Below are 56,505 nucleotides of genomic sequence, written 5' to 3' on the forward strand. Positions count from 1 at the left end.
TTGATTTGGAGTTTAATATTGTAGAATTTGGTGATGTTGAATTATTTTTGTTGAATTTTGAGTATAAGATGAAAGATGCCATGAAAATATGAAATCTAACCTTAATAAAGAAGTCCAATAAAGCTCCAAGCTCCGAGCTTCAAGCTATAAGCTTCAAATTTCAAGCTTTAAACTCCAATAAAGATCCAAGCTAGCTTTTAAACTCGAATATAAGCTCCAATAAAGATCCAAGCTAGTATTTTGTGTATTTTGTGTGTATTGGGTTTGTATGCTCTAAAAATGGTGTACAGGAAGAAGAGGTCGTGTTTTTAGTTTTTGAAGCTGTGTGGATCTAGACGCCATATAATGTAGCGTATGTGGATCTTCTAAAAAGCGTAAACTGTTCTTACGCTGGATTATATAGCGTATACGCTCTTTTATAAAGCGTATACGCTTTTTAAAGAAGCGTATACGCTGTTTTAGTGTGCGTATTATCCAGGTTCTACTTTGAATTCTGTGCGTTGATTGTCCTATTTTGGACGGCTACAGATCAGTTGGATGGATAAGCTAGTTATCCACCTTTGGTTGTGGAACATTTTCCTTTAAAAAATCATGTCAAAAAATTACATATACCAATTAAATTGGAGGGAGGGAATAGTTAGAGATATGTACAAGGCGTGCCGGGTTGGAGAACCCATGAACCAAACGACACCCGTTAAATAAAAACCTAGCGCGCACAGAAGACAAAACCCCCATCGCTAAACCCTCACTCTCCCTCGGCTAACACTCCTAACCATGGCGGATTCGACTCACTGTGTTAAGCTCATCGAATCGTTCGTTGACTCTTCCAGCACTCCAGCTCAGCAGGTTCACTATTCTCTCACGTCAATTTTTGAACACCATATAAACCTCCAATTTCTTTTTTTTTTTTAATTGTGCAATTGGTGATTATTTGTCGTGTTTCTATTCACAGGCTGCAAGTATAGATGCAATTGCAGCTCTAGTGAAGAATGATATGTTAACATTGGAATCATTGGTTGGTTTTTCGCTTTAATTTTCCTTGTATTAGAATTGCGGATTTTAGTTGTTTTATTTTAGACTTGTTGTTTATCTGAATACGCTTGTTTATGGAACTATAGGTTAGAGAGATGGCAATGTATTTGACAACCACAGACAGCTTTCTTCGTGCCAGAGGTAAGTTTACATGCTCGCTTCTAAAACGATGAGAATGAGTTTGGACTATAAATACTCTAGACTAATCACACTGGATGTCAAAGAACGGGAATTGCTTAGTTTGATCATTTAGAAGGAAAGGAATAAAACTTTAGGAAAAAATGTACAGATGTAGGGGTGAAAATGAAAACGTTGTTAAGGATACATATTTTTTGTGACTAGTATCTTGAAGTGGGAGCAAAGACCGATCATTCATATAGAAACTGGGTTGTATGAAAGTTAGTTTAAACCTAAAGAATGGAGTAGGCGAGGATATTCATTTGTTAATATCCCTTGTAATCTAATTCAAATGTACTCCCTCCGAGATGTCCACTCTCAAAAAATCACACAGTTTAAGAAAAGTGGATATTCACAAATTAATTGCATTAAATGATCATAATATGTGGAATGAGGTTGATCTAGGAAATATAGAGAAAAGATATGTGAAGTAGAAATGATTTTGGAAATATGATTTTGCATTGAAAGTTGAAGTGGACAGCTAATTTGAAACAAAAATTTTCCTTAAAAGTGGACATGTAAATTGAAACGGACGGAGTATTTAATTGTCACCTCATTCCGTTCCTCTAACTAATATTACTTTGATGTATAACTATAACATTATTACTTGTTTGTATGGTGAATCAAGGTTCAGTTTAAGCATGAGCTCAATGGCTTAGCTGTGAAAGATACACACACACACATACATATATATACATACATATATATATATATACAGATATATACATATATATACATATATATATACATATATATACACATATAGACATACATACACACACACACACACACACACACCTAGACGGAGTCTAAGTGAGGCCTAGTAGGGCCAGGTTGGGGCCTAGTGGGACCATGGTGGGGCCAAGGTTTGGCTCTTTAAGACTGTCTGGAGCCTGTCCAGGGCCTATGAGGAGCCTTGGCGAGGCCCTAGCGGGCCCGGGTGGATTGAGTGGGGGTGAGGGTGGGCCCTAGGTGGGTGATGACATATAGGGGGTGGGTGATGACATATAGGGGGTGGGTGAGGTCATTTAGGTATAGTTTCTCTTGGTTTCTATTTGAGCAATTGCGCGCACACACACACATATACAAATGTTCCTGTATTAGGTAATGGTTCAAGTTCTGTTAAAAATTATGTGATTATATGTTATATTAACTGATGCCAGTTACAAACTCTTGGAGCATATTTAATTATTGGTTAGCTATTACTGGTGGCATGGAAAAGAATTTGAGTAGCAAATATGAGGCTACACTCTCATTTGATACTACCATTGGCGGAAACCATATATTTACCCTTTAATCATTTGAAATAAACTTGACGACTGAGATCCGTATCGGAAATATGTCTTTATTTTCAATTTAAAAATAAAGTTTATGCGGACATTTTCTGGTAACAGATTATGAAGCCATTCAAGCTTTAGTATGTAACAATGTATATACTATACAGTCTCTAAACTGGTCTGTGTTTTTTCCAGTTTGCTTGTAACCGTGAAACTTTAGCTTGAATTTAGAAACTGTAAGGAGATCCTATCAATCTACAATTTTTATTTTCACATCTTAACATCTCTATTGGGCTTCTTCTGGTTTGGTTTTGCCAACACAGAAGATAGTTAGTGGAATAAATTTTTGAAAATTTGACAGAACGAATTGTAGGAGTCAAGATATGGTCAATGAAACTGGCCAGTCGTGATTATTTTTAGTATAGGTAGCTAAGGTTACTGAATATGTGAGTAAATAACTTATAGTAGGTTTAGTAATATTTTATATATCTTACATGTGTATTGCTATACAGGTACTCTCCTTCTTGGAGAATTGCTAGCTTGTCTAGCATCTAAGCCATTGGAAAGTGAAACGGTGCTTAGTTTGATAGGATTCTTCACTGAAAGGCTGGTGAGTGAGCTATAACTTCTTTTTTTGTTTTTGCATATGAGGTGTTATTCTACCGAGAAATCAAAAATTAATCGCAGTACGTGGTTATATGTCTGTATCTGTTATTGATATTTACCACATTTATCATTTGGATATTTTGAAAAGCCAACTCATGCCCAATCAATTTTATATAGAAGTTTCTTTGAAGCATTTTGACTAGTTGTGCCGTGTACTTGGTAATTTTATATCATTACGTCATAAAAGTAGATGATACCATATTTATATCAGGCAGATTGGAAAGCTTTGCACGGTGCCCTTATTGGTTGCTTGGCCTTATTGAGGAGGAAAGGAAATGTTGGTGTAGTCAGCAGCAGTAAAGCACTAGCAGTTGCTCAGTCTTATCTGCAAAATGTACAAGTTCAGTCATTAAGACAATCAGACAGGAAGGTAAGATGATATATATGGTGTCTGAATCTGATTTATTGGATGGGACTTAACAAAAATACAACTACATTTTTACCATTTTATTGTATATGAGGAAACTGATTTTTATTGCAGCTTTGTTTTGAACTTCTAGGATGCCTTTTGGAGCGCTATCCTGATGATATAGTACATCTGGTATATTTTTATACTCTCGCGGTATTAGATATTTGTAATGATACTTGCTTTGTTGTTCTTTCCAATAGCAACCTCAAGAGCATGAATTTGGCCTCCACAAAACCTTAAAAAAAAAAGTCATCCTTTCTGTGTATAAATAACAAAATACTAGACTGAGCATCAAGATTTAAAGAAAATGTCTCACTAAGCTTCGGTTTTATTGTGTTTGACAATTTACCTTACTATTTATGTTATGAGAGATGATTGGAGTCTTTCTTATTAGCAATATATCGACAGTATGGCATGTTTTTTTTTTCTTGCATTTGTTCCCAAGTTATCTTTATAAATCTTCTAATATTAAAGAATTTATTTTATAAATATAGGATGATGTACTTATACCTGGAATTTGTGAATCTATTGATGGAGAAAAGGATCCTGAATGTCTAATGCTTGCATTCCATATTGTGGAAGTTCTGGTGCATTTATATCCAGATCCAACTGGCCCACTTGCAAGTTTTGCCACAGACCTTTTTGAGAATTTGAGCTGTTACTTTCCCATTCATTTTACACATGTAAGATCTGTGTTATTTACTTATCTTGTTTCTTATACATCATTCTAGTAGACACTGCTATTTATGAACATTCAGTGCTAAATATCACCTAGAGGACGTTTTTGAAGCTCTTAATACTTGTTTGATTTTTCTGATTGCAAGCTGAGGACTGTTCTAGTCCATAGTTTAATAATTTATACGTGTTCGAATTTTACCCATAAAGTAATAAAGATAACTGGACATAATAATATTCTGGGATTTGACTAGTGTTGTGAAAAGAGTTGCTTGCGAGCTTGATGAGTGCATCTGTGAGTTGTAAAAAAAAAAAATTTTGGTGTTCCAAATTGGCAGCAAAGTGCATAACAAACAAATAATCGCCAAAAACTTGCTAATTTAATCTTAAAGATGAATTGATCTTTATACAAAGATAAAGAAATGCAAAAGCAGACAACGGATCTGTTTCATGACCATAGTTATTTGGGACAATTAAGAGGAAGAGAAGGAATTCAGGCCTTCAAGATAGAACTAATTGATTCTGAAGCACAGTTGTTGATCTTAGGTCGGGTTATGTCTAGTGGCCTATTTCTCGTGTTAGAGAGTAAAGACTGTCACATACTATTATATTCTTTAGTATTGAACTATCAACAATTTTGTTTCAATAAGTGTATATTATGTGGTATATAATATATACTCTTTTATTAGTTTTACACTCCCAAAGATACGTTTGTTAATTAACTATTCTGCATTTCCGTGAGTTTCACTTGTTGCAACACACTGTTAAAATGAGGTGTGCATGGGACTGCAACTACTTCCTGTGCATTTTTTTTTTTTTTTTTGTGAATTCTGTAATTAACCTATTCCAGATGGATCAGATTCCTATCAGGATAAAAAGTATTGTTCCGTTTACTCCTGATGTTAGTCTGTAAGTTATGACAACAAGTACATTGTTGATTTTGGCCTGTTGCTATTAGTTCTCACATGTGGGGTACAAAGCTGAAGTATAGTGAAGCAGAACATCCACATAAGCCATATGCTTTAGAAGTTACTCCTTTATAACATATATTACTACACAAAATTATACACGTATGCATGGTTGTAAAATTTTTGAGTAGTTGCCAACTAATTGGGAAGTCATAAAATTGCAAGTAATTTAACCAAGCGGCTAAGATTTGAAGGCAATTTGTACTGGCCGGGTGAGCTGTTGGCGAGTCGACCTAATCGAGTGACTTACCATCCTTGGAATTTATATAGTGTAACATATGTAATTACTCATCGTTATTGATTTTGCAAATAAAGTAATCAAATGAATCAATCAATTATTGTAACAGTGACTATCTTATATAATTGTTATTAAAGCTTTTGTAAATCAATAATTACAATATGGTGGATATTTTAACAGACACACCTTGACATACGGACATATCAACCATGCTTATATGTTTTATGCTCACATATATATACTTTCATATGTATTCTTCTGTAAGTAATATATTATCTGTAATTGAAGGGAAAGCTCACCGCATTTTAACAAGCCTATAATAGTGCTTTCCCTTTTGTCGGACCGAGAAAAAATGTTTTCGTGGTCTTGTTACTCCCTTGTGTACTAAGATGCACTTGATGATACAGATTTCTTTTTCTTATAGGTGATTTAACCAGTAATTAAACCTTTATCTATCTCGTTATCTGCAGTAGAAGCTTAAAATATAGTGTATTTGCTTGCTACAGTTTGTAGTCTCATTTCTTAAATTTACTTATTTAGCCAAAGGGGGAAGATATTGATGTGAAGAAAGAAGAGCTTTCAAGGACATTGATGGTAAGTGCCCAGCTATTTAATATATAAGTGCATAAAGCTAGATCTTTATTTCTATTGTCACTAACAAATATGCTGCTCATAATATGACAAAGGTATTTTGACAACCATTAAATTGTTTTGTGCATCTTCTAGGTGGCATTTGCTTCCACTCCTCTGTTTGAGCCATTTGCCATTCCGCTGCTTCTTGAAAAGCTTTCTTCTTCTTTGCCACTAGCAAAGGTTGATAAACTCTAAACCCATCTTTACTACATTGCAGCTCACTAAATTTTAATGTATATCTCTTTCTACCCAGACCTTTCTGACTTTGATTGGTCACAGGTAGAATCCTTGAAGTATCTTAGTTATTGTAGTGATAAGTACGGGGCAGCTAGAATGGCAAAACATGTTAAAGTTATTTGGTCTGCATTGAAAGATATTATCTATACCTCACCAGAATCCGTCTTACTCTTGGAATCAGAAATAGTCGATGGCATGAGCTTTCAAGAAAGTCATACGGTGACGGAAGCCCTTATACTTCTACAAAAGGTTTTTTGCCAAAACAGCGATCTTCTCATAGATTTAATTGTTATTGATGAAGATATAAAAAAAACTGTAGACAGCATTTATCAGTTCAAGGAATATACTGGTATTCCTTTGGCAGACAAGCAAAGATTACATGCAGTTGGTTCTATATTGTATTTCTCTGCCAAATCTTCCATTGGTTCCTGCAACAGAGTTTTTGAAGCTTTCTTTCCATGCTTAATCAATGCCCTTGGGATTTCAGCTGAAAACTCAGTCGCTCTCCTTTCTTCACCATGCAATTTTGGAGCAACTTATCTCTGCGTTGAACTCCTTGCTGGCTGTCGAGCTTTGGTTGTTAGAACAAAAGGAAATGCTACAAGTAATGTCATAGTACAGGAGGCATGGTGCGATATATTATGTACTTACAGTACTTCATTAACCAAACTATTTAGCTTCACCCTCATCACAGGGGTGGATGGGAGTACTCAGAATGCTTGTTTACACTCTGGAGGTACTTATCTCTTTTGTTCTGATTGTCTCACTTGCAGAATGTAGGTCTTTAGTGCGAACTATTGTTGTTACATGTATGCAATTATGAAAGCATAACGTTGTGTTTGATAATATCATTACAAATTGATTTCTTCTTTCTGTTAGTTCTTTATAGGCTCTAGCACCTCTTGTATATGTACTTCCCTTGCTGAAAATAATTCAGTCTTGTCCTCCTTTTTCCTCTTTTCAAACTTTCATGTGATAAATCTGCATTTATATAAATCATAAACTCGTACGCATATTCTGATGGATGTTTTCTCTTCTTCCTATATATTGCAGTCAAAGGCCTCCAAATATTGGCTACATTTCCTGGAGACTTCTCTCCGATATCTAAATCAGTATATGAGAGTATTTTGTTAAAGTTGATATCTGTAGTTACTGGGAATTGTAAGGATGCTTTCTTGTGGAAACTGGCATTGAAGGCACTAGTGGAAGTTGGTTCCTTTGTTGATAAATCTGAAGACACTGAGAAGGCGCAAAGCTTTAATGCCATTGTTGTAGATAAAATTGCTTCATTCATGCTTTGTGATGATCTTTCTATGCCTTTACCACTGAAGCTTGAAATTATTTCTAGCATCGGCACAACTGGGCTGAGTTACATGCAAAAGTTTCTTCAGGGCTTGGAGTGTTCTTTATTGGCTAGTTTATCCGGAGTTTATGTATGTGTGTTCTTAGAATCCTTTCTTTAGAGCCCATAATTCTAGTTAATTAGAAGGTTGACATGTGATCTTCTTGCAGTTACTTGTTCAGTGACAAATTTTAATTGATATATACTTTATCAACAGTTACATGATAAGAATTTCGGAGAAGGGATGTTACTTGCCTTAGATTTGGGGTCATTGCATGCATTCCTTTCTGTCTGCTTTTAAATGTTGTTTACAGTAACTTTTTTTGACTGTGATTGCAGTTCCCATTTCTTTTTCATTAATAATGCAACAAAATTTTGGTATAGGTTAGAGGTGATCCGGAGAATCTTGAAATAGCAACATCTCTTTTGGAATGTTATTCCTGCGATGTGTTACCATGGTATGCCTTTCTATAGAAATTTATTTGGCTGTCCATCCATTATTTGTCCCCTATTTTTGTTAATTGATAAGTTGCTCTCATTTTTAAACATTTGAAGCAATCTAATTGGAAAATGTGCTTGGTTTGCAATGTATAGTTTTCGCATTACAAGTGTCTTGTATCTGTTGCATAGATTATAGTGAAGTGGCTATTTGAAATGGATGTCGTTGACATTATCAATATGATAATAGTCACGAACTTTTTTGAGGATGAATGTGTTGGTTCAATGATATCTGTGACAAAAGTTAATTTCTTGCTTTGTTATATCCACGTTGAATGTTGCGGCTGTCAAAAAGGAGATTGCTATGCAAAGGAGAACATCTACAATTTGTTCCCCTTTTTTTATCTGCCTTAGTTATTGCAAGAATCGGTTAGATATATGCACAATCATTCTATGGTCATACTCATACCCCAGTGTTAGCATTGAACTATATATCTGAAGATGGGGAGCATGACCGAATTCACATTGTTATCCACCTGTGGTTTGCATGTTATGCTTGTATAGATCTATTTAGGTGTCTTTCTCTTGTATTAATTGTGGTAATGGATCAGGTTTGACAGTATTGGAGGTCAAGAGGAAGTCCAGTTTCACTTCGCGCTTACTATATGGGGCCAAATTGGAAATATTTTGTCTTTCTGCGCTAGTTCTCAGGAACAGGCAAGTGCAGCTCATATTTAAGTAGTGCAATTCTATAACTTTCACTAATTTTAAAGCCTTAGAAAATCAGAACCAATTCTTATATTGTTTTTGTGCTGGCATCATCGATCACAGATATTGTAAATGGAAGAATTCACTATAATAAAAGCTAATAATTTGCATTTCAGAAGCTACTTTCTGCAGCAATGACAGCCATGCAGTACGCTGTTGGACGATGTTTGGCGGAAAATCAGACAGTAATCATCGATAGAGCTTTTGGCATACTTTTGTCTACTACCTCTTTACCTATAAACGATCTGATGGATGAAATTACTTCGGTTAAAGTAGAAGGTTATAAATCCAATGATGACCTGGGCTGTATGTCTTGTAGAGAGAAATGGATAATTTCTCTATTTGCTTCAGTAGTTGCAGCGCTTCGCCCTCAAGCACACATTGCAAATGTGAAAGTGATATTGCGGTTGTTCCTGACTACACAGCTATCTGGTCATGTACCCTCAGCTCAGGCATTGGGCTCTATAATTAATAAACTACCTGTAAAAGTTGAGAACATGGATGCTTCAAATGTTTTTAGTCTTGAAGATGCAATTGATTTGATATTTAGCAGTAGAGTATGGAGTTTGTGTAATGAAGGTCCAACTAATTGCTCAGTGGCTAGAAATAATAATGAGACAAGTATTAGAAACAATCTCTTGATTCAAAGTCATGCTATTGAAGGATTAGCCTGGATAGGGAAAGGATTGCTCATGCGAGGTCATGAAAAGGTGAAAGATCTTATAGTGACATTGTTGAGTTGTTTACTATCTAATCACAGTGAGGGGAGCCTGCCATGTACGGAACAGGAATTTCTCTGTGTTATGAGGTCTGCAGCAGATGCATTTCATATACTTGTTAGTGATTCTGAAGCTTGTTTAAATAAAAGGCTACATGCAACGATAAGGCCACTCTATAAGCAACGTCTTTTCAGTATTGTACTGCCCATTATACTATCTTTAATATCAAAAGCTGATTCATCAATCCAAAGGTAATACATCTTTTGGTGCTGTGTCCAAATTTTTCTGTTTATTCTCTTCCTGATTAATGTGTTTTTTTTTCCATAAGTTATAAAATATTTATGTAACATAATGAATTCATTATTTGGCTTGTCGGCTACCACTTTCTTGCTAGAGTTAAAGCACAAATTTTGTTAATATGATTAGTAGTTGTGATTGCTTGTATTATTTGAGATATAAGGAAGATATAGAATGTGAATTTCCCTTTTGCTGCTTTGTGATAATCATGATAAACCCTGATTTATTGTCAACCTCTTTACTCTTACAGAGCCATGCTGTACCGAGCATTTGCTAATGTCGTATCTGGTACTCCACTCAGTGCTGTTTTGAGTGAAGCAAAGAAGGTGAACTAGTCCATTTAATCGGTTCTTTTTAAACTTTGAAATCCCTTGTGTATGATTAGTAACTTGCCGTTTTCATTGTTTCAGCTCATCCCCATTCTTGTCGACAGCTTGTTTGTGTTGAGTGAGGACATTTTGAATAAGGATATAGTTTACTGTATCTTACTGGTCTTATCTGGAATCATGACGGATAAAAAACGTAAGGGCCTATTTTTTACCTTTTTTCCAAAAAGATATATTTAAGATATTTAACCCAAACCGGAAGTTCATTTGATCTAAAAAGTCTCTAAAAGTTGATGGGGATAAGGTCCTGTCTTATCATGATTTTTGGTAGCAATAATCTTTTATCTTAAATTTACTACTTACCTTCATTTCGCTCTTGTAAAAGATGATATGAAAGTTTACTAAATATAAAAGATGATCTAATATATGCCTAATATCTTGTATCTCTTCACTTTCAAACAACTGGATTATATGGCGAACAAAGGATTAGCTGCTTAGGATGTTAATTTTGAATACCATAGTCTTAACTCTTCTATATGAAAAGAAAAAGTTGGGGACTTTATTTTGTACAGTTTTCCTTCAAGGGTTATAATCAAGTAGCATTTCGCACTATGTACAATCTTGCTTAATAACAATTGGAGAAGGAATGATGACCTCACAGCCTGGCAGTTGGGGCCATGATTTCAGAAGCCATAGGGAGATAGTAGAGGCTGTACAAATAGTATATTCTCAGCAATTTGAAGTTTGGTCTTTGTTTCAATATTCTGTTCAGCATGCTTCTTTAGGATTTTACAAGTGAATATCTATCTTCGAACTTCCATGCGCTACTATCATTTCCTACCAAAACATTTAATTCTCATTTCATTTCTGCAGGATCAGAAGTTGTAGAAGAGAATGCACATATCATTGTCAGACGCCTTATTGCACTCATGTCTTACCCCCATATGATGGTACAATTATGAGATGTTTCACGTTTGATTATTTTGTGAAAGGAATTTAATATATGGCTCTGGGATCTGATTTTACTGAGGGTCTTTATGACTACTGTTACTGTACTAAAAAACGTATCTTTAAAAAAGAATATGTCTACAGAACCAATAAATTTGCCTTCTACCGATTTCAATCACTGCTAGTGCTAGGACTTTTTGGTTTTGCATTTTCATTCAAAGGGCTACATTTGTTACTTACAAAATCGATTTAGTTTAAGAAAAGCTTCCTATTGTCTTACTTATAGGTCATAGCTGTTGCAAGTTGTGCGGTGAGACAGTTATTCACAGTTATTGCCATGCCTTGCTGCACAACTTACCGCACAACTTGCAACAGCTATAAGTAGTACCCTGCTGTAACGTTTTTTTTGTTCCTTCTGTAAAGATCATCAAGTACAAACAGGTTTGCTGGTAGATCATGCTCTAAACATGCTGTTACATATTCGTCTTTGGTTGGTAATTATAAACTTTGAACATGTTCAGGTGATACGAGAGACAGCGATTCAATGTCTTACTGCCATGTCTGAGTTGCCTCATGCAAGAATATATCCGATGCGGACTCAGGTTTCTATGTCATAGTTCTGTATATTGCATTTGGTGCAGTCGTAAGTAAATTCATTAGAATATATACTGATATCTATGTTTCTACTTAGGTTCTGTTGTCTCTATTAAAAACTCTTGATGATCCAAAGAGGGCTGTTCGTCTAGAAGCAGTGAAATGTCGCCAGGCTTGGTTAGAGCTTCCTGATCTAATTTGTAGCTATTTCTTTCAAGTTAAATTATTTATTTAGAAGATTTTCTAACTATTTCTTCTTGCTATATTTCCATATATTAGGGCATCTATTGCTTGAAAAACTTTTCAATTTTAAGAAGGATCAGATGGGTTTTTCCAATAGGTAAGATCTTTTCACTAGTAATTTGTTGCTGCAATTTACACAGAATTGACTGCTAACCAGCTATTTAGCCTTGCATATCAGGTATCTATATTTGGTAGGAAAAAACTAGACACAAAGAAAATTGAGATCTGATGGAACCTATAATTTTTGTGTGGAAGTGAGCCATTTATTGTATATACTACATTAGGTGTAATATGGTGTCTAGCTGAGAAGATTATGTAAATCGTAAATATATGTACCAATTTAAACTGAGTTGCTGTTGCTGTAGTTAGGGCTGAGCTGAAAGCCGAATTCAAACTGAGACCGAAACCTGTAAAAACTGATAAAAACCGATCCGAAACCGAAAATTAAAAGCCAAACTGATTCTAATGGATGCGTTTCCGGTTTTAAGTGAAAACCGAATTGAAAAAACCCGAACCAAACCGATTACTAGAAGAAATAATAAGTATTATTACTTATATAATTTTATAAGAAAATATATACACTAAATTAATATATCATAGAGTATTATGGGTTATCACTTATCAAATAAAATGTTATGTTAACTGTATGCAGTAGAGCAGTGTAGTAGTAGTGCAGCGAAATTTAAATATATAAGTGTGATCTGTCATATTCTGAGTTAAATAACCACAAACAAATAATTCAGTTATAAACATGTTATCGTTAAGTTAATTTATCTGATTCGTTGGATACAATTGAACATACCATTAATAGTTCCTGTAGCAAATTTTTACCAGCAATAATCAAGAAACCAAATTGATGAGGCATGCCTGACAAAAAATAAAAATAAAATTGATGAGGCATGGTTTGTGTTCTTTCAGTGTTAGCTACATGGAATTCATTTATCCACAGCTTCCGAGAGTTCATATTGCAATTCAGTCTAGACATATCTAGATCCCGAAGATGTGGATAAAACCCTGCTCCTGCTTGTTTGCTGAATGTAGAAGAGTGAGAGTCCAAGTCTGTTCGTGGAAGATGTTTACCTTGGTGGAAAGTACAACAGTTGTTTATAGAAGATGTTTCATATTTAAGATGTGATTTAAATTCAAAAAAGAAAAAAAAAATGCGAAGTGATTAAAATTGTTAGGTTTTGTCCCTCACTTGTTAATAAGCACAATAGTACGACTACTGGCACTGTAGATAAATGTCAGTTTTCTCAAGTGGAACTTGAACATAGTGATCCGTGTCATTATATTAAGAAGTTTCATTAGTGGTACATCTAACTTTCAACATACGGAGTCACAGGGAACATTTCATTCTATATGAGATGAAATTTATAGTTTCTAATAAGTTTAATTCAGCGTAAAGAGGTTCCTTCATTACTTGTATTGAGATTATAATTTCATGAGTTAATTCCAAAATGCAACTCACCGGATTTCCGAAAAAGCACTTTAGGTCAATACTTTATATAATTGCACTTTGCACTCTGCTGATTCGTTTGTCGTGTAATTTTGCATCTTTTCCGTTAATTTTGACTGTTTAGGTTAAAAGTCTCGGGGATAATTTGGGAATTTTGAAAAAATTAATTTTAATCAGATTTTATTTATTTATTTGACTCTCTAAATGATGTTTTTGAAAAATTTTAAAGAACTAAAGTTGCAGAGAATGAAAAAATCATTTTAAAACAATAAAATTCAAATTATTGAAATAATTTTTGTAATTGTTTAATAAATTATGAAAATTGGTGATCTTGTAAAAATTCATAATAAATTTAATCAATTTCAAATCTCGATGATTTTTGATAATTCGGAAAACACTTTCAATTGATTATAAATTTCAAAATTTATTTCGAAGCTGGAATTAATGGAAATTTGAAATTAATTGAATTTTGAATACTAATTGAAATCCAAATTTGATGAGCTATTATCTTATAATTACAAGTAATTACAAACAAAAAAAAAATGTTGCGTACCTTGGATTTTGTCTCAAAAATTTTCTCAAATGATGTAGCAGGCATATGATTAATTTTAAAGTAATTCTAGTCATGAAAAACCCTTGACTAAAAAGAAAGTTGATACATCAAAAGTAAAAAATACAAATAATCTCACGAAATATTAAACTCAATCATGCTATTTATTTTGTCTATACTTTTAGCCAAACTCTTGTAAATGATTATATTTGTTGAACCACTACAAATATGTACTCCCTCTGTCCCATTAGATTGTATACAGTTTTCTTTTTGGGACGTCCCATCAATTGTATACATACCAAAAATAATAAATTTTTATAATATAAAAACTTAACTACATCCACCACCTTCTTCCACTACACTCACTTTATACATTAAATATTAATAGATCCCACCAATTTGCTCACACTACACTCATTTTACACATTAAATATTAATGGGTACCACCACTTCACCCACTTTTCTTACTTTTCTTCACTAAATTACACTTTTTCTTAACCTCCGTGCCACTCTCCATATGTATACAGCTCAATGGGACGGAGGGATTAACTAATTTGGATCCTTCTTAAATTAGTATTCAAAATTTTGATTGCGTTTAGCAGTATATTTCATATTTTCAATATTATTGTATGCTCTTTGATTCATTAAATAATTTTACTAATTTTTCAATCAATTGATATTAATATCTGAAGTGTCCAACAAAGATTTTACATTGGTTAAATTTTATTTTAATTTTAACTTATGCTATATCGGATTCTCTATAAAAATCTTACTATTCTATCAATTTCAAAAATTGCACATTTTAGTCTTCAAGTAATTTTATTTCTTGACAGGAGGAGAGGAAGAGGTGGTAATTAATTTCAAAATTTCTATTTTCGAATATTAAAATTTTATTGTCTAAACGTCCTTGGATTTGATAACAAAGTTTCTTTAATAAATAAACTCCAGATTTGGAATTACATTCTTTTACACACTTTTACAAATGTGCAGAACACTTATAAATGAAAATAAAAATTACGAAGCTTGTTTTCCCACCAGAATCCGTCACACACAAATTCTAGTATCTGTCATCTGGATGCTTTTCCCACCAGAATCCGTCATCTGGATGCTTTTTGGGAGCGGAATAACTCGACTGTTGAAGGTGCACATCCAGATCATGCTGATCTTGTGCAACAATTGAACCAGAGGAGGGCTGACAGGAAGTTTCACATGGAGGTGAGGTTATGTGAGCAAAATGCTAATGCTTTTGCAGCATACCTGGCTGATTATGGAGCACCCAAGTTCAAAGTCATGGTGATCATGGCCCAGCCTTTTGGCAGGGTATTTGAATTATGGAGCCAGGATATGGGTTTAGGATCGGCGGACCAGAGATTTGTGGCAGTGCATGAGGTAGAGCTGGGTCCGGTTGTAGAGAACGGAGAAGATGCTCAGGAACCAGAGGTTGAAGATGGTCTCCAGGCTGAGCAGGCGGGGAACATGATGAATGTGGCAGGAGAGATAGTTGAAGTCATAGAGCTAGATGAGTAATTCAATTCCTGCATGCATGTTCGGTTACAGAAGCTTTTGGGAGCGTAGTATTTCTTATTATATTTTATCTAGTCTAGTCCTCTAATCTAGTACTCCCTGTCCCTCTCATTTCTTTACAGTTACTATTTTTGAGATGTCCCACTATATATCTTCCCTTACTATCTCATATTTAACAATAAAAACTACTATTACACCCACTACTTTCCTCCACTATCTCAAATCTATTATTAGATATTGATAGGTCCCATCATTTTACCCACTTTTCATATAACTTTACTATTTTTTATACATTGTCTTGGTATCTGAATCTCCCTCCAATATAAACAATTGAGGGGGACGGAGAGAGTAATATATAGTTTAGATTTTGTCTGATATCAACTGTTTAAATCCTTTGGGCTTTGGCTAGGTACTACGTCTGGGTAGATCTGTTGAAGGGATTCGCTCCCTAATTTTCCCTTGAGGGTGTAATCGTTATCTTTAATGAATCTTTCTGCTTTTCAATAAAAACACAAATTCTAGTATCCAAATATACGGGTCATATAAAAAACTAAACAAGTGAGCATTTTCAACGGTGTTGGCTAAAAGTGGTTTTAAGATATTAGGTGAAATTTGCAGAAACTCTAAGCCATTTTGCTTCCTATTGGCTATATTGGTTGGCTATATTTCAAAGATAGTAATTTATTATTCTTTCAAGTTGTTAAAAATAGAATGTATATTACCATATGGTAATAAATGATACGAAATCTTGCTACATATATTGCTACAAGCAAGTAGTGGTTGGCCAAATATAGCCAACATCAATTGGTTGGCTATATTTGTTAGATAAGGGTTATGTGTGGTTGGAGTTGAGCAAATTTCACACATTATCTATAATTTTTATCTATGATTAATGAATTTTAGCTAAAGGTTTTGATGGGTTGGAAATGCTCTTCAAGGAAAAGAAAAACACTACCTTGCATTAGAGCATCTCCAACGGCGTTGGCTATAATCGTTGGCTAAATTGGACCTGTAAGACAATATGTAAAATTTGCTGAACCTGCAAGACATTTTGCTTCAATGGTACTGGCTATATTGGTTGGTTATAATTTATAAATAGTATGTTATTAATATTTTAAATTGTTAAAATAGAATATATCAGTTCAATATGGTAATAAATGATGTACAATCTTTCTACAGATTTTTTTACAGACCTGTAGAGGTTCGACAAATTTAGCCATCCACAGGAGGTTGGCTAAATTTATAGACAACAGGTGAGCATGGTTGGAGTTGAGTTTTTGGAGCTGTTGGCTAAATTTTTTTATTTTAGGTATGCGAACTCACTTTTTAACCAAGAGCTTTAGATGGTTGGAGATGCTCTTAAGCAGGTAAACAGATCTTTATGGTTATATGAGAGCACGTGTATCCGAAATACCTTAATGAGAAGATTAGCAAATCGCAAATGCAGATCGCCAGATCCTATACAATATTTTGTTGGTGACATAATTATTTACTTTATCGCGGAAACGGTCTTCAATCAGACTCATAATCAATCCACAAGACACCAACAAAGCCACAATTTTCATCAACTTGGAATAGTATTTAGGATCCAGACTATACATATACTTAAAATCCAACTTGCATGTGCAGTAGCATGTTATATATTCTCACACAATATTTCCTTCAGGATTTCTTTAAGGGAATTTCACTAACCCTCAACATTTCTTCAAAGCTAAGTCTTAACCTGTTGCTCAAAGGTAGGTAACCCCACCCAAACTGTTCCTGATCTGAGCATAACCGAACAACTTAAACAAAAGACAACGAATTTGAAAACATCAAGGTCTATAAATTTACACCTGAGATTCTTCTGCTATTCACCTATAATTTCGATAATTAGGGCTGTACATACAGCTCTCGGCATACGCTACAAGATCTTGCGGTTGTGGGAGACGAGTTGCCAAACCTACAAATTAATATAAGTCAGAAGTGCACATGTTCTTTTTAATTTTAAGGTCTCTTTCTTATTAGGGATACAAACAAATGGATTACAGTAACACAGTTTTACAAATGGATCTTACCAAGTTCATATGCTTTGGCTGCCACCCGAGCAGCAATGTGCGCAGATATCTTTCTTATATTAGTGAATGGAGGAAATATGAGTCCCTTGTCAAAGTTTTCTTGCGTAACCTCTGCTGCTAAAGCTTCCGCTGTTCCAAGAAAACCATCATGACCGAAATGAATTTAGCATAAGTTATGAAGTGCGAAACTGAATATGGCGATTATGCTATGATCAGTTGATCACATAAAAATTACAGCTCTCACTGGCTTTTCTTATTTTCTTTCCTCCTATTGGCATTTATGGGAGAATATTTGGATGACTTGACAAAAAAAAGTAAAAACCAAAAGAGAGGATGATGGCATCTTCAGAATTGTTCATCCCCGCTTAGTGGTTATTCTTCCAAAAACATACATAATATGGACACATAAAAATACAGTGGTTTGAACTTACAGGCTGCTAGAAGCATGTCATCATGAACACGGATTGCACCAGATATAATCAAACCCAAACCAAATCCAGGAAATATGTAGGCGTTGTTCGCCTGAACAAGAAATGGAAAAGGTTACTTCAATTTAACATTGGTATTGAATTGAGTAAAGTTAGAAAGAATTAGGACCTGTCCAGGAGCATAAGTTTTTCCATTGTATACAATTGGGTCAAATGGACTTCCACTGGCATAAATAGCACGGCCCTAAGAAAACAAGATGCATCAAAAGGATTAAGAACACTATTATCCAACCACCAATGAACATTAAATAAATTATATTAAAATCTGTACAACCAGAGATTCTGAACAAAATTACCTTGCTCCATGTGTATGCTTCTTTAGCAGTACATTCAGATTGTGAAGTTGGGTTGGAAAGAGCAAAGATAACAGGTTTCTGCACGTACCAATCATTTACAGCAGTGTTAGCTTCATTCAGGAATATGCAGCAATTGCATGACGGCCTTTAAATATATTACGTATGCATACAATACCTCATTTAAGGATGCCATAGTCTCCACCACTTCTTTAGTGAATGTTCTTCCCACTCCTGATGATCCAATCAAGACAGTTGGCTTGATGGCCTAATATTTACACAGATTGAGATTAAAAACCTATATTTTTCTCAGACACAGGGAAAGAGAGACCATCTTCCAAACCTTGACAGCATCCACAAGTTCTCTAATCGGTTCATGCTCATGGGCCCATGGTTTCTTAAAGTTCTGAAGTGATTCCATGCGAGACTTAACAATCAAACCCTACATAATGAAAAGGAAATATATGATTGTTGTTCATTCAGGATCAAAAAATTACAGCAGTGCTCTTGAGTACCTTTGAGTCCACAAGAAATATATTTTTCCGAGTCTCTTCCACCGGGGTTTCCGTCTGCATAAATTATCAATTAAGCACAAGGCTGAAATCTATTTAGTTTATACTTACTGGTATACTGCACAGAGATGTATACAGAAATCATACCTGTTTTGATATCTCAAGTGCTATGAGCTCTGCGATACCAGTGCCAGCCTGAAGCAATTAAAGATAAAATGAATATCAAACTGATACACGTATAGAGAAGTCCAATATGTGAAACAGTAACATATATTTGGGTAGACAACATGATGATTATATTAATGTGCAACAACTTGGAGATGCAAATGGTTCTGAAAGTAGTAGATGGGAGTGCTCAGAGAACATCAAGGAAGTTCCTTTTCAATAATAATTTCTGTTTTTTTAGAAGATAAATAAATCAGTCACATTTTGACTAATAATTACTAATATATACAACTTTTCACAAAAGTTGTGAGCTGCACCTCGCCTGCTCCAAGGAATAGAAATTTTTGGTCAGCTAAGGTTCCACCTACTAGCTTAAGTGCTGCCATAACCCCTGCCAGTACCACAGAGGCAGTTCCCTAAAACAAAAGTACATAAGAAAATTAATTAACACACACATGCATACACACACACACACACACACACAAACAGAGGGCCCTGTGCTGTACCTGTATATCATCATTAAATACAAGATGTGTAGCTCCATACTTTGCTAGAAGATCGAAGGCATTGTGGTTCGCAAAGTCTTCAAACTGAACAACATGGATTAAAATGTCAATTAATTTAGCAGTTCTGTCTAGATATTAAATGAACAAGGCACTTGGCAAAAAGAGAAGAACCTGGATAAGGACTTTTTCCCCATAGTTCTGCTTAACTGCAGACATAAATTCATGAAGAAGTTCGGCATATTCCTGTCAAGAAGAAAGGATTACAGTTCAATACCACACAGAAATTGGTGAAAAATGAAGTGTGATTTATGATTTTAACCTGCCCAGTTGCCCGTCTCTGCCGCAGCCCAATGTAGAACTCATCGTTTAACAAGTCCTCATTGTTAGTCCCCACATCAATGGTTACAGGCAAACACTGTCGATTACAAACATATGTTATATTTTTTGCAATCTCTATATTGAGGTAAAGATAGCAATGAACTAAGAAAATCAAGAAAAATTATAGTCACTAAATGCAGATTCGTTTGGGTAGCTGGTCTGCTTCCTTTCCTTCTCTAAGTCTAAGTATAACAGGACAACTTTCACATGTAGAGGTTTAAGAGTGGAATACACGAAAGTTGCAAATAGTAAGCTGTATATATAGTAGTGCTCATGATAAATTGGAGGCATGAAAGCATTGGACTTACCGCAGAAGGGCGAATTCCACCAAGGGCTGTATACAAAGATAGTTTTCCTACAGGTATCCCCATACCCTAATCATAGAAAAATCATGTTATGCACACCAAGTGTATGTCAAATAATACAATCAAGTAACAAGGTTGGTTAGAGTACTGGAGTACCTGGCAACCAAGGTCCCCCAGTCCTAAGATTCGCTCCCCATCAGTGACAACAATCACTTGAATTTTCTTCTCAGGCCAATTCTTCAGCACTTCAAGAACTTTCCCCCTGCAAAAATATTTTCGGTATTTACTTCTAGCAAAACAAATAATATTGCAATCATAAGCTGCGGAACATATTCAAGTTCACACACTTCTCTTTTAAACTGATAAAGAGACCCTGAGGGCGTCCTAAGATGCTCCCGTATTTCTGACATGCCTCGCCAACAGTTGGAGTGTAGACGATTGGGAGTAGCTCTTCAACATTTTCAATAAGAAGTTTATAGTACAGCCTTTCGTTGTGTTCCTATATTTATAATAGTCATAAAGAGATACATTTGATTCTCACCACTATAACAAAATGCTAAAGAAAAAAAAAAAAAAGGACTGGAAACAGGCTCTGAATTTACTATACTGTGAAATTGAAAAACATCAGTTGCAATTTTAATGGTGCAACACAAGGAGTAAAGGCAATCTTGGTGCAATATATAAACATATGTATACATGATTTAATAAATTATCAGTAGCTCAGCAAACAGACGACAAGGACTGCTCCAACCTATTGACTGCTTATAAATTTTGGTAGGCTTTTCTATTTTAAAAGACAGTTGACAAAGACTAAAGGGTCTGCTAGACAATGTACCTGATAATCCATCATGGCCATGTACTTCTGCAAAGGCACTTGATAATTACGTATACAGTTCATCAATTTCTTGACCTGATTTACAGAAGAAAAAAATATTCTTATGCAACGTTGATAACACAAAAGAGTAAGTAGGGAAGCTCTAAGAAAGCTGCCCCTGTGCCTCTTAATTCACCAGTAATTACCTGAAGGTCCTGATTGACAACAACTGGGGGAAGAAGTCCCCGAAGATAATGGGAATCCCTTTCTTTCTCACTAAAAGCAAGCCCTTTGTTATGATGAGGATCTCGTAATAACGAGTACCCGCTGCAAAAATCAAATATGAATTTAATCAGCTAGACATTCTAATTATGAATTATTTCAGTCCGAGGACGAACTAGACAAATTGTGAAATTGATCACTTGTTTACGAACACAGAAAAACAGAAGTGAAAGAAACACATTGGTTTTTGCAATTAAGAAATTCTAAAGTCATGAAATAGCAATTGAGCAAGAGAAACCCAGTCAAGTTGAATATGAAGAATCCAATTATGCCATCTAACATTAGTAGTGTAGTCTCCGAGCTCTAATAATGAGCTACGTTACTCAGACTCTTCGGTTTTGATTGCCATATTTGTGTTGGGGGAATGAGACTCATTCTATGTGAAAACAATTGACCAAAATCTAGACACTTTGACATGATGAACTTTCAGATTATTTTTTGAGAAGAAGACACCTCCTCCTAAGTAAAGACGTGTATTAATAACATAAATTCAATATAATAGATTTAAGAAAGAAAGTATTTGTAATTTGCAGAGTCTTTGCAAAATTATGTATAATCATTCTTGTAAGTTCTCCGAAGTCTCCAATGTTTCAAATATCCCACACAACGTAGCTGATAATGCATTAAATAGTATAAAATTCATTTTTATCAGATAAACATATAAATCCATTTATAGCACAATTGTCACGGTACATAATTCACCAGGAAACATACGAAAATATGCATAATGAAACAATAAGTTCAACATCCAGATAATTCAATCTAACCACAATTGAGTCAAATTGAAAGCAAACCGACTACGACTAATTTGTTACCTAGCAACAGAAACAGTCCAAGGAGTCATAGACTGTTCTTCTGTAGCACTATCCTCCCCATACACATCTTCAACACCACCGCCGACAGTCGTTTTCGAGTCCACACCACTCAGCGGAGCAGCATCTCTCATTTCCTTCAAAGTAGTCTCCATCAGAACCGTAGCGTTTCGCTCTCCAGGTCTTCCATTCGAGCTACTAGAATTCGCTGATACCGCCACCAAACGACATGAATTTCGCCTTTGTGTGTAGCTCCTGGATGCTCCGATCACCGGATTATACTACACACAATCAACACAACATTACACACACATCTAATTCAATTCTAATACTCAGATTCACACAATAACTCATTTAGTGTTCAAACTAGGCGAAATCAAACATATAACAAATTTATTGTATTTACTCAAATTCGAATAAAAATTGCTCCGGTGAACTTATAATTTGCATTTTCACATAAAATGACGATACAAATATAAAAAACGCCGCGTTTTAAACTTTTAAGTAGCCGAACGTTCAAATTAAAAGGTTTGAGAGGAAAATTTTATATTACCAGAAAGGTGCTTCCGGTCAACGACATCATGATGAGAGAAACGAGAGCTGAAAATGTGTTCAACGGCGCCGGAGTTGCTGCCGGAAAAATCTCCTGAGCTTATTTATAGTGGATGTATACAGGGGAGATGGCAGCGAGAAGATCGTGTGCTATTTCCTGGCATTATACAAATGAGGTGGTGTGAAATTATGGTTATGCCCTCGGTGTCGTTAACATGCCGCGATGAAAACAATGTGGAGGTTGTGATGGACGGCTGTGATGAAAACTTGGGTTTCATTAAGGGAATGTGGTATGTGTATGTGGATTTAAACGGATTGGGATGTTTCGCGTTGGCGTGACTTACGAGGAGGAGGAAAAGTTAGAAGGTGACGGGGCTGAAGCTCATAAAGTTGAGATGGTGAAGTGTTCAAATGTGGCCGAGCACCAAATATTTTATAACCCTTTTCCTTTTCTTCATAATATTAACTCTCTTTGTCACAATTATGTTTATAATTTTTTATTATTCGACATATATTTTGACATTTTTATGAAATAGAATATTATAATTTTTAAAATTAAGTTTTTATTTAGAAAAGGAATTAAAATGTGTGTCGAGATTTCTGTTGTCATTAAGCTAATCTTAGCACACGTTATGTTTTAACATATGTGCGGCGATATGTGCCGCCTCAACCAAATTTTTCAAGTGATAATGTCTTCCGGCTATTGGCTCGCAAGCGAGCCTTTGATCTAAAAGAGGGGCATTCATGGAATAAGTAAAATAACGTTAAAAATAGTGATATTTTAGTTTCGTCGTCTCCGGCTCCCACTTATCCTACACCTGTCAAGTCATTTCACAAAGTCGGATTTAAGTCCGGTTTTGCCAAGTCGTCTCCCTTGACGTGATTTCGCTGGATAGTATATAGGGACAATAAGAATTAAATGGGAATTAATTCAAAGTAGCTAATATTATTTTTTGAAAGTTAAACTTAAAAAGTATATTTAAGAGTTACAAAATGACTATTAACTTATGTAATGTTTTGAAATTATATTTCATATTTGGATTTTAATCGGTTAATGTACATTACTTAGGTAAAAATATTTAGAAAATTGGTATAAAATTTAATTTAAGCAGATATATAATTATGTAAATTCAGGATTTTGTTATATTTATGAAAACAAGTCTAAAATATAGTATATCATGAATATTTTGGAATTATTTTTAGCATTTATCAAAACTATCAATTTTTAAAAAAATTGTAACTTTTTTTGAAAATATTTGCAAAAATATTGACTTTTCGGAAAATTTTTACAAAAAATACAATCTGCAACTGCAACGAGATGTAATTTTAGTTAATTGCTCCCAGAAGTAGTTTAAGTATGGTTGCATTTAGTTATAAGTATATAGTTGCATGTGGTCGCATACGGTAATTTTATAATTGTTTTCAAAATTTGATTTTTTTTACAAAATATTTAAAAAGATATACTCCCTCTGTATTTTTATATGAAACTTTTGATTTGAACACCTAACTTTAGGTGGGTTGACCGGATAGTAAAAATTATCACTTTTAACTAATTTTTTTGCGAATTAAAATTTTGATTACATATTTTTATTCAGAGAAGCAAATTTTTTTTAACTACCAGTCAAAGTACTTAAAAACATGTGTCAAAAAATCAAATGTCGTATATTAAAAAAGGAAAAAGTAATATTTTTGCAAAACATAATTTAATTTGGATATTTATGAGAAAAATCTATTATTTTTTGCCCCACACCCTGACACATGCGTGTTAATGAATTTTGCTTGGAATTTTGCTGATATGTATGGGCAACTGTGTCAGTATAGTACGTAGTAACTATTTTGGCTAGAGCTGTAATTCGTGTTGTGCGGCTCCCGAGCTCACCTGTCTCGAACTCGTTTAACTATGCTCGACTCTGCTCGTTTAGTTAAATGAGCCGAACTCGGTCAAAGGTTCCTGCTCGTTTAATTAAACGAGCCGGCTCGACTCGTGAAATTAAACGAACCGAGTCCGGGTAGAAGTTTAGGTTCGATTAAGTGTAAAATTAAACGAGCGGGAACGAGCCGCCTCGACTCGATTCGTGAAATTAAACGAACTGAGTCCGGGTAGAAGTTTAGGTCCCGTTTAGCTAAACGAGTCGGCTCGACTCGACTCGTGAAATTAAACGAGTCGAGTCCGGGCAGAGATTTAGGCTCGATTAAACGAGCCGGCTCGGCTCGGCTCGAATCACGCTCGGCTCACTCGACTCAAATTACACCCCTAATTTTGGATAATTTGTTTTTTTTGGATACAGTGACAGTGACACATCCCTCATCAAATTTTTGACCGTAATTAATTATCGATTAATTTCTATTTCATAATTTATGAAATAATTAAATTTGTGAGTATTTAAATAATTATTCATATAATCTTTAATTAATTCTTATTTGTGATTTAACTAATTATATCTGATTTTTACTTTTTCCCGATATTAAGGTCAAATCAATCTTCATATTTAAAGTTAGGAGTACTGATATATATCTTGCCCAGTGTAATGTACTATTCTTATCTTTCATAAAATGTTAACTTTTTTCATTAATAATCTATCATTTCTGTTTACAATTTTTTAAAGATATTTTATCTACCGGTTCATATCACCCGATTTAAAATTTGGTATTATTTATTATTAAAAGAATTAACCAAAATAAGGATATTACACCAAAATATAAAATTATATATATATGTATATTCAATTATCATAACTCTTTTTTATTTTTTGACAAATATGACTTATAACTTTATAAGTGAGTATTTACGACAAAAGATATGTTTTTAACCACTGACCTATCTAACCGCGCTCTTTGTCATGACCCTTATATATACAGATACAAAGATTGGAGAGGAAGCTCAGGAAGGTGACGAGTGAGATGTTAACGTTTTGACAAAATGAGAGGCGGATGAAATAACGCGTCGACGGTGCAGGCTAAAGTTGGTGGTACATTACTTACCGTGGTGGCCCAGTTGGGCTAGTGGGCTGTTGGGACCGATTCTCTTCATCATTATATGTGTCTTGAGTTTCTTTTTGCGGGACATTATTATGGGTATTTGGTCTCTTTTTGTGGTTTTCATATTCAAGTGGGCTGTCACGGTGGGCTTTATCCCTACAAAAGAAATGGGCCACTTCGCATGAAGTTACTACAACATCTCTCTGTCACGAGGTTATTGATTTTTCTGAAGACCCAAACACTTCATCTCTGAGAAAAAAAATCATAGAGCCCGTCGACAGACTTCATTAACACATTATTATTAATTTAATTACAATATAATCTGGTTTGGATTATAATTTATTTGAATTTCAGAAATTGATATAATAGAATCTTTACAATTAAATAAAAACTTTGATTTGAAATTTGATGAATTGAAATCAAGCTTGAAAACAGTAAAGCTAGGTGTCAATTTCGAGTAACAGGTCGTGTTCGTGTCAGCAATATAGTCGATTTTGAGTAAAGTTAAAATCACTTAAAATTAAATAAAACTAAAAATTGAAGTGTTTAGGAATGAAATTCTAATTTCGGGTTGAAATGATTTTCGAGTCATTTTTCGGTTTTGTCACATAAATCGGATTGCTGGTTTGGGCCGATTCGATTCCCTTTTTTTTTTTTTTCCTTTTTTTGACATAAAGAAGATACTGGGCTTTTAAAACCAAACACAATAAAAAGAACAAGCCTCCGCACACACAAATTTAGCCGTACTTGCGAACAATCTGCAGAAAAGCAGCGACTTTACTCCCCCGCTAAAACCCCCGAAATTGCCGCATCAAGAATCACTCGAAATGGAGCCTGATAGTGATGCTCCTGAGTTCACTCTAGCTGAGGTACCCTCTTCTCAATTATTTCACCTCTATTTAATGGTACTTAATATATAGATATACTTTTGTTTATTAAAGTATAATCTTTATTATTAACACTCCATTTATACACGCTTAATTGTCTTTGCATGCTCTTTATTTCATATGTCTCATATAAATGCATAAAGATTCTTAAAGTTTGTTTCTTTTTGGGTATGTGCTACTCACTCTATCAAGATTGTTATGTAAACCCTGTTTTATATGCAAAGTTTTTGTTTTTATTATCAAGATTGTTGTTGGCCATTTTGGTTTGGGAAGAATCAGTTTTGGGTTTCCGCTGTGTCTGTGAACGTGTCGATTTTGTGTGTGGAATTCGATATAAATCATAATTGGCTGTATAAGTTTAAAGGAATATAATTTTAATGAAGGTGTCATTTAGGTCGGATTCGGATTAATTGAATTGTTTCAGAGTCGTTATTGAGTTTTGTTTTGTGTATAAGTGTCTATAATAATTAGGGTACAAGTTGTCTGTCGGGCGTGTCGAGCATTGCTACCCCTACCCCTCAAGTCTTCACGCTTGGCAATTGAAGATTATCCCTCTTTAGATATACAGAGGCTAATATGTGTAGAGATCCATTTTTTTTCTTTTTAATGCATATAAGCTGATTAATTCATTATTATATTCCGGGTTGAAGTTATTGATGTTAGGGTGGTTGGTGGAGTTTTTGTTATATTTGCTAACGATGTTCCTAGTAATGCTTCTGTTTTATGCAAATACGATAGTGCTTGTCATGTTGATAGGTACTGGAAATGGAAAGCTTGTACAAGGAAAAAGGTGAAGAAACATTTAGTGAGAAATGTTGTGAAGAACTTGCTACCAAATTCAGGTAAACTCCAGCACCTCATTACATGAATGAAGAGTAATACATCAAATATAGTAACACTTGGAGCATTATTTTGTTATGAAATTATTACCAATTTACAACACCTTTTTTCTTTAATGCTCTTGCATTCCTGTATATGTTTGTACAGTTTCTCAGCTCATCGTATTGGAAAGGAATCCATAGAGTGTAAACAGGTTTGTTTTCTTATTTTCCCTTTGAAACTGGACTTAAGTCTGTGGGACCACTGAATCTTGTTTAATCATGTAGGTTAAAAGCTGGTTTTACGAGAAACATCATAGAACGGCCCCAAAAGACACTCAACATACTTCCTTTGAAGAGTTTGTGTCTTCTTTAAGAAACAAAGCCTCTGGAATCTCTTCACCTGCTACTTCTGGACCAGTTGTTCCTTTAGATTCACCAGTACTAACTGATACTATGAGACCTTCTGACAAGTCCAAAGGTTCTGATTCATTTTATTTGTTACTCTGTTTTCATATAATTTGGTTGGATGAAATGAAATTCTAAGGCACATTTGTGGGGGCTCTTATATTTTCTAGCCTATGTACAGGTTCTGTAATTTCTGATGATTAGCTATAATTTTTTTTTAACATGAGATAGGATGAAATTCACCTCTTCAGCTTGAACAGAACTTCAGTTATATTTTATTTTTGGTCAGGGAGCTTCAGTCATACTTTTATTATCTATAATATGGTACTATTGTAGTTAAATCAACTATTTACTTTATCTTTTAATCTTCTGCAGCTGAAAGGGTGGCCGAACTTACAGATTTGCGATATGAAGCCCTGTCTGCAAAAGACGGTGCTTGGTGAGCAATAAAATAAACTTCTTTATTATTTCAATATTTCTTTCACAATAAATACAGTATTTATGTTTTAGTACTTTAACAAACAAGTTAAAGGTTGTTTAATGAGTGTGAATTCTGTAACGAAACCTATAATGAATCCTTCATGCATGTCTTTCAAATACTATAGCTATATCTGTTGTGTTTGTTTGTGGTGAACGAGGTAATGGAATGACATCTGAACAGTTTTATGGGTGAACGTTTATAATCTTCATTACATTCCCAACAATATAAACTAGTGCAGGCCTCTAGTAATTTTAAAAAGGACGCCCCATTCTCCTTATAAACTTCATCGTAAAAATTTGCAATCCCTCATTCTTCCTTAGAAATCATCTTTTTCCACATGAAATTGTTCCCATTTACATTTGATTCTTTTCCCTTTCCATTTTTCCAACCTACTGAAGCAATAGCTATATGCATACAGTTCCCAGTTTCCAGTTTTGGTATCTGTTATCTGTTATTATCCATAGTCGGAATCGGAGCTTTTTCCTTTTGGTAGATGTATATTAGATACTCGTATGCATATAATTCCCAATTTAGTTGTTTTCATGCTTTGACGAGCTGTACCTTAGCAGTTGATGTTGCAGGGATTTATTTACTTGCCTAGATGAGTTAAGAATAACCGGGTAAGCTTGCTGTACGACACAATAAGTGTTTTTGTGATAGACGAGGCTTAAATTTGCAAGAAGAGAGAGTATTGATGATGAATCACATCAAGTGTGTATGTTATATAAGCCAAAGGAAAGATATGACCAGATTGTCTAGTAGTTAATATAATCTTTAGTGCATAATGTGGTCTGTGTAAGATAGAATGAAGACATTTTGATATTTGCTAGACTCTCAGTTATAGCAAACTGAAAAATTGGAGCTGATTAAGTATTTTACTTATCAGAAGCTTCTTCGTCACCTAGAATGCCTAATGGCGTGCCTCACCCATGTTATGTATCTCGAGGGGCTGCTCCTAATACAATTAAATGCCCAGCAAGAATATTGTCTTGTAAAAGAATTAGAATGAGAGCGCCATAGTTTCTTCATATACACAGATACGGCATAACATTTGACACGCATGGGCTCTCGACCCATCCTCTAATGAACTTCCTATGTCATGCATCTTTCAATATGATTGTCAAAATTGAATGTATCAGACAATTAATAATTCCCATGAAAATGTCAATTGTTGGTTTGTTGCTCAAGCAATTGCAAAATTAGAATTTTAGCACCTTTAGCTGACTACAATTGTTTTTCCAGGTTTGACGTGGCCTCATTCCTCAACTATAGAGTTCTTTATTCAGGCGAGATTGTAAGATCATCCTCCTATGATCATGTTCTTTTTTGATTATATGGATTTAGCCATATAAAATTAAATCTATCTTGAGTTTGACATTTGTTGATGCAATATCTAGAGTTTTCTGCTGAGAAGTGTTCAGATATAAGCAGGCTGTTAATGGTGTTCGATAAGAACATCAAATTAGTTAATAGCTAATAATATGCTCTGATAATACATTAGTTTTCTGCCAAGTTACTGTTGTGCATGTGATGGTGGCTTGTTAAGATGAGAAGTATCACTGTGACTTGTAGAAGTGCAAGCCTGCTACCTTTGTCTAATTTTATTTGCTAAAATATTTCTAGTTATATGATTATATCACAACTTGGGTTGCCATCACATTATCCCTAATTACAAGTTACAACATCAATAACTGTAGATTCGCAAATCCAAATGTTAGCTATGTTTTATGAGGCAGCATGTCTGTTAACCTATATGTTAGTGCTGCTACAAATCCACAATGCACATGATTTACCTGAATCCGATGTAAACTACCCCCTTGTCAAATGTCAATATTAAAAAAAATAGAAAGACTTGTAGGAATGTGGTTTCCATGTATGCCTGTCAAAAATATAAAAAAAGAAGCCATTGAATAAATTATAGATATAAGTTCAAGGAAATTGATGATGTGCTTGGTGCATATACAATAACAACAGATAAACTGTTGGCTTATATTATATGTATGATCATTGTGCTTTGTGGAGTCTATTCCTACGGAGTATGCATTATGATTATTATTCTGTTAAACACTCTCGTAATGATTTAAATTTGTGTATACTAAGCTCTAATCATTTAGAGAATGGATGTGTAACTGATCATAATATGATGTATGATTTGTGAGAAAGTCTTAGTAGTTTGTGATAATATTGTAGGAAGTTCGTGTTAGATTTTCTGGCTTTAATCATGATGAAGATGAATGGGTAAATATGAAAAGAGCAGTACGTGAGCGTTCAATTCCTTTGGAGCCTTCTGAATGTCACAAAATTAAAGTTGGAGACCTTGTCCTATGCTACAGGGTATGCTTCAAAGTTCAATCCATTACTAGCTTGACATTGTTTAAACTTTAAACGATTTATTATATATCAAATGTTCCATTTGCATGGAATGATAATTCCATCATCCAAAGTTCGTTCAACATATCCACACCAGTCACCAATTTTTTTTTCTCTAGATTAAGAAAAGAATATCAAATGTTACTGAGAAATATAATCTTTTCATGCATTGTTACGTTGCAAGAACCTTAAAGCCATTCTAATTGGTTTCCCCGAGTCCAGATTCATTTCATGCATCACATGTTTTCTTGGTAGTGTTCAATTAGCTGCAGCATATATGCATCCATAGCTTATACCACTTTTGCTTCAGTGGTTGAATTATTTTCTCAAGTCAGAGAGCTAAACCTTAATCCTATTTCAATTTTTAGGCAAATGCTGATCATGCATTATACAGTGATGCACACGTCTTGGACATTGAAAGAAATATACATGATGCAGAGTCCTGCAGTTGCATGTTCTTGGTCAAATTTGACTATGATGAAACTGAGGTTTGCATTACGACTTCAAATATAATTCAAATATAATGATATATTACCCCTTTTTACCTTCTGATACTTGCCAGATTCCACTGCTAGCTCCAAAATAATTGTTTTCTTTTTACATTTTCTGTTGGGCAGGCAAAGGTGGATGTGAATCAGGTTTGTTGCAGGCCAACTTAGGGAGGTATTTGACAACACTGAACAAAACACATCAAATCGATGTTTGTGGTCCGATGCTGTCCGAGAATTGTCCTGTATTTCTGTAATAGTCAACTGTAGCAACTCAAGACTCTATCTAGTTTTACTTTCTTCACATTTTGTTCATTTCTGCTTTGTAAATAATCACGCAAGGACTGTCCAGCCAAGCATCCATAAGAAACAGAGTAAACAGGGCAATTGAAACCATTTTTCCCGACTAGATAACTGTTGGTTTTAAGAATTTCAAAATGCACAGAATCAATAGAAAACTGATCTGTTTATTCAAATATGCCTTTCGGAATTCTTAAAACCAACCGTTGGTATCAGAGCTCTGGCCTCGGGTTTGAGCTCCTGTCACCCTGCCACCCCCAATATTCTCATAATTTAAAATGGACACGAAGGCAATTTATATCTCAAAGATGGGCGTCCGTGATCCACTCTTCAACCCAAATAATGGGATTTCTGAGTGAGGGGGAGTGTTAAAATATGAGTATAAAATCCATAAATGGACCTCCTCTAACACCGTTAAGGTTTTAGATGGAATGGTTATCTATAATAACAAATCAATGGCTAGATTTCGTAGTGCGATTATTTTTGTGAATTTGTTTGTAGGTAGATTTGTTACTGGCTTAGTTGGATAAATCGATTTAGTTGATAAAATTATATGATACAAATATATTAATGTTTTTTGTGTATCAACCGTTTAAGTTTACGTATCCTTCGGGGGTGTGTCATATTTGATGGTATTTTTGTATATGATGATTTATCTTATCATTAATTAATGATTTTGTCATTTTCAGATGACCTTGTTTCGGTACTTAGCAGTAGTCTATTTTGCTAGTTTCCTTCTTTTCCTCCATTTCTCTCTCTCTCTCTCTCTTACTTTCTTGCCTTGTGCCTTCAGCTGGGTTCTTCTTAATCGTTAAAGATTCACCAACTAAACTTTCGAAATCATTTTTACATAATTTTCAGTTAGAAGGTTGAATTTTTTGAATTTCGGTTAGAAGGTATACTTTTTGAACGGAACTTTTCTTTCCATTCTTGAATCTTTGCAATTTCTTTGTAGATCTGCGTACTTTACAATTTCTTTTGAGTTTTTCTTTTTCCTTCCGAAAATTAATGTTTTTATCTAAATTTTCATGGTAAGGGTTATGAAAGACTGTCTCCATGTCTTCTAGTTAAGATGATAAGATGAAAGACTTCCCTGAATGAAAGCCATTCGAATAAAGATTTTCTATACAAAAAAGTCCTTTTTGATGATATATTTATGTATAATTCATTGACTTGAAATCTCACGATGAAAAGAATAAAAATAATCAATCTTCTCGTCGCCATCTTCACTGTCAAAAAATCAACAATCACAAGATTTCTTCATAGAACAATTTTGGCTTATACCCAAAAAATAATTATCATGGCATAACTAATTATGACACCACCATATACTATCATTCGATATTGGAAGACAAAAGGAAGCAAAACTTGAAAATTTAGAAAAGATGTTAGTCAATATGAAAGACATCCCCATTTCACTTGAGTAAGGTAATGGATCATGAACTAAACCTGAGATGCGACAGTTGCGAAAGAAACATCTTCTAGGTAAAGGACTTTACATGCATGTATAAATAAAAAAGGGAACAAGAACAATGCAAGAAACTTCAGATGTCACCGACGGGGCCTAAAAGAGCCAGAATCCAGACGACTGGATGACTAGTACACAACACTATTAGCTACAACAGAAAAGTTTTGAAACCATCAAAATTCCAGATACTCAACTCCCCACTCAAGATACAAGTTTTGAAGCTTTCAACAAAATAACTCTATCTTCCAATTTGATAGTTGTCAATTGTCAGCTTCTCAACCTTAAAATTTGCTGCGAGGTTAAGAAACAGTACGCCCATAACAAACAGACGCAATGTACAGGTTTTTTGCCCACTTATCCTGCAAGAACCAAACACACACACATATATATTATTGTACAGAAACAGACTCATTTATATGAAGAAAGAACCACTGAAGATTATCAACCTTCACATGTGTACTCGGGAAAGCAGATGTACGTAAGGTCTCCTGTGTTTCATCAGCGGGCTTTCTTCTTGGCACACTTAATACTAGAGCAGTTTGATCCCAAGTTGCTGCGGCGGCGGTGATCCGATATCCACTGTCCCACCGCTTATGAACACCTTCGCTGGGGTAAAGAAAATCGAGTTCAACCACCTGACGTATAACCAAGGTCAGCCTTTGACAACTAATTTACTTGAAAATGAACAGTGCATTAATTCCTCGTAAACCAACAAACCTGATCCGAGAATCCTGCACCACGAGACATGACAATTCCCCATCTACTCGCAGAGGTGGCCATGGAAGTAACATAAAATCCCTCCCTCCATTTTTTATTAATCCACTTGAAAGGAAATGCATCACTAACTTTGTACGACTGTTGCAGATACTGTGTACCTGAATGCAATCAACTAAAGATATTGAACACTGCAAATATCACGCAGATCCAACATCTTGTAATCTAAGACTAACCTTTAGACATAACCACTAACGAGCTCCCATTGTTAGCCCCTGCAACTGCGCTTATATAGTAATTCTTTTCCCATTGGTCTAATATCCATTCCTTCAAGAAACCAAAAGACGAGTTAGCAAAATCTCATCACCCAGATTATTATTAAAGGTGAAATATAACTACTCTGTTGCTTCACAGTAAATTATGCTATAATAGAAATACCTTGTGAAGAAAATGCGGTGACAACTCATAAACTTGGTCACTGAAACCGGTGCCTGCATCCATAATGAGAGCCCACAGATTTTGACAAGATGCAACACTGCTAATATATAGACCATCTTCGTTTCCTTTCTCGATGTGCTGCGCAAGTCTCACATCTGCGACATTGTAATGATACCTACAGAAAGACAGTGCAGAATTATCCTGGCTTAAAACGCTCCACAAATTTGATATTTTGTTCGTGCACACATCATTTTGACAAGCTAATCTCATGCTAGGGAAAAATGTTTTACTGGAAATCCACTTTTCCCACTTGATTACAGTCTAGTTTACGACTTCAACCATATTGAAACTGGGATAGATACCTTTGCTTCATTGGCCGACGAGCATTATATACACTGATCCATTGGGTTGCAGGCATCCCAATTCGAACCTTTTTCTTGGGTTGCTGATCTTCCTCGTTATCCGATGCCAATCGACCTCTCTTCTGGCCAACCTGATGTATAAGCTTCATATACAAATAAAACACAAATTGAGGATAATAATCATAGCTGAAATCAAGGGCAAGAAGTCTCTTGAAATTGAACCCCCTAACAGGTGGAAAGAAATGTTAATAGTACCGTTTGAGCTCCATCTGTGTTGAGTGGCCTGGTGTCTGGATTTGGAGCGATAATCCCATCAAAGAAGGATATATATTTGGCATAATTGGGCTCCTCATCAAATTTAAGATTTACCACATGTTCTACAAACAATTTAAAAGAATCTGGAATAAAGTTGCAGAGAACTTCAGGTGATGTTCCCATCTTCTTCTTGCACACTAAGAACCCCTTGTTCTCACCCTACGGAAAAACCTAGATGTCAGAGACTTGTATATACATGTGTACATCATAAAAAGATACAGGCATTAATATAAGTATCCTATCTATCGAATGAATAGATAATCATAGGGTATGTCATACTGGAATACTGTGCAAGACAAAAAGATTGTCATACAACAGGAGAGCTATCAGCACAGTATTTTGTATATATAAAGGACAAAAGCCATGGACGAAACTATTTATCACTGGATGGGGCCAACCTGATATCCTTGCCACGGTAGACGACCACGGAGTAGAAAGATGAGTGTGTAAGCAAGAGATTCTAAATCATCTCTCCTACTAGCAGTTCTGCCGAGATGTGCATGCACACTAGCATAGCGGACTGTCCCCCTGACAAACGAGAATTCTAATTAACCACAATGGTCATATTTATAAAATCTTAAGCAAATGTACTTTCAAAGTATATTGTACCTGAAAACATCAGGCCTCTGGTCATACTCAACATGTTTGTTAGATACGGTATCACGCCATCTACTAGCTAATAGCCATAACAATTTTTAGAAAAGAGAAAACAAAGAAGTGATATTTTAATACATAAACAAAAGAACAGGCTAAAATTTTTAAATACAAGCAAGTACCTAATCCAAGATCCACTAAATAGAGTTTCTTCTCTTCCATAGTACCAGCACGACCAAGTAAAAAGTTCTCAGGTTTTACATCTCCATGCACATACCTGCCAAAATTCCTCACAAATATTTTTCAGAATTCAAGTTATATCTTATTATTGAATTTTTCCAGCCGAACTACCCATGATTTAGGAGACTAAATACTAGGAATGCAGAGTGTAGCACGCCACTTGTCGGAAACATAACTTTAATAATTTTCACAACAAACAATCACAACAGAAAAGCATGCACTGCATAGTATTGAGGATAAATTGCCTTCATTTACAACAGAGAACATGCAAAATTGCCCTGTCACTGTAGCAGGTGAACCACAAAAAATCATGTAGTTGGTCATCACTCGTCAAAGGGTCCCACCATAGTTGTTAAGACGTCGCCTAGGCGTCGCCTAGGCGCCGCCTAGGCGGCAAGGCGGTAAAATATGTCAAGGCGTCCGACCCGTCTTGATTTTTAGTGGGTAGGCGACGCCCAGGGCCGCCTAGGCGGATAAGACGACGCCTTTCTCGCCTTTTCTCGTCTAATTCGTCTTAGTTTCTGACCCGGTCCAGCCCAAATAATTTTTGACCCGGTCCAGCCCAATTATCCAGGCCCAGCCCAACACGTGTATCTTATAACTTATATGTTATAACAGCAGCCGTCATAACCCTAATTTTCAACGAACTAGAGAGAGAAACACGAGACTACGGGATAGAAATTAATCAATCAGGTATTCTTTCTTCTTTCATTCTTCTTTGATTCTTCTTCTTTTCTCTTACACACACACACACTATTCTTTTTTTCCTTGTTCTCTTACATATATATAGATATATATATGTATATACCTGTGTGTATATATATGTATTATATTTATGAGATATGTATGTAGAAACATATATGTGTGTACATAAGTATACATTTACGATTTATACCATTTTATTTCTTTGCATATTGTATAGATTCACACTAAAAGAAGAAATCGCTTGGAACATAAGAGGCTGAATGATCTCGTGTATATCCAGTACAATGAAAAGATTGCAGAGCGATTCCAAAAGCGCCGTGAGCTTGGAGATAAGTTCGATCCAATTGCGCTCGAAGACTTTAACTGGAGTGGTGAATGGGTAGGTAATGCAGATGGTGATTCTGTTCATCCTGGAGAAGATCTGCTATGGGAACATGTTGTTATAGCTGCTGGTCCGGCAAGTGCAGTGCGTAATCTTCGTAATAGAAATCGTGATAAAGGTGGCGAAACTAATACAAACACCAGGGAGATTTTATCATATAATCGACATCGTAATGGTGCAGGTTCTTCTCGTGCGCACACTTCACGTACTTTTCACTTGCACGATTCTGAAAGTGAAGAAGTCCAGGACAATGACATATTGTCAAATGAAAATGATGACGAAGATATTGATGATGATTACGGGGAAATACCGAGTGCAACTCAAAGTCGACCCGGAAATGAAGAACAGCCTTTTCTTGATGATTTTATCATCTAGTTTATCATAGTTTTCTTGTAGAAATTACTAGATTTGTATGTTTTAGACCTGTTCCTCTTAACTTTATATAATATTTACTTTTGGTATTTAATTATAGTTAATCTATGCTATTTTATTATAACATATAAATATATGTATATAAAAAATATAATCAATATATTATTAAACGTATAATCCGTCTAATTACCGCCTAGGCGCTCGCCTAACCGCCTAGGCAGTTAGGCGGTGGACTATCGTCTAGCCTCGCCTTTACGCCTTAACAAGTATGGGTCCCACATACTTTTAAAAGCATTAGTCAATAGTTATGTAACAGTTCAGATTTTATATTCAATTGTAATTTATTGTATGATATACAATATCAATTTCATGTAACTTAGTATATACACAATAATTATTACGTAATCTGTTCATTCATACAGTTGGATTTGCAATTAAAGTGTTGAAAATGTGAATGTATAAATACTAAAAAATAATATTAGAATGTATCATTTGCCATTATGTGTGTGTGCGCGCGCGCGCAACTCACAATGTCAAAAATAATCATATTCTTAACGTGTAAATTTTGAAAAAAATTTGTACATATATACTTTATATTTGCGCGATCTTTTCATCCATACAATTGGATGAGCAAAAAGTTATTGAACTCATAATTTTAAGCATTTGGGTAGAAAAATTTCCTACCCTGCCAAGTAGAAACTCTTTACCCATGAATCCATAATATATATGTATTTTAAATAGAAGTAAAAGTATGCAATTAGTAAAACTATATATATAATAAGACATCCAAACATGATATTGATTAGAATCTCTTTTATTTGATAGAATAAATATAATTATAAAAGTAAATATATTGAAATGCAAAAAATAATATATTTAAAGTTATCCATGTTTTGCACGGGATATAAGCTAGTATTCAGACATACAAAAAATATAGCTTACCCTTTTGAGTGCATCTTCTCCAAAATTGATATTGCTTCAATGGCAATGCAGGCTACCATTTCAGTGGCCATCCTGCAATTTAATCACACTAGCTTTATATAAAATGGTGGGAAGAAATAAAAGTGCATTTATTAAATAGCAAAAATAATAAACTGAACAACTACATTCAACAACTTAAAGCACCATTATAACATACATCTGTGAGTTACTATTCCAGACATCCCATAAGCTTGGTCCAAGCATATCCATAACCTGTATATAACAAAGTTTGGTGTAATGACCGAACCAACCAAAAGGCAAACAGAAATGACCTACAGTAACCCCTCCATCATTTGTTCATCTCTGAGTCATCATAACATATATATATATAAACCATGACAACATAGAGTGAAGATTAATCTAGCATGACTGCGAACCTTTTATACAATACTCTTCATCATATTAAAAACAAAATAGAAGAACATGTCTTATTCTGTCCATAAGTTCATATTCTTATGAACTATAAACAATACAAGAGCTTTATTTTTGGGAGAAAAGAGACAATTTCTTTTTGGGTTACCAACTCTTCTAAAACCTAAAATCATTAGGTATTAGAGCATCTTCAACCCAACCCAACACTAAAAATTGAAGTGGTATAAGTTTTGGTGTAAAATTAACTTCTACCAAACTCTATAATATGTCAAAATTACACCCAAGGGAAATGAAACCAAGAATGTTCATTTAATGCAAGTTCTACACCAAATTTGGCGTGTTCGTAATCCCGAGTATACCCTCACATTTGAAGCCTTGTTTACCTTAGTGTCCATATTAAGATAAATAATCTTTAAATATTAGAACGGCAATCAAAATCCATATAAGAAATAGAATACTATTTAACTATCTTTCTCTCGTACACACACATATACATAGTAAAATTCAGTTACTACCACACAAAAAATTTGTTATTGTCTCTAGAATAATTTCATATATCAACTTCTCTTTTTTGCATTCTTTATCTTTCTAGTTACACCCGAAGGAGCTTTGGGGTGCTATCATCATAAATTGCAATCCACCAATAATTTAGTTGCATTACTTTATGCAATCCATTGACCAAGCCTAAGAATTGCAACAAAAGAGAGATTACACTAAAAAAGATTCTTAATTACTGAAATCAGTATGATAAAGATTTATGTCATACCATAATATAATAGTCATCTTGCTGGCCCTTGAAGTGCACCTTTGGTACACCATGATTGCCACTGAGAGTGCTGAGAAATAGAAAGAGTCACCAAGTTTTTTCTTCTGAAATGAAATAGTAGCAAAAAAAAAGAGAGAGAGAAAGAAGACTTGATGTGATCATACTTGTATACTTGCCACTCAGATGGTGGTCCATAAGGACATCCTTTACTTGTTCGATGTTCAAATTTCAAAGCCACCTAATATTTAAGGTAAGAAAGTAACACATTAGTTGTAAATAATAAATAATTCGACAATCAATTATTAAAGGACACATAGGACATACTTCAACGGGGCCTCTTTCTTTGGTAAAAATAGACGGTATGCGGCGACCTGCATAAACTTGTCCAAAACCTCCTTTGCCAAGCTTTTTTTGTACTTTATATGAAGGGGAACCTCCAACCTGAACCTGGGGACATAAAAAAAGTTTTCAGTGAAATTTGTTGTAAATTCTTAAAAGCAGAACAGAAAAAACGCCGAAAGTCGCCTTCTAGAGATAGTCACCGATCCTAACATTAGAGAACTACAACATCAGTTATACTTGAAAATTAGGACAGGATATAGTACTAGATGTGCTTTTACTTGCTGACATTAAAGTACTCTACAACAGATCATAATACCTAGATTAAGAAAATTCTCACACACTTAGGGATTTAAGGACTCCCTAGGCTATCAAAAAATTCACTCTTCATAGAATTAAAAGACAATGAGCCATGCAAAATAACTTAAGGAAATAAACAAGTATAACAACATTTAGCATTGGCGACAGTCACAATGAGGAAAGGATACAAATCAAATAGGGTGCACATGAGACGCAATGCGCTGCAGCTAAACTTTCTATGCATTAATTATTTTAGTACAATAAGGAATGGATACAAATTAAATAGGGTGCACATGAGACGCAATGCGCTGCCGCTAAACTTTCTATGCATTAATTATTTTAGTACGTTAAATTCGAGTTTTTTTTATCTTCTACATCCAAAATGACGGTATCATGTCCTGGATCGATCTTAAGAACATTTAATGCCTCATACACTAAGTTCATGCCAGGTTAACATCATGTTCTTGAGTTTTAGACGGAGGGTATTCTAAGATAAAAACTGTTTCTATGGAGCCTTCTCTTTGACCACAAAAATGGCCGTAAAAATGGCCGTGAATCTAGTTTTAGGAATCATTAAATCCTATACCTATAAATGATTGTTCTGATGTATCATAAAAATACTTTGAAAAGTGGGAATCAAAAGAATTTCTGTGGTGGAAAAAAATATCTTGGGTTCCCCAGTTTTATTAGAAGAAAAAAGATTGTCAGGATACGATCAAAAGCATGAAGATTTTCAGCTTCGGAGTGTCAATCTAAATCTTTCCAGTTCAGGTTTCAAGGAAAATAATAACTCTCTTCTCTTTTATACTTCATAAATGAAGTGGGGAGCACACCTCTCTCGAAACTGAAATTCAGAAAGCCTGCCGGAAACCAACCATTCAATACTCACCCAAGAGAAATATTCCGCGAATAAACATTATTTTTGATTCTTTTAGGCCAGAGGTTGACAAACATAATCTTTAGTAAAAATGTTAAGACACTTTGAACATACAAGGATGCATCTGACATCACTTGCAAACAATTATACAGATGATAGTAAACTACATTGCTCTGCTCAGAAACCATAGTAGGTGTACACCAAAAAAACATTTTAGTGAAAATGCATATAAAGCTTTTAACAACCTGAAGAAATAATCTTTTTAACACTAAACTGCATATATCAGAAAACCTGATGCACGGTTTCCATATTTCAATCCTGGACATATTACTAAGACAAAATAATCAACATGGGGTAATAAATTAACACCCCAAGCCAACCTGAAGAAGCTCAAATAAACATGTAGAGAACTTACACTTATATACACCACCCGAGATTGTCCTTCAAGTATACACAATATACATTATCACAAAGGAAAAAAGCAAACCATACTAAATCATTAATCTTGATACAGATACTTGCAATATACTGAGTTTAAATGATTTCATGAACAAGGAATTGAAATGTTCATTGATATTTTCTCACCGTATCAGGTACTGGAGTGTTGACTCCTTCATCGTCACCAGCATTAGCCTTCTCACCACTCTTCCCTACACTGGCAACATCCATTGGCTTCTCAGCTACTTCCTCTCGCTGAGCCTCCCTTACAGGCTGTCTTCGCGGTGCTACTACAGGTTCAGGCGGCTGCGCTGCAACAGCCGCGTTCTCATTAACAGCCGGAGCTGCAGCTGCAGCCGCTGCCCTTCTTCTCCGTGTCCTTGTAGCAATCCCCTCTCCTTGCACAACCGGATTCAAATTATCAACTTGCTGATTCTGTGCCTTCTTTGGTCTCCCCCTTCTCACTCCTTCCGGCATCCTTGTATCACATTTCACAAATCATCCCCATTCAAATCTCTACCAAACACTAACCAATAGCCTTAATTCTCTCCCAAATTCAATAATCACAAAACCCCAAATCAATCAAATTACAAACAAAAAACCACAATCAAAAAATAAACACATTTAAATTCATCTAATCAAACCCCAACAAAACTTACCAGAAAAATCAATCTTGAAATTCAAATAATCAATGAACTCGAATCAATCAAATAACGAAACAATCCCTACAATTAAAACAACACCAATCAATCAATCATCGATCAAAAACCAAAACCCAATTCATATCATCAAAGCAATCACCTTTAATCGTCACAGTAAATAATTCATGATCACACAAGGTAAAAAAAACACAAATTTACAGTGAATGAGCTCAAATAAACAGTCTTCAATTGAGATTATAATCAAAGGACATAAAGATCTTCACAAAATAAAACAAGAGACACAGAGAAAGAGTACTTACAGCGAGAGAAATGAAGACACGGCGAGTGAGAGCTCTGTGTGTGTATTGTCGCTGTATCTATATGTGTGTGTAATTTTAAGGTAATAGGTTTTGTTTATGTAAAATAAAATCTAGGTAGCGATGGGAAGTGATCCAACGGCTGAGATTTTATGTTGGAATTTATGTAAAATTTGTCCAAAATCAGGCAAATGTGATAAATACTGTGGGTGAGGTGTGAAATTACCAAAAAGGACATGTTTCGGTGGAGAGGATTGGAATGAGACTGGGGGATTGGAATGAAATCTGGGCCGTTGGTTTGATTGATCCGACGGTGTGCGTTGGAAGATGGAGGGGGGTTTGACGGCTGTGTATCCGTAACATGTTGCTGAGGAGAGTAGTGCGCTGACTATCGTTTTTCATGTGTTGTGATGTCTTGACTTTTTGTTGACCTTGATTATGTTAATACGAGTGGTTACTTAACATTGCTAATCATTTCATAATGACACGCGAGTGGGTATCCGAGCAGTTTTTTATTTTATCTATCAGAGTATTAGAGCAATTTCAACCAACTTAATCTTTTATTAAAAAACTAGCTTTTTAACCCGTGCAAAGCACGGGTTGTTTTAAATTATTTTTTCAATATATCTCATATTTTTTTGTTCATCTTTTCCAAATTAAGATTATTTGTGTTATAAACGTAATTTAAATGTAATATTTGTTTGTATTCGAAGTCATATCATGTGTATGTTAGGTTGTTCCTGCTTCCGGCTTCTTAGAGCATCTCGAAGAGCCTCTTCATTTAGGCTCCTAACTTGAGATTTGAGGAGGGAGAGGAAAAATGTTGCTCCAAGAGACTCTTAAATGGCTCTTAAATCTTAAGAGCCTCTTGTTTCTCTCTCCTCTCTCCTCAAAGTTAAGAGCCACCACATGGTTCCTAACTTATTTTTTTACAATAAAAAAATCTTTCCATCCAATTCACCTCCATCTTTCACTCTTTTTTTTGTTGTAGTGCCAGTGGAGCCCAATATATGAATAAAATATGAAATAGAGAAGAGATGTAGAGAGTATTGTTGGAGTTCACACTCTTAACTTTGTTCTAAATTGCTAAGAGCCACATTTTTTATATTATATTTAGGAGCCAACAAGGAGGCTCTTGGAGATGCTCTTAGTTTCTACTTTTATTGACCCGTTTGTGTAAAAAGTCAAAAGCACATATAAGAAACCGAAAATTCCATCTTTTTATCAAGACTTCTACTTTCTTTCAAACACTTTAATAAACTTAAAGTCTAGACTTACTTCTCACTAATAGTCCACTTTTTTTTTTAAGTAAGAAGTCACTTTTTTTAAGTTTATCCAAACGCCCCGTATGCTGATGTATATATGTACACATATCGTCACTATAATAATATTTATTAAAATATAATTACAAAAAAATACACTATTTAAATTTTTTATTATATAATTAAAATACCACTCACCTAAAATTATTGAAAATTTGTTTTAAAAAAATGAGGTTCTTGCCGAATTAGAGTCTTTGTCATATAGTTAAATATTATTTATAATCATTCTAATATATATATATATATATATATATATATATGTATATATATATATGTATATATTAGAGTGTGTGTGTGTGTGTGTATATATATATATATAAATTTTATTAAATCATAATAATTAAATTCTAAAAATCAGCCGAATTAACGGAATAATCGATAATCGGACAAATTTTGATCCGATTTGGTAAAATCCGGTTAAATCGATGTCTAATTGGTAAGAGATTTGATTAATAGCTTGAAAATCAGCCAGGATATAAAAAATTACAAAATTTATGGGGAAAATTTAAAGTTTAAAAATGATTATATATTGTTTTAACATATATAATATTAAATTAATTTCAAATAATGATCATGTTTATTAAATCATAATTATAAATATTACTCCCTCCGTCCCTCCCATTTCTTTACACTTTCGTTTTTGGGGTGTCCCATCCAATTCTTTACATTTCAAAACTTACCAAAAATAGTTAATGGGTCCCACTACTTCTCCATTTTTCTTTCCTTTTCACACTACTTTTACTCCAATATCTTGTTTTTATACAATAAAAATCAATGGGTCCCACCACTTCACCCACTTTTCTTCCTCTTTTCCACTACTTTATACATATTTTTCCACTACTTTATACATATTTCTTAACCTCCGTGCTCAACCCATTTGATAAGAAATGGGAGGGACAGAGGGAGTATATATATACTTATATGTATATTGGAGTTTTAATTATAAAGTAATTAATGTATATTAATGAAGAGACATTAATGTCTAATAAATTTGTTAAAATAAAAAGTCAATAATAGCCTCACTATTTATGAATATATATGTATTGTGAGCAAGGGTAGTTTCGTCTCAACGAATTAAATTACTCACACTTGTTCTATTAGATATATAATAGATGATATAATTGATACCCTATTAATAATCTATTATTAATTATATGATATTAGAAGACCCCATGTCCCTAACAATAAGAAAGAAAGAATATAATGAAAAATGAGTTATTTTGTTTTTTACTCTTTTCAAAAATATAGAAAAATTATTTAGATAAACAAATAAAAAATTTCTTTCAAAATCTCCCCTGCTCGTATCGAGGGGGAATAACACATTCATGAAGATTAACCCCAAAGAAGTGAAGAACATCAAAAAATACATCATCAAACAATGTTTCATAAAACTTGTTGCAAACTCTGAAAATTCTTGGAGTATAGCGGTAGGAGGAGCATCAGAATTTGAAGCATACCAAGATCCACAAAGAGACAACATAGATCATGGGGGAAGATCTAGTTCTAGAAGCCAACTTCCACCTGCAAGAAAGTGGACAAAGTCTTATACAACTGATCTAATAATTGAAGATCCTAAATGTGGTGTACAGACTAGAACTGGAAATGCTAATGAATGTCTTCATCATTCATTTCTATCTCAGACAGAACGCAAGAGAGTGGAAGAAACTCTTTAAGATGTTGATTGTATAATAACAATGCAAGAAGAGTTAAATGAATTTAAAAGAAATAAAGTCTGGACTCTAGTACCAAGACCAAATAATAGATCCATTGTTGGTACTAAATGGGTGTTCAAAATCAAGATTGACAATGAGGGCACAATCACAAGGAACAAGGCAAGATTTGTAGCAAAAAGATACCTCAACAAGAAGGTATTAATAATGATGAAACTTTTTTTCATGTAACCATATTAGAGCCCATCAGAATATTATCGACCTATGTTTGCTCTCAATAAATTTAAAGTCTTTCAAACGAATGTCTAGAGTGTACTTCTCAATCGAGAATTGGAGGCGGAAGTATATGTTGATGGTTTGTTAACCCTAAATATTCAAATCATGTCTACAAATTGGATAAGAATAGTGAGGATAATGGTGGGATCGCTTGATATTGATATCTAATGTATAAAATAAGTATAGTGAAGAAAAAATAGTGGGATTAGTTGAATTTTATATTATATAATTTTATTATATATATTAGTGTTAACGAGAGAAATTGGTTAGCAACAGATGTGGGCACTTACGTGATTGTAGGAAGAATATTTGAAGAATACGGGACGGAGAGTGATAGATGGTGTAGCTGATCTTGTGGTTTGATCCTTGAGAGAAAGAGACTAAGTGTTCTCAGGTGTTTCTCAACAAAAATCAGCTTATTAACCACAAGAGGCCTACGTACCCTATTTATAGGGGTTCAAGCTACCACGTAGTTCTTATGGGCCAAACTTCTTAGCATGGGCTAAGTGTCAGTCCGGTCCATTAGGGCCCAGGTCCGTAGGACCTTGGGGACCGCCGTCGGAAGAGGCCCGTACTCGCATGGCCTAGGCCTATATGGCAAGAGGCTGTCATGGAGCGGGTCAGAGAATGGATATCGATCCAATAAGTCCTCGTATGGGGCGAGGGAGCTCAATCATCCTCTATGGGACGAGGGAGCCCGTTCATCCTCTATGAGGCGAGGGAGTCCGTTCATCCTCTATGGGGCGTTGGGGCGAGGGAGCCCGTTCATCCTCTATGGGGCGAGGGAGTCCGTCCATCATCTTGGGGGGATGTAACCCGATCATTCTCTATGGGGCGAGGGAGCCCGTTCATCCTCGTATGGGGCGAGGGAGCCCGTTCATCCTCTATGGGGCGAGGGAGCCCGTCCATCCTCTATGGGGCGAGGGAGCCCATCCATAATCTTATGGGGTGATGTAACCCGATCATCATCTTACGGGGTGATGTAACCCGATCATCATCTTACGGGGTGATGTAACCCGAAGTGGAAGGCGTAACCCTGATGACGAGAGCCCAAAGGACTTAGTAGAATAAAGCACGTGACCTCTCCGATGAGGCCACCTTGTAGTTGAGAGGGTGAGGCCTAGAGGCCTAGCTGGAGAGTGAGCCCTAGGGTGATGACCCCCAGGCTATTGACCTTTATCTATGATGACCCCTGAGAGGCATGAGGCCATAAAGCAGTGAGGCCCTACGCTCATTGGTATGTCTTCATGATGGCCCCTAAGAGTGATGACCCCTGTGGCTCCTCCTTAAGTCTTCATAAATATTCTACGTAATGGGAGCTCATTAACGTCCATCATCTCGTTTTTCTCGGTGATTTTATTCTCGAAAGTGGTCCACGGTGATTTTATTCTCGAAAGTGGTCCGAGTTATCTTGTTTTTGTGGGTTTGCTCCCCAGATCTAAGGAGTGCCTTGATTAAGCTAATATTTCATTTACGCATTTAGTTGCTAGTTTGTCATGTTTGGTTTGGTTTTTTTGTTGTCTCACCGTTTGTGTGAATTTTGTTATTTTCTCACCGCTTAATTTAGTAATAAAAGTTGATGGCATTCTCAATCGATAATTGAAACTGGTTATGGCGGAATCGAAAGTGGTGAAGCATGTGTACATATCATTTCCAACAAATCATATGATTTTGTCTCGAAGAAGAATAAATTAATCAGTGATTTTGTTCGACGCGACTGTTTATGTAGATGCTGTATATCTTTTTATTATTGAATTAACTCATTTATCAACAAAAGGTACTTATAAATATTTTAAAATTTTGAAATGCCCCTGCTTAGCGAGCTTGAAAATCCTATTTTAGGTTAAGCCAGCCGATTTCCAACTTTGAGATTTTTTGGGGTCTCTCTTTTTTTATCTGTTCCGTCTCTTTGAGTTCTCTTATTCATACTTCACTAGTATATCTGGCCCGTGCTTCGCACACGGGTAATGTATGTTTTTTATAATTGTTCATTTATCTGTACAAAACCAATAATCACATGTTCACTACTACATATTGTTACATGTCCCTTTTTCAAACTCTATGATTACACAATTTTACAAAACGTACATACCATAATTGTGTTATTAGATCGGCATCTAAATCTTTTTAGGAATTCATCGAAAAAACGCTACCTCATGAAAACATTGAATCCAAAGACTTCTTATTTCGAAAACTTTAAAACCTGAATACTCCAATCAAATGGAAATTCTTAACAATAATAGAAATTCTTAGACAAACACCAATAAGTTTAATAATATCCATTGAGTAGAGAATAATAATAGAAACTGGAATGCATAAACGAAAGTGGAGAATTCAAGGGAGAGCTCCTCATGAAAATCGTGAGACGCAGCAAATGAAACCATCTTTTATTAATAGTAGTGGAACTCACGGTTTATGCAATTTTACAGAGTGGATGTAATCGGTTAAGTTTTAAACACAAACACATGCGTGTAATGAATGAGGGAATATTAGGCATCAAGAATAAACTTTGTAAGAAAAAAAATTTGGAAGAAGATTTTGAGGTTGATGGTGTGCCATTCTCTTTTGAAAGCTTGACGGCTAAACTCTGTAAGTAAAATTTGTATCCCAGGAAATCATATTATGTCTTGTATGGAGTATTTTGCATATTAAAATGTTTCCTCCAGTTTATCGAAAGCACTTGCATTGCCAATAGAAGATGTTGTGCTGGATGTACCCGATACCGAACAAATAGCAAAAACAGGAGCACCTGCATCAATGGCATCAATAGCAAAAAACAGCCAGTTATTCACTTTAACATTATCTTCATTGATCAATAACTTAAGCCTGAGTTAAAGACCGCCAAACACGTGCATAATAAAATTAATAATCTCAACCAAGATTAACAATGTTGAAGCATAATTGACTTATTTAGACATTAAAAATTGATCAAAGTTGCACAAAATGAAGAACACATTTCACCGTCACGTGCTTCAAATACTTGTATACACTTAAACCACATATCCTAAGATGATAAAAATAGAAGTCAATAAGAATCCGGAATAAAAAACAAAAAAATATAAACTGTAGTTTGAACTAAAAATTCTTTTTAATAGTAAAAATTTATTGTTTTTAGTCACTTGTAAAAAAGTCGACCTTTTATTTTTGAAAGTTCGAAACAAAATGAGATCCAAAAAAGTATTATTTAATAATCGGCAATTTGTTAAAATAGTTATTTTAATTTCTAATTTCTTGCTAAAATTGTTATTTTAATTTATAATTTCTAATTAAAATTTAATGTTTTTTTCTAATTTGTTATGAAGAAAAAACTATAAGTTATAAATTTTAGAGTTGAAAAAAGAATTTTTTTAAATAATGAGAAATTATATTTCTTTTTAGTGATCTTAAATTATGTGTAAGAAAGTCGATCTTTTATTTTTAAAAGTTCGGAACAAAATGTGATCCAAAACAACAATTGTATGATTTTTTTTAATAGCTTTTCGCTTAATGCAATTTTAAGCAATTTTGTGTGTACGACTACGCACATAGATAATTTTTTTCTATACAATAATATTTAAAAAAGTTCAAAATTTAATAGCGTCTTAAAATATAAAACACTATCATTTATTATTTGGTATTACAAATGTTAAAAAAAAATTAATAAGACTAAATTAATTTAGACATTTGTAAATTGGATATTTAGCTACATGATATATTAGCACCTTTTGTAACTCAAGTAATTTCATGCTTATGGCTAGAAACTTTCAAATAAGAGACAGATTAATTTAAAATCACTTTTAAATAACAAACAGATTAATATAAATGAATAATGCAAGCAACTGAATTTTTTTATAATTATAGCCGAAGCCTGCATTGAACTGAAGAAATAAACACTCTGTAATTCATAACAATATAAAATTTCAGATCAGAGATAACCACAACCTCTTTATGCAAAATCTGGTCATTCGTATGACCAAGACAGTTGCAATATACAGTGGTGTGCTACGAATTTTAGTTCAGTGAGCATCCCCAGTGGCATTGGTTTCTGGGGCCGAGCAAGTCATTTCGGCTTATTCATTTCAGCAAATTTCGATCAGGGATACACCTTCTCTTGTACCACTTTCGGCAGCCCTTGTTTATCCAAGACTGATCGTATATGCCCAGAAGTAATAGAATGTTGGGGAGTTGTGCCAAAAGGATCTGAAGAAGAAGCACTGAAGCACATAATGGTCTCAAAGGTTCTGTATTAGAGAGATTTAAGGAAGAATGTAACATGCTCAACTTGGTTGGACTTGCAAATTCAAGTCAGTAATTTATAAATCGCCTGAGCCCCTCCAAACATTACTCTTATAGATATGTATAATGTCCTGGATTGTGAGAAAAAGGTTGTAGCCTTGTATGTGTAAAAAAAAATAATTAAGCCGTAGCTTTATCTATATAAAATAGAAGTGTGTTGTGTATCTTGTTTTCAATCAAAGTTATAGATGACATACATACGTTTCCAACAAAGTCATACAACCAACTATCTTCTTCCAGGGATAGAAGAATTAACATATAGATCATTACAAAAAAGGAAATAAAATGTTACCTAGATGGTATCCAAGTTGATAGTAAGACTCCTGGCAGTACCAAGTCCATGATATGTAATGTGAGACTCTGCAGACTAACAAAGACAGATAAAAAGTAAGTCATACTCTGAGGAAAATTTATATCACCAAGTTTTAGACTCGATAAAGTTGGGAAATCGTAAGGTCTTTTAGGAATCTTGCAGTCCATGATACGGAAATCTTAAAGCAGGCAGGCTTAAATCACCAAACGATTCTGGCAAACTGAAAATTTTAAAACTCAAAGTTGTTAAAGTAGGTAAACAAATCAAACATGATACCGGAAGTTCACAGGTTTCAATGTGATAATGGCTTTTCAGACAGAGTGGCTCTAAAGCAGGTAAATCCCAAGACAGTAATCCCCTTATCTCATCTATATCAAAGTCCATGGCCAGTTTAAGATTCTTTAAGTACCAGGGTTGAAAAGCGAGAACTCAGCAAACTGACAATTAGCATCCAGCTCTTCCACATAGTGGGAACTGGCATGGGCTTATTAATCAATCAGGTTAGGTACTTAACATTCGCTTAGTAAGATCTTGATTACATATTTCTCACATATCGGATGCCTAGCTAAAAGTGTGAACCAACAAAAAACTTGAATGTCTGAGGCCTTTGATTTCATTTGATATATCAACATATACCTATATGAATACTATAGTCTGCTAATAGAAATATATTAATGTCAATACATATTTGTTGCCTTTCATATTATATGATATACCAACATATACATATATGAATATTATAGACTGCTAATAGAAATCCAACAAACTATTAAGCAAATAAGTTACCTATTGAATAAGGATGCATCTCAAATTCTCAGCTGCTTGCTGTGGAAATAGAACTCCAACAAATCAATAATTAGCCATTGTCTGGTGTCAATATCTGAGTAGTCTCAAACCCTGCAATACAGACACCACACACAATCAAATAGGATATCTAGCTATGTGGTGTATTAGCACCTTTTGTGAATCAAGTAATTACATGACTATGGCTAGTAACTTTCAAATAAAAGACAGATTAATTCAATGTCACTTTTAAATAACAAACAAATTGATTCAAAAGAATAATGCAAGCAACTGAAGATCCTTGTAATTGGAGCTGAATAAATAAACACTCTCTAATTTATAAAGAAGATATAAAATTGCAGATCAAGATAACTACAACCTCTTTATGCAAAATCTGGTCAGTCATATGACCAAGCCAGTTGCAATGACTTACTGCTGGTTACACGCCCCTCTGGTTACACAATTGAACCATTCAAAATATAAACCAAGAATATTTATCATGTTAGTATCCAATAGAATGTTCGGAACTATCCAAATTGCCTCTTTGACGAAACTCCTCATATAAACTATCTGTATATGTAAACAACATGCATGACCAAATTTGAAATAGAAGGAGGAAGTAGTGGATGAAATCATGACTCCCGTTACCTATGGTAAGAGTACCGTAAAAAAAAGTCATGACAAAAAGCACTGAATTCGGAAAGAGACAAATACCTTGTGTCTGTACTGGGAGCTTGAATGCATCACTTTGACTAATGGATTTGGACCATGTTTCATGTCTAATGCCAGAACCTAAGATTTCAGTCAAATATAAATAACATCATAGTGAGGAAAGATCCGTCAGAATGTTGTGTATGTGGTGCATTTCGGTGTCCAAACTCCAAATACACCACTTTGTTCAAAGAGAACGTGACAACTGATAGAATGCAGGCTTCACAGAGAAGATATTTTAACTTGGCTGATCCTGCTAGCGAAAAGATTGTTAATGCTACACTTTCAGTTTCTAGTGTATTATTAATTCTAGTTAGCTAACTGGACAGTCAATTTGAAACACTACATGGTCTCACTCATAAGATAAATAATATGAGTGAGAAATTCACATGCTAAGAAGCATCAGGAGGCCAGAATCCCCTACAAAAGCTTACAAATGGCTACATGATTGATGCAAACATATTTATCTAAATACGAAAAATGTAAACAGATTATATCACTTAAAAAAGAAGTACACTTCAATTTTTTTATGTTGTACATTCGGTCAAAGGTGTAGTACACCACAAATGGATGGAAGATTCACAATACCATAAGGCAGAATAAATATCCTGTTCTAAATTCTGTTATATCCGTCAAGTCCTAACCGTCCAATCTCAAACAAAAATTCAATTCTTAAATTAAAATATATAGATTAACAGAGTATGGTCGGTACCTGGCGTCTGCACATGACTTGCTCGTTACAGAGCACGTAGGTTGAAAAATAGTTGGATTCCTGAAACATGTGTTGTCATGCTTTTAAGACACATAATGAGCCAGTGTTGTTCTGCCTACACCTCCATAATATACACGAAGTGTGTTTTCATTAAGTAAAAGTGTCAATACATCAACTAATAATTCTTATTTAGATGGAACGTACCAATCTGTCCACTGGGAGACTGAATGATATTAGGATCATTGTTTTCACCCGAATGAGAAGTCGGAGACATTCAAACATCTTGTATGCATTCATCCAAACACTATCAAATCAACCAATTGACACATGAGAGTATTTGGGAAATTATAAATATATATTACAAATTACATTAAATAAGTCACTCGGCGTATTTTAGAAATAATACATATAAATCTGAACCATTCTCCAACCTCTTGCACATATATAGTGTCAACGAACTTGTAAGTCTGCAAAAGGAACAAAAACTTAACTGGGGACTGTATCCTATAAAATCAAATTAAATCACGAATAACATAAATACCATGAACCTTATTTCCGATACAAATATTGGAAAAAAAACATATCTAAGCACTATCGATATTAAATTTCATATGCACAAATTGACAACCATTGAAACTTCAGATTTCTTACCGGACCGTACCAAAGAAGGAGAAACAGATCAAAAGAAACGTGTTTATGATCTGCTGGACAAAATTAAACACAAATAAAATCACCGTTAAGACAATGATACAAATAAATGATTCACTCAGTGTGAAAGAAAGTCCAAACGATAATAAAGACATAGCAATTTCACCTGCTAGCCAGGCTCCCCGAGGTCATCAACAACAGAAGTTAAGAAATATTAAAAAGAAATAGTTACCAAGAGAGGATCCACTATTTGGCCGTGAATTCTCAACATTTCCTGAAGAAGTTATTCTTATTCATGTACTCAACAATCAAGACAACAGAAATAAGTAGATTTATAGTCAAACAAAAAAAAAAAACAACACATATACTTTAATGCAAAATTGACATGAACTCTCTTAACGCCTTTTGCCCTTGTTCTTCATTTCCTGCAACACATATAGCTTAATTATGGTCTCGTCAATCAACCAAAAAAATGGAGAACAATAAATCATAAAATGGAGAAAAAGTTAAATACAGATAAAGAACCAGATTGATTAAGAGGAGAAAGAGAAGGCCGTTTCAAACCTGCGACAATTGGCAGAAATTAAGAATCGGATGATCCATACCATGATCTTCAAGCAAAGCGGGTGATACATACCATACGGATCCATCAAACAACGATCCTCACCCGAGATTTCCTTGTCCAATTTGAATTCCGGGGAAAGCAAATCACACGGCTAAAATCAAGGAATCAAGGAACAGATTGAAAACCGCTTGTTTAAGACTCAAAGAATGAGCACACCCGAATTGTCACGGGTCTACCCGGATCCTGTAGAAAAAACACTGTATTCAAGTCGGGGCGACCCATTTAAGTTTGGAGCATCCAACTGTTGGGCGAAAAGACAGAAATAGGGCTTTGTTTGTATGGAGTGCTATAAAAGTGGGAGGGTAGAAACAGTCTTTTTCCAGTTTGTTTGTGTTCAGGAATTAAGAATATATAGATAGGATCAATGTTAACAAAATATTTCAAGTATTGGGCTCTTATTTCTAGGCCCACGATGAATATGCAATATTTGGGCTTTCATTTCCCAAGGCTTTATATAAAGTTTTCTTTTATGGGCTCTGGCTCTACAACTTCTACTGAAAGGTCCAGTCGAACTTTTTCTCAAATAATTGGACTTCTATTCATTTGGGCCGGGTGCTTCTTTCCCCCTATATTTTTTGTTCATGAGGTCCTTCATTCTTTATTTCTCACAAAGTTGTAAACAGACCATATTTGGTTGAGTACTCAAAACAAAAAGCATATGATTAAATGCAAAATGTGAAATATTTTTATCAGTTTTGCAAATGATACATAAAACCTTGAACTTTTTTACTTGTCTTGGTAATAAAATGATGCCTAAACTTTAAAATATGAATATAGATTTAATTCTTGCTCTTCTTCTTTAAAGATAAAATAAAAATTTATAAAAATTAAAGATGTGCGTACATTTGCGAAATGTTCTAAATCATTAAATAGCAACTTGCAACTTGTTCTTTTCATTTTTCCAGAAGAGAATAATACAACTATAAAAATTTATATGTACATATATTGGTAGCTAAAGTGCAAATGTAATGCTCCTAATTATTAAATTACAGCTTGCAACTTGTTCTGGTAATCTGGTTCTTCCTTTTATGAAAAAAGCAGAATTAGTGATACGACTATAAAAGTATATAATTTCAATACAAAAATAGCAACTTGATTGACCAATTGGAGACTAATCAAATTATTTATCTAAGGATATAATTTTGATACAAAAATATTATAAAATAACAAAATTAATAATAGTAATAGGAGAGATGTGCAGTTGCATCCTTATCTAAAATCTATACATGACAGGAATTTAAGGTTCTAGTTAGATCTGAATCTTTGAGTGGATGAGTACTCGGAAAGAGTTTCATGTTTAATCAGTTTTAGCTTTAGGCAAATAACAATAACCACATAATCCCTATTTAAAGTGACCCAAAAGCACGGATATCAAAATAACTTATAAGGAACCTATGCATGCTTTGCGTTTATCCTTGTCACAGCCCACAAGGATTATCCACTATTATTACTGTAATATATAAAATACAAAATTCGAACAAAATATTTAATATAATACTCCCTCTGTCTCTCTCATTTTTTTACAGTTTTTTCACACTGCTCGATACTCATTGTAAGACGCATATAAAACATAGTTATGTAACTTATTTTAAAAAAATTTCTTTTTTTATAAAAGTTTAAATATCAAACTTTTATTTAGAAAAAAAAAAGTTCAAAATAATTTTTCGAACTACGTTTTACGAGAGCATTAGAATGCGTGCCGAGTCCCCGTCCCCCAATGTAAATAAATGAGGGGGACGAAGGGAGTAACATAACTTTAGTTACAATATATATGATCGATCGAGCACTTTATATTCTGGGGAAATTTCACTAAGTATCATTGTACTTTTAGCTTTTCCGTTTGATACCACTTGATATTTTGGACTTTCGTATGGCACCACAACTATTGACAGCGAAATTAACATATCATTCTGTTAAACAAACGTTTGTTACATCGTTAAGTTCAAAAGAAACAGTATCTCCCTCCAAAAAATAACCAACAGGGAATTTCAAGCACTGTAGACATACATTTCAGCAGTAAACTTGTTTCAAAATAATTCAACCAAAACAAATCTCCAGAACAAGTAAATAACATAGAAACTGAAACTTGGGACTGTGATTGAGACTCTAGAACCTAGGAATCAGTGAATTCAGTTGGTTGAGCCTTCTTAGCTGCTGCCTTGGCTACTTTGGCAGCATTGGAATGATTCATGACTCTAGGATGCCTAACCAGCAATGATTCACCTCCTGCCCTCTTTTTTCTTTTTTAGTGAGAGTGTAAGACCTCTTTTGTAAGTCCTTGCGTTGTGGCCAAGACACCCACATTTTTTGCATTTCACAGTTTTAATTCTTTTATTCTTTTTGTCTTCTCCTTCTTCCCTTCTTCTGTTTTTAGAAGGTCTTCCTACTCCCCTCTTTAGTGTTGGTGGCGTGATTGAAGGCAAGTCGAGATTACTACAAGATTGAGATAGAAAAATGAAGGCTGTGTTTTATGTTTTTTAACCTTGTTTAGTTTTCATTTATAGGTTTAAATATGCATTACGTTTTATTTTATTGTTTTCAATTTTCGAATTTAACTTTAAAATATTCATTTAAACGGCATACTAATGTTTTGTCTGACGGAAGGGCATTTACGGTATAATGTCAACGGTTCAGGGGTGTCACGCGGAAGTCCTATATGTCACGTGGTATCAAATAGAAAAGTCAAAAGTACAATGGTACTAAGTGGAATTTCCCTATATTCTAATACAAATACATGAAAAAAACTTGTGGTAAAAATTATAAAGAAAAGAAAATAAGTTGCTTTTCAAATTGTCTACTGGTAGGGTACATGTTGTGCAATGATCTTGTGCAATGATCGTAGGCATTCTATTTTCCCATTACAAATAGGGGCAGCATTAAGGAAGCAAATTATTGAAGACAATTATATAGATCTAGCTCGCTTTCTGTAAAGGGACAAGTGAATATTAAAGAAACTAATTAATCAATCATATATAAAACGATAGAAAAGAATGCTTAATTAGCTTGGAATTAACTGCCACTAACGGATACATGACTTATATATACGCGCTCGCAATCTATTGGTTACCAAAAATGTTTGTAGATCTGAATTTTGTTGGATGACCCCAAGTCCCAACAAATTGACAAAGTCTCTTCAC

The 56,505-nt window shown here is 34.5% G+C and overlaps 5 protein-coding genes across 23 annotated transcripts; 2 read left to right on the forward strand and 3 right to left on the reverse strand.

The window, feature by feature from the left end:
- Positions 1–653: 653 nt before the first annotated feature.
- Positions 654–13,132, forward strand: LOC108225662 (MMS19 nucleotide excision repair protein homolog). 2 transcript variants are annotated; one of them, XM_064079491.1, is made up of 21 exons: positions 654–846; positions 953–1,015; positions 1,119–1,173; positions 2,999–3,096; positions 3,364–3,522; positions 3,634–3,693; positions 4,056–4,244; positions 5,983–6,036; positions 6,169–6,255; positions 6,355–7,048; positions 7,366–7,745; positions 8,039–8,112; positions 8,704–8,809; positions 8,977–9,830; positions 10,127–10,202; positions 10,287–10,398; positions 11,076–11,152; positions 11,672–11,752; positions 11,842–11,921; positions 12,024–12,084; positions 12,906–13,132. In XM_064079491.1, exons 1-20 carry the CDS (start codon positions 775–777, stop codon positions 12,037–12,039), a joined length of 3,387 nt encoding a protein of 1,128 aa, XP_063935561.1. In that variant the 5' UTR covers positions 654–774; the 3' UTR covers positions 12,040–12,084; positions 12,906–13,132. The 2 variants fall into 2 exon arrangements, with proteins under 2 accessions (XP_063935561.1, XP_063935562.1); XM_064079492.1 differs by lacking the exons at positions 654–846; positions 953–1,015; positions 1,119–1,173; positions 2,999–3,096 and having other exon boundaries at positions 3,424–3,522; positions 3,653–3,693; positions 12,906–13,043.
- Positions 13,133–17,058: 3,926 nt separating this feature from the next.
- On the reverse strand, positions 17,059–22,960 carry LOC108227567 (NADP-dependent malic enzyme). The gene is made up of 20 exons (XM_064079685.1): positions 22,683–22,960; positions 22,133–22,410; positions 21,242–21,362; positions 21,057–21,131; positions 20,569–20,720; positions 20,378–20,483; positions 20,225–20,290; positions 19,858–19,953; positions 19,710–19,781; positions 19,539–19,622; positions 19,350–19,448; positions 19,015–19,062; positions 18,871–18,924; positions 18,699–18,797; positions 18,534–18,623; positions 18,359–18,436; positions 18,172–18,246; positions 18,006–18,096; positions 17,575–17,703; positions 17,059–17,459 (listed from the first exon to the last, which is right to left on the reverse strand). The coding sequence occupies exons 1-20, from the start codon at positions 22,710–22,712 to the stop codon at positions 17,371–17,373; spliced, it is 1,932 nt and encodes a 643-aa protein (XP_063935755.1). The 5' UTR covers positions 22,713–22,960; the 3' UTR covers positions 17,059–17,370.
- A 3,402-nt stretch (positions 22,961–26,362) lies between these two features.
- LOC108225413 (protein SAWADEE HOMEODOMAIN HOMOLOG 1) lies at positions 26,363–31,471 on the forward strand. 2 transcript variants are annotated; one of them, XM_017400270.2, is made up of 9 exons: positions 26,363–26,529; positions 27,304–27,389; positions 27,535–27,580; positions 27,654–27,846; positions 28,149–28,212; positions 29,497–29,548; positions 30,445–30,588; positions 30,993–31,112; positions 31,242–31,471. In XM_017400270.2, the coding sequence occupies exons 1-9, from the start codon at positions 26,488–26,490 to the stop codon at positions 31,281–31,283; spliced, it is 789 nt and encodes a 262-aa protein (XP_017255759.1). In that variant the 5' UTR covers positions 26,363–26,487; the 3' UTR covers positions 31,284–31,471. The 2 variants fall into 2 exon arrangements, with proteins under 2 accessions (XP_017255759.1, XP_017255760.1); XM_017400271.2 differs by lacking the exon at positions 26,363–26,529 and adding an exon at positions 26,591–26,715.
- Positions 31,472–32,770: 1,299 nt separating this feature from the next.
- LOC108227624 (casein kinase 1-like protein HD16) lies at positions 32,771–42,173 on the reverse strand. Of its 5 annotated transcripts, none has more exons than XM_064079222.1 (18): positions 42,037–42,173; positions 41,735–41,800; positions 41,223–41,553; positions 39,446–39,568; positions 39,286–39,359; positions 39,122–39,191; positions 38,141–38,196; positions 37,945–38,016; positions 35,486–35,580; positions 35,319–35,385; positions 35,108–35,237; positions 34,650–34,868; positions 34,395–34,537; positions 34,033–34,207; positions 33,831–33,921; positions 33,598–33,755; positions 33,327–33,515; positions 32,771–33,239 (listed from the first exon to the last, which is right to left on the reverse strand). In XM_064079222.1, the coding sequence occupies exons 3-18, from the start codon at positions 41,550–41,552 to the stop codon at positions 33,180–33,182; spliced, it is 2,052 nt and encodes a 683-aa protein (XP_063935292.1). In that variant the 5' UTR covers position 41,553; positions 41,735–41,800; positions 42,037–42,173; the 3' UTR covers positions 32,771–33,179. The 5 variants fall into 5 exon arrangements, with proteins under 5 accessions (XP_063935292.1, XP_063935295.1, XP_063935294.1 ...); XM_064079225.1 differs by having other exon boundaries at positions 41,223–41,591; XM_064079224.1 differs by having other exon boundaries at positions 41,223–41,613.
- Positions 42,174–49,153: 6,980 nt separating this feature from the next.
- LOC108226808 (uncharacterized) lies at positions 49,154–53,595 on the reverse strand. 13 transcript variants are annotated; one of them, XR_010284359.1, is made up of 11 exons: positions 53,308–53,594; positions 53,112–53,168; positions 52,910–53,017; positions 52,747–52,796; positions 52,527–52,562; positions 52,300–52,399; positions 52,096–52,216; positions 51,387–51,464; positions 50,676–50,786; positions 49,869–49,943; positions 49,154–49,647 (listed from the first exon to the last, which is right to left on the reverse strand). XR_010284359.1 is itself a non-coding variant. In XM_064079261.1 (11 exons), exons 5-9 carry the CDS (start codon positions 52,516–52,518, stop codon positions 50,763–50,765), a joined length of 279 nt encoding a protein of 92 aa, XP_063935331.1. In that variant the 5' UTR covers positions 52,519–52,562; positions 52,747–52,799; positions 52,910–53,017; positions 53,112–53,168; positions 53,308–53,594; the 3' UTR covers positions 49,154–49,647; positions 49,869–49,943; positions 50,676–50,762. The 13 variants fall into 13 exon arrangements, 7 of the variants coding, with proteins under 7 accessions (XP_063935331.1, XP_063935330.1, XP_063935332.1 ...); XR_010284358.1 differs by having other exon boundaries at positions 52,096–52,210; positions 52,502–52,562; positions 53,308–53,590; XR_010284356.1 differs by having other exon boundaries at positions 52,096–52,210; positions 53,308–53,583.
- Between the last annotated feature and the right edge of the window lie 2,910 nt (positions 53,596–56,505).

This window comes from Daucus carota, chromosome 6 (assembly GCF_001625215.2).
Source record: "Daucus carota subsp. sativus chromosome 6, DH1 v3.0, whole genome shotgun sequence".
Classification (NCBI taxonomy): domain Eukaryota; kingdom Viridiplantae; phylum Streptophyta; class Magnoliopsida; order Apiales; family Apiaceae; genus Daucus; species Daucus carota.

What these genes read in the sequence shown, in the direction of transcription:
- LOC108225662 (XM_064079491.1), top strand. Translation starts at nt 775, where the DNA reads ATGGCGGATTCGACTCACTGTGTTAAGCTCATCGAATCGTTCGTTGAC. An exon ending in GATTCTTCACTGAAAGGCTG is followed by an intron (nt 3,097 to 3,363) that starts GTGAGTGAGCTA and finishes TATTTATATCAG; the next exon opens with GCAGATTGGAAAGCTTTGCA. An exon ending in TTCCCATTCATTTTACACAT is followed by an intron (nt 4,245 to 5,982) that starts GTAAGATCTGTG and finishes TTACTTATTTAG; the next exon opens with CCAAAGGGGGAAGATATTGA.
- LOC108227567 (XM_064079685.1), bottom strand. Translation starts at nt 22,712, where the DNA reads ATGATGTCGTTGACCGGAAGCACCTTTCTG. An exon ending in TGACCGGAAGCACCTTTCTG is followed by an intron (nt 22,411 to 22,682) that starts GTAATATAAAAT and finishes GATTGTGTGTAG; the next exon opens with TATAATCCGGTGATCGGAGC. An exon ending in AGCCAAAGCATATGAACTTG is followed by an intron (nt 17,460 to 17,574) that starts GTAAGATCCATT and finishes ATTAATTTGTAG; the next exon opens with GTTTGGCAACTCGTCTCCCA.
- LOC108225413 (XM_017400270.2), top strand. Translation starts at nt 26,488, where the DNA reads ATGGAGCCTGATAGTGATGCTCCTGAGTTCACTCTAGCTGAG. An exon ending in GAACTTGCTACCAAATTCAG is followed by an intron (nt 27,390 to 27,534) that starts GTAAACTCCAGC and finishes ATGTTTGTACAG; the next exon opens with TTTCTCAGCTCATCGTATTG. An exon ending in AATCCATAGAGTGTAAACAG is followed by an intron (nt 27,581 to 27,653) that starts GTTTGTTTTCTT and finishes TTAATCATGTAG; the next exon opens with GTTAAAAGCTGGTTTTACGA.
- LOC108227624 (XM_064079222.1), bottom strand. Translation starts at nt 41,552, where the DNA reads ATGCCGGAAGGAGTGAGAAGGGGGAGACCAAAGAAGGCACAGAATCAG. An exon ending in AAGAAAGAGGCCCCGTTGAA is followed by an intron (nt 39,360 to 39,445) that starts GTATGTCCTATG and finishes CTTAAATATTAG; the next exon opens with GTGGCTTTGAAATTTGAACA. An exon ending in CAGAGGCCTGATGTTTTCAG is followed by an intron (nt 35,238 to 35,318) that starts GTACAATATACT and finishes CTCGTTTGTCAG; the next exon opens with GGGGACAGTCCGCTATGCTA.
- LOC108226808 (XM_064079259.1), bottom strand. Translation starts at nt 52,898, where the DNA reads ATGTCTTTATTATCGTTTGGACTTTCTTTCACACTGAGTGAATCATTT. An exon ending in ACACTATATATGTGCAAGAG is followed by an intron (nt 52,400 to 52,526) that starts GTTGGAGAATGG and finishes TTGATTTGATAG; the next exon opens with TGTTTGGATGAATGCATACA. An exon ending in AAGTCATGTGCAGACGCCAG is followed by an intron (nt 51,465 to 52,095) that starts GTACCGACCATA and finishes CTGAAATCTTAG; the next exon opens with GTTCTGGCATTAGACATGAA.